At 41.9% G+C, this 72,089-nt stretch overlaps 4 protein-coding genes and 1 long non-coding RNA gene across 5 annotated transcripts; 1 reads left to right on the forward strand and 4 right to left on the reverse strand.

Moving 5' to 3' along the window:
• The first annotated feature begins 720 nt into the window (after window positions 1-720).
• Window positions 721-3,621, forward strand: LOC129718721 (uncharacterized). The gene is made up of 2 exons (XM_055669767.1): window positions 721-2,775; window positions 2,860-3,621. Exon 1 carries the CDS (start codon window positions 1,000-1,002, stop codon window positions 2,620-2,622), a length of 1,623 nt encoding a protein of 540 aa, XP_055525742.1. The 5' UTR covers window positions 721-999; the 3' UTR covers window positions 2,623-2,775; window positions 2,860-3,621.
• Window positions 3,622-17,264: 13,643 nt separating this feature from the next.
• LOC129718730 (uncharacterized) lies at window positions 17,265-25,623 on the reverse strand. Its single transcript, XR_008727030.1, has 6 exons — window positions 21,985-25,623; window positions 21,794-21,924; window positions 20,957-21,741; window positions 20,559-20,895; window positions 20,233-20,392; window positions 17,265-20,176 (listed from the first exon to the last, which is right to left on the reverse strand). It is a non-coding gene; the product is annotated as an uncharacterized LOC129718730 (long non-coding RNA).
• Window positions 25,624-26,529: 906 nt separating this feature from the next.
• Window positions 26,530-32,175, reverse strand: LOC129716964 (uncharacterized). Its single transcript, XM_055666808.1, has 2 exons — window positions 31,728-32,175; window positions 26,530-26,855 (listed from the first exon to the last, which is right to left on the reverse strand). Exons 1-2 carry the CDS (start codon window positions 32,173-32,175, stop codon window positions 26,530-26,532), a joined length of 774 nt encoding a protein of 257 aa, XP_055522783.1.
• A 4,717-nt stretch (window positions 32,176-36,892) lies between these two features.
• Window positions 36,893-46,521, reverse strand: LOC129716965 (uncharacterized). The gene is made up of 3 exons (XM_055666810.1): window positions 46,419-46,521; window positions 45,623-46,340; window positions 36,893-37,166 (listed from the first exon to the last, which is right to left on the reverse strand). The coding sequence occupies exons 1-3, from the start codon at window positions 46,519-46,521 to the stop codon at window positions 36,893-36,895; spliced, it is 1,095 nt and encodes a 364-aa protein (XP_055522785.1).
• Window positions 46,522-48,098: 1,577 nt separating this feature from the next.
• Window positions 48,099-48,602, reverse strand: LOC129716966 (uncharacterized). Its single transcript, XM_055666811.1, has one exon. The coding sequence runs from the start codon at window positions 48,600-48,602 to the stop codon at window positions 48,099-48,101; it is 504 nt and encodes a 167-aa protein (XP_055522786.1).
• Window positions 48,603-72,089: the final 23,487 nt, after the last annotated feature.

Genomic DNA, 72,089 nt, shown 5'->3' on the forward strand with positions numbered 1-72,089 from the left:
AAACCATCGGAAAAATCGTTAGAAAACAAAATATTAAAACAAGATTGAACGTTATATTTTAAATTGATAACACGACTGATAATCGGTTACCATCAATTTGAAATCATTGCAATACATGAAAAGTCTTGGTCCTATGTTCCGATTCGGGACATCGTCACACAGACTTCGCGCTTCGCGGTCAACCGTTCACAGTACAAAACAATCGCGGGGCTAGAGCTACGATATTATTGATACAAACAGTCTCTCCCGAGCTGAAATTTGAAGCTGGGGCGTCTAGCTTAGCCTCGAGACTAGCTTTTCTTATTATTACATTAAAAATCATTTTAAAACATATTGTTAGATTAGAATATAAAATTCGAGATTAGAATATGAAACTTGAGCTAAGTTATTAATTGAAAAATTACCTTTATTTCTTGTGTGTTTTTTTTTATCAAAATGATATAACGAAGTGAAAATGTTTGTTTTACAGCTTGAGTATCGGACAATTTCAGCAGTGGTTTTCTTCGAGAGGTTTTATTTAGTCTTTTCATGCAATATTTGCCAAAAAACGACCGCTCTCGATGTAGGGCGACTCCCTATCAAATAGGGATTGCTGCAGAAATCCTGCTGAAGTTGTCCATACCCAAATTGCCCCTGAAGGAGGTTTTAACAGCGGTATTATCACTTGTGCTCTTTATCACTTCACCTTACTGTTTCGTCTAACTCCGCCTGTTACGATTCTCTTGGTTCAGTTTAGCCTTTACGAATAGACTTGAATTATTGAGAACTGTAGCAGAGGGTCCAAAGCCCCTGTAAAGGAGGATGGTTGCAACAGCTCTTAACCATGGCTGTTGCGTAAAATCCAATGGTTAAAACCCCTAAGCTAAGGTGTAATGCGACCCGTGCCGATGGATGACGTGGTGGGGGGGGTTTAAGAAATACCCAGCCTCTAACGGAGCCTGTGGAGTACCAGGGCACCCTTCACAGTAATTAGCCCTTACTGCATCACGCGGGTCACTGATGCAGCGGACTCTTCTTTACCCAGCGACTCGTGGGAATTTTATGAACGACAAAACTTCACAAAATTCGGCCACCGGCAGCCTTTCTTTGCCGGAACCCATGGACTCATCGGAGCGTAGTCCAATAAAAACAAACGCACCGGGCAGAACGGAGGAGATGGAGCATGAGGATGATTTCAACCTCGACAGCGAATCGCTGGACGGAGGACCCTCGGCTTCATCCTTAATCCTACTTTCTCCACAAGGGAATGACGAAAGTCAAATGGACTTAGTTCCCGGTCCACAGACAAGGCCCGATGACGAAGGGAAACCCGAATCATCGGCACCCCTTGTCAAGCGACTTTCAAATGCGCAAAGGCGGCGACTGAGCAAAAATCTTCGCTCCGGTCTCTCGTACGAAGAAGCCAGGAAGCTGGCCCTCCTTCCAACAGAGCAGCCTGCTCAATCGAACCAAGTTGCCGTCAAGCGACAGCGGTCGGACGACTTGGTGTCACCAAACACCAGTACTAAGTGTCCACAGCCTAAAAAACTGCGGAACGGCACTGGTTTGGGGTCATCGGGTTCGAAGCCGCTCCCGAAGGCCACATATAGGGACATGGTGGGAGCTATAAGCCTTGCGGTTACTTCTGCTACCCACCCCAGCTCCCTACTCACAACGGACCAGCTTCAGGCTGTCCGGACCTCCATCCTCGATCACATTGCGAACCAGGAAAATCCAACCACCAAGCCCAAGTTTAACGGTTGCCATCTAAAAAATGGCTTCCTGCAACTTGCCTGTGCCGACAACGACACAGTGCAGTGGTTGGAAAGGGAGGTACCTTCTCTCGTACCATGGGAGGGAGCACAACTTCGTGTATACCACATGAAGGATCTGCCGAAGGCCAGACGGTATGTCGGTTACTTCGCGGACAGTGCGAACTCTCCGGACGAGAAGATTCTTCGTTCACTCCAGAATCAGAACGACCATCTCTCTACCAAAATGTGGCGAGTCTGTAACCGCAAATTGGTAAAGACCTTGGTCGAACTAGTTCTGGATATTGACGAAGAATCGGCCAAACTCGTTGAGAGTAGAAATTATGAACTGCACTACGGTTTCGGCAAAGCACGCATCCGAAAGGTAAGCGGAAGGCCGAACGTCACAGGCGGGAAAGACTCCGTCGCAATGTCAGGGAAGGTACGTGCGGGTAACTCCTCCGGGAGTACTCTGCCACCACCCAGGCAAAACGATCCTGCGAATGGGCTAAAGGTTCGCGTGGGAAACTCCTCCGGGAGTGCCCCACAACCACCCAAACGCAACCCTGCGATTGGGAAGGTACGCGCAGGATGCTCCCCCGTGAGTGCCCTGTCACCACCCAAAAAACGCAACCCCGCGGCTGCTCGGACGGTTCCGCCGAAGACTCGCAAGAGTGTGAAGCATCAACCACCGAAAAGTCGCACCCCCCGGAGTCAAAAACCACCACAGTGTGCGCGACGACCTTCTGTTGCCAATCGACTGCTGCAACCGAAGCCGAACAGTGAGGAAGAGCAACTTCCATCAACCAGCCAAACCGCTGTTGGCAGCCGTCAGCCAATACCAGGATCATCTTCCGATCCGGACAAAGACGGCAACTTCACTGCAAAGTGAGCAGCCTTCGCTGCGTGCAAGCGAATCTCCATCACGCAAAAGGCGCCTCGGGTGTTCTTTGCAGGAGATTCGCCAAAGAGCAGCTAGCGGCTGCTTTCATCCAGGAGCCGTGGATCAACGAATCCAAAGTTCTCGGACTTAACGCTCCTAACGGTAGGTTAATCTACTGTGACACGCAGTCCAAACCAAGGACTGCAATTCTGCTAAATAGAGAACTAAAATTTTTACCTATTACAGAATTTATCCAACGCGACGTCGTTGCCGTCACGGTTGAAGTACCGACAACCAGAGGAAAGCAGGAAATGGTTGTCGCGTCGGCCTACTTCCCGGGCGACCAAGGTGATATACCGCCACCCGAAGTTGCTGCGCTCGTGCGGTACTGCAAGGCCATCAACAAGCCGTTTCTGATCGGCTGCGATGCCAACGCTCACCACACGATCTGGGGCAGCTCGGACACCAACACCAGGGGTGAGTACCTACTTGAATACCTTACTTCTAACGATGTCAATGTATGTAATGTAGGGAATAACCCCACGTTTATCAACGCTATTAGACAGGAGGTCCTTGATCTCACTCTGTGTAGCGCCTCTATTTCTGAAAGGATTAAAAATTGGCATGTCTCCGATGAAACTAGTTTGTCGGACCACAGACACATCGTTTTTAATATAGAGGCTAACCCTCTGAAAAGAGAGCTGTTCAGAAATCCTAAGAATACAGATTGGGAATCCTTTAAGGAACGCCTGATCGATTCACGAACTTTCAGTTACAGCAACATTCGAAATTCTGTTGACCTGAATTCGGCAGCAAATGATCTACAAAACAGAATCATGGATGCTTTCGACGCTAACTGTCCACTAACACAGCGGTCAGTATGCCGTGACGTACCCTGGTGGAATGATCAACTTAGTGACCTTCGTCGGGAAACTAGGCGGTTGTTCAACAGGGCAAAAGTCACGTCTAACTGGGACGACTACAGGGCGTCCCTCACTAAATACAACGCCGAGCTACGCAAGGCTAAACGGAAATCCAGAGTTAGTTTCTGTGAATGAATCCAAACTCTGCCGGAAGCTACGCGGCTCCAAAAGGCGATGTCCAAAGACCATACTAACGGTTTAGGACAGGTGAGGAAAGAGGATGGATGCCTCACTGTCACTACCAAGGAAACGCTGGAGGTTCTTATAAACACCCACTTTCCTGGATCGACAGAGACCGAAGAACTGAATAGTGATGGGTCGCGGCAGGACAATTCGAGACATATGGCGTCTCGGGAGTCCATCCTGCTGGCCCGTCGACTGTTCACGGAAGCTTCAATAGGTTGGGCTCTAAGCTCATTCGACCCTATGAAGTCTCCTGGTCCAGACGGCATACTACCCATCTTTCTACAAAAATCGGCCGCAGTTATCATGTCCGAACTCATCAACCTCTTCAGAGCCAGCTTTATCCTGGGCCATATTCCGGATAACTGGCTGAAGGTGAAGGTAGTGTTTATCCCCAAAGTTGGAAGAAAGGACAAAACCCTACCTAAAACTTTCAGACCCATAAGTCTGACTTCATCGCTTCTCAAGTTGATGGAGAAAATAATGGATAAATATATCCGTGATGAGTTTCTTAAAGACTCCCCGCTGAACAGGAACCAACATGCCTATCAAAGCGGCAAGTCAACAGAAACTGCTCTTCACAGCTTAGTGACGTTGATTGAAAAGTCCCTAAGTTATCAGGAGACGGCGCTATGTGCCTTTCTTGATATTGAAGGGGCCTTCGATAACACGTCCTTTGCATCAATCGATACGGCTCTTTCTAATAAGGGAATCGACCAAACTTCAAGGAACTGGATACACGCAATGCTCTCTAGCAGAGTGATCACAGCAACCTTGGGAGATTCGTCTGTAACAATGTCAGTGATCAAGGGGTGTCCGCAAGGAGGAGTTCTCTCGCCCTTGTTATGGTCACTAGTTGTCGACGCACTTCTCAACAAGCTTTCACAGCTTGGTTACGAGGTCATTGGATACGCCGATGACATCGTCCTCATCGTCAGAGGTAAAGATGACGCAACTCTGTCGAGCCGAATGCAAACGGCTCTGAATACCACCATGTCATGGTGTTTACAGGAGGGTCTAAACATAAACCCCTTAAAAACAGTCCTAATTCCATTCGGCAGACGAAGGACGATCTCCATCACTCCTCCAATACTGAGTGGAGTTAGACTGGGCTTCAGCAATGAAGTCAAATATCTCGGAATTATTCTGGACAAGAAACTGAACTGGTCTGCACAACTGGATCATGCCGCTAAGAAAGCGATCTCAGCGATCTGGGCCTGCAGAACTCTCTTCGGTAAGACCTGGGGACTGAAACCAGACTTGGCACTCTGGTCTTACAAGACCATTGCCCGACCAAGAATCACCTATGCTGCCCTAGTGTGGTGGCCTAAGGTGAACGAAGTGACTGCGCAAGCCAAACTCAAAAAAGTTCAAAGACTTGCATGTCTTTCGGTTACCAGCGCTATGCGAACAACTCCAACTGCAGCCATGGAAGCTATGCTTTGCCTACTACCTCTACATCTTCATGTGAAAAAGGAAGCAGAGCTTGGCGCTCTAAGGTTGCAAAGGAGGAAAACCATACTTGAAGGGGACCAAATCGGCCACCTTCGCATACTTAGGGAGTTCAAACTAACTCCGCTATTAACCACAGTCTCCGACTGGATGGACGTTAGGTCCAACATGGATATTCCATATAGAGTGATTGAAACAAACCGCTCTATGTGGAACAATGGAGGGCCTAATCTTCCACCTGGCATCGTCAATTTTTATACGGACGGCTCGAAAATGGGATCCCTAACGGGATCTGGTATATACGGACCCGGTATCAGGGAAACGTTTCCCCTGGGAAAATGGCCCACCGTTTTTCAAGCAGAGGTATATGCCATATATATCTGCGCAAAAATATGTCTGCAACGCAACTACAGACATGCGAAAATCGGTATATTCTCGGACAGTCAAGCAGCACTACTAGCACTTAAGTCCGTCAAATGCGCTTCCAAACTTGTTTGGGAATGCATTGAAACTCTACGGGAACTTTCCCGACAGAATTCAGTTTTTCTGTTTTGGGTGCCCGGACACTGCGGAGTCGAGGGTAATGAACACGCTGACTACCTAGCAAGACAGGGATCAGCTCAGCGGTTTATTGGTCCCGAGCCGTTTCTGGGTACGTCCATTTCCGCTATCAAAAGCGAACTATTAACTTGGGAAAGGCTAGAAATAGTATCCCAATGGCAACAGGCACAGGGTTGTAGACAAGGCAAACAGTTTATCTATCCGAACCCTGGAACCGCCAGAAAGCTACTTAGTCTAAATCGTAGTGACCTACGGATAATCACGGGACTCCTCACCGGACACTGTCCCGCTTTTTATCATTTAAAGAAAATCGGCGTAGTGTTGAACGACACCTGCCGATTCTGCAAATCTGAACCAGAGAGTTCAGAGCATTTGCTTTGCTCTTGCGAAGCTCTTGCTTCCTCTAGGTACAACTTCTTAGGAAGTTACCTTTTAACTCCATACCAAGCATGGAGCTCCAATCCCAAGCAGGTCATTAGTTTCATCAACTATGTTGTACCTAATTGGGGTACAGGTTTACAACAAAACAGTTCTACTCCATCAATGAGTACGAACAATCCGTAACCTGTGCACAGCAATCGGGGCCCGCCACAAAAGACAATCAGCAAGAATGTCGCAGTGGCATTTCAGTACCCAGTGCCCTTCAGGCATACAGAGGTACTGTTTCGTCTTGTAGACAAATCCAGCGGATATTCCGCTTCAGTCGTGTTAGGCATCTTGCTGCAGCTGAAACGGATATGAACAAATTCCAATAAAACATTGGTCGAATTTATTTTATGTAAGTATTTTAACTTACCTGTATGCGAAATGAATTCGATTAATAAAAATTCCGGAGACTGCAAACACGAAAAACACGCATCCTATGCGCAGCACGTTTACTGAATTTTGACAGCTGAATTGAAGGGTGGTTTTTGCAAAGGGTCTAACCGATCGCAAAGCAAAACAATGAACACATCCGAAAAAGGCGAAACAAGGAATCATAAAATATCATTATATTTTAGTTTCGTGGAAATCATAGTATATCTATATATTTCACTATATCAAAAAAAACTGAAGTTTTATTCGTAAAATATTTGTATCAGACCACTTGTGTTGAATGTGATTCTCAAGAAAATTTCCGTTTCAAATTATTTCTTAAGTTTGACTATTTCGCCTAATTTAAATTTCCCTTGCTGTTGAAAACGCATACCACCACATTGTGTATGTATACAAAACAGTGTTGTCAGGGAACATAATATTAAAACAAATCGTCGTTTTATTAAATATTTGAAAAAATCGCTGTAAATTTTCCCAAAAAGTGTATCTTTTGTTGATTTTAATAATAACAAATCAATTGTGGACACATATGTCTCTAGAAACAATGTTTTCAACCTTGAAATTTTCAGTTCAATTCTAACTAATAATTCTAAATCCTGTAATTAAACGGTGTTTTGGCAACACAATAGTTCAAACATTTCAGACTGCTGAAAAGGATCCGACAACTCAGATTTTGTTTCCAGTTTTATTATAAATCAAAAATACTTTTAGACAGTAATAAAACATCTTATTTATCTTATTTGTTGTCAAAAACACAATGAATTGCGTAAGCATGAATTACATTAATGGCTAAGTGATCCAAGATGATGCTTGTATACAAATATTTTGAGAATATGAACGGGATAATTGCTTTTTGGTTCGTTTGTTTTCAACTGATTAAAATAGGCGACACTGCTTAAGCCGTTCCCTACCCTATATATTCGCGTCCAAATGTTTGTAATTTCACCGCACATTTTGAATGTATCGTACATTACTACCTCGTCGTATGGTCCTTCAGAAGCGACGCTGACGGAATAACCAGGACTTTCTCTTTGCTTCTTGTTAATAAAAGCTACACGCAGCAGATTACCACGATAAATTCGCAGGTGCATCTCCAAGGCTCGTACCGCCTAATCGAACGTGTCGAACTTGATGAAGGCCTTCTTTTTATCGTAAACTGCTATCAATGTGATTTTCACTATCTGACCGAATTGGGTTGTTTAGCTATTCACGGATTTCCGATTTTTATATATCGACTGAAAGAGTGTAATTTTCTGAGCAAAACGTGATTTATTAAAACTTTATATCGTTATCCTTCGATTTTTAAATGAAGAATAAAAATTCGCTCTAAATCGCTACAATGACAGTTGGTATATAGGTTAACTGTCATTAAATCGTGATTTAAAAAGCGAAGGACAACGATAAAAAAAATTTCAAATCATGTTTTACTTAGAAAATGCAGATCTTTCAGATGATATAAAAAGCTGATATAGCTAAACAACCCAATTTGCCGAAAATATCTACCACATTACCGTTATTGGTTTCTGGTGGTAAGTTTCCAACATAAATTTCACTGGACGCGCCACTTTCCTCTTTAGCGTGCAATTTACGTTTCTTGTCTTTGAGAATTTTATCATCCCATGTCGGGTGCTTTTCAGAATCCCTTAGCGATAAGCTAGCCTTCGAACGCGGTGGAGGGCTCAAACTTATGGACATATTTTGACCACTAAAACATTTACCTGCCAAATCTGTGCCATTTAGTTGATTAGTTCTCGAGATGTGCAGAAATTTGTGTTTCATTTGTATGGAACCCCTCCCTTCCGGAAAAGGAAGGGGCGTTCAACTATTATGAACATATTTGTTACCTCTTAAAACATCCACATGCCAAATTCGGCTGCATTTGCTTGGTTTGTTCTTGAGTTGTGCAGAAATTTATGTTTCATTTGTATGGGACCCTCCCTTCCAGGAGGGAGGGGCTCTAACTATCATAGAAATCTTTATCGGCACCAAAAACCCCCACATTCAAATTTTCACGTCGATCGGTTCGGTAGTTTTCGAGCCTATATGGATCAGACAGACAGACAGACAGACAGACCGGACTGCATTTTTATATGTATTACTAGCTGAATGTACCCGGCCTTGCTCGTGTAAAAATTTCTGCTTTTTCTATAATTTTATATCAATTTTTACCAACCTATCAATTCAAATATTTATTTCTATGTTAATTAATTTATAGTAATTGAGAATGCAATTCTTACAAGTAATTGAAGCCCCTTTAAATTAAATGATCGATCTGAAGGCATATCCTTGGTATGAAAACAGTTTTACCTTCGCCCTTTCCTGTTGAGTGTTACCTTATTATACACACATACTAATTATCAATACAGGTCGGACTTGATTATCCGAAGGCACGATCATCCTGGGGGTTCGATTATCCGTGGCTTGATTATGTGGAGAAAATGGCTGGATTATCCGAAGTCATCTTATTTTCTTAGATTCGGATTTTGTTTACATTTGAGACGCTTGAGTTTTTGTCGATTCTATCTAGAAATGCCAAATTTATTTCAGTATTTCGCGCTATATTCTGCGTAGCTTATTCGATGCATAGAAAAAGGTGACACGGTTACTTACTTTACTTTTAAGGCGACAGACCGATTATCGATCCAGTGCCGAATCCAGAATACATCGCCATGTCCCTCGGTTTTGGACTGCTATCCTTCAATCGCCCCTAACACCTATTTCGCGTGCATCCTCGTCGACAGCACACATCCAACGAGTGCAGGGTCTACCCCGAAGTCGACGGCCTCTATCGGGATTACTGCTAAATATAGCCTTCGCTTGACGCTCATCCGGCATTTTCGCTACATGCCCAGCCCACTGAAGCCTGCCGTGTTATATCCGCTTGACTATATCCGCCGATTTGTATGCCTGGTACACTTCATGGTTCATGCGTCTGCGCCAAACACCATTTTCTAGTTTGCCGCCAAGGATTGAACGCAAAATCCTACGCTCAAAAACACCAAGAGCTCGCCGATCAGCCTCTTTCAGCGTCCATGATTCATGGCCGTGGAGAACCACCGGAAGAATCAGTGTTTTATAGAGTGCAAGTTTAGTATGGATTTGCATACTGCGGGACCTTAGCTGGTTACGTAATCCATGAAAGGCCCTGTTTGCGGCTGCTATCAGTGCTGTTGTTTCTTTCGGCGATCAAGTCTCTTTTCAGCGGCTCTAGCATCTCAATATCTACCCATGCTCTGACGAGTCAGTCGTGGCCAACATATGACCCCTGGTGCGGTTCTTCTCCCCCGTCACCCACTGGCACTCAACGTCAAACCACTCATTAGACGCAGCTGCCGCAGTTGTACCCAACACTTCTCGCGCTGTAGTACTGATCGAACTGTGGATGTGCCTCCACTGTTCATTAAGGTTCCCTTCAAGTCTTTCCTCAATCCGTTCATCAACTTTCTGCAGCCACTCCTTTAGTTGATAGCCGCTGGATGTTCAACTGCATCCTCCTCGTTGCCTTGGATTTCAACACGTTGGACAGTTGGGCGCGAATTTTAGCTACTACGAGATAGTGATCCGAGTCAACGTTCGGTCCTCTGAACGACCTCACGTCTGTAACGTCTGAAAAGTGCCGTCCATCAATCAGAACGTGGTCAATTTGAGAACAAAGCTCTCTATTCGGGTGCATCCAGGTGTGCTTTCGTATGTTCCGGCGTACAAAATAAGTGCTACAGATAACCATCCCCCTAGCTGCAGCGAAATTAACAAGCCTCAGGCCATTGTCATTCGTAGTAGAGTGGAAGCTTTCCCTACCAGTTATGGGGCGGAAGAAGTCTTCCTGCTTGACCTGTGCATTTGCATTTCGATGACAATCTTTATATCGTGTCCTGGACACTCATTATATATCTTTTCCAGGAGCTCATGAAACTCCTTCTTTTCGTCATCGGGTTTCTCGTTGGTCGCGTACAAATGTGTGCGTACACATTTATTAGGCTGTAGTTGAAAAATTTGCCCTCAATTCTTAACACGCATATACGGTCACTGATCGGCCTCCATCTAATGACACGCTTCATCTGTTTTCCAATTAGCATGAAACCGACTCCTCTTTTTGCTTTCACGCCGCCGCTATAGTAGATGTGGTACTTAAATGAAGTGTCCGCAATTGGATCTACTGCTCGGAATTCGCGTTCTCCCGATTTCGGCCACCGCACCTCTTGGATAGCTGCAACCTCCACATTCACCTTCCGCATCTCTCTAGCCAGGATACTTGTGCGTGCCGGTTCGAGTAGAGTCCTTACATTCCAAGTGCCGAGTTTCCAATAATCGTTGTCCTTTTTCGTTCGCCTAGGTCCATGCCGATTATTCCGTTCCGTAATTATATCTGGATTCTTCTTAATATTTAATATTCGGTATGCTGCCTTACTAGGGCTGCGATACCTAGTCTCGCGACGGGGATGTCGTCTTTGATATAGCTGGCGAGACACCGCGTTTCATGATTCAGCCGCCCGCTCCGGATCAGGCGCTGTTGTACGGCGCCCCTAGCATGAGGAAACAGCCGCGTACGTTCCCCCTTCCAAGTCAGCATACGACCAAAGTTTCCATCGGAGTTGGTTACCCGATCTCGTATCCCGGTCGGCACCACGTGGAGGTTGGGATAGGAGTTGCTGGACAGAGGTGAATGACCACAATAGGATCTCAAGTGACACGTGTCCAACTATTCGCCAACCGATGACACGGTTTACTCATCTCATATAATTGAAAACTGACTGTTCTCTATAATCAAATGTTCCGTTTCCCCACCAAAACTAACCACGACCAATCAGCATCGAGCAGCAACTATGCGAGCCACCGCAGCTGCTTTAAAAGAACTCTATGAAAGAAAAAGTGTTCATTCAGTTTTTTATCGCGCAACCATTCACATCGTAGCAGAAGATACATAAGAAGAGAATAAATAGTTGGTAGCATAGCAGCAGAGTTGTTTTCCTGGATTCTTCTTTCTTTGGAGCTGAGCAAAAGGCAATTCCCCCAGTTCTTTTCAGGACTAATATGAGTTAATTTTGAAGCCAATTGCAAACTCCGTTCCCCTGTGGTGTTTCCAGTCCACCACAAGACGTTCCAGTGCGAACATAAAAATTGAAATAAAAAAAATCGATTCATTATCCGGTGAGCAATATTTTTCAAAACTCCGAATAATCGAGTCCGACCTGTGTAACTAAAATATATATCTTAATATTTAGTTATCAGGTACCTCAGAAATCATTTACTCACAATGAACGCAAATTACACTGGAATTACAAAATCAATAGCCAAAGGTTAATGATTATATTTACAAAGGTGAGCTTACATTAGCTTAGCTATGTCTTCTCGTTTTACTTTTTTGTACAAACGACACAAATATCATTCGTATGGTTGAACCACCAATGCATAAAAACATTTATTAACAATTAGAAGATAAGTGGGCTATTTTCACGATTTCCACAAGTTTTGAATCACTTCCAACGCAGAAAGGCAACCTTTCCATACCAAACGTTTGGACACCTATTTCCGGTTTTGGGGAGTCAACTCTTATCTTTAAACCTAACATCAGGGAGTATTTAAATATTTTCTTCTGGTTTCCACAGCGTTTCAGATTCCAGAAGTCACCATCTTGAATGTGAAAATAGCGTTGGATACCCGTTGTCATTTTCTGAACATAGTTCTCTTTTTGGAAATATCTACAGTCGAATCGCTTTATAGCGATATATCAAGGAACCGTCTTCATAGAGAAATGTCGCAATAAAACGAATAATTTTTATGAATGTGATGCGGGAGGGACTATTGAGAACGTCGCTATAGAGAGATTTGTCGCTATTTAAATTGTCGTAATAGAGGGAGTCGATTGTACATTATTTAAACATTTTACTCAGTTTAGCTGTGTTGGCCGAAAGCAGAAATCGCAAAATTGTTTTCAAAATAGTTCAAGCCTTTTTCTCTATTTTAGTAAGCTTCCCAGAAAATGTAAGTCGTCATATGAGATTTGAAAATTAGTGCCGGACATGAATATATATTTGGATTCTGGACGTTATCTCGATACCGAAAATATACATATTGCAGAGCATATATTCGTTTATCGCAAAATTCTGAAACCGGAAGTCTCCATCTTGAATTAAAAAAATGCCTTTGGACTTTTATTTCTGGTTTCTAAGGGTCATCCTGGTTCCGGAAATACCAATGTTGGAAGATTTGTAAACGTTTTGCACTGTTTTAGCTTCCCAGAAACCGGAAGTCGCCATCTTTGTTTCAGAAAAACATCAGACATCATATTCCGGTCCCTAGATATCCACTTCTGGCCATAATCGGCCGAGGGCATGGAAAATATCGTACTCATACAAAAAGTTCCCATAATGCACTCAAATACCTGACTTTCTTATCAATTAAGAACCCCTCCCTTTTTAATAGTTGCCCCTTCTTGTTTTCGACATCATATTCCGGTCTCTGAAAATAATTTCAGGCCTCCAGACATGACCAAATGCTTGAAAATTATCGCATTCATTCAAAACGTTCTCATAATGCATTTTTCAATAGCTTTTCAAAAAAGGGTTGTGTTTCAATAAATTAAACCAATAGCACAAAATGGCGTCTTTTGCCTACAAAACCGTCTATGCAAAGTTTCAGCCAATGGGCACGTTCACGTTCTGATGATGTAAACTTGACAGAAAATGTATGGTCGAACTGTCTAAACGACGCAAACCCAGAAACAATGAGTCAATTGTGTTGCGTATCTGACTGAGATCCCTATACTCTCATTATCACTGAATAACATCGATACAGTCTATTGTCCGATTATATAAGCCAAAACACTGTATGTCCAATCAAGGGTTGGCAAAGGACATTATTGTGGTAAATAAAACGAATAAATTGTCTGGTACAACATTCGAAAGAACAAGTACAAGTGTCCTAGAGAGTAGATTTTTCAAAAAAAAAAAACATATTCCATCAGTTTCCACCGTCATGTACTTTTACGACACTTGGAATCGAATTTTATTTTTGTGGTGTTGTTTTTGAATATTTTGCATGGTTTGGTTCATTAAATCAATTAATCCATTAAACATCATAAATTTTTCTCATAATTTTTAGATAAAACCCTTCAAAACACATATAAAATTTTTTTTTGATCAAGAACTGAAATTTTTACTGCAAAGCGGGATTCAAGACGAAAATTTACATAAAAAAAGAACCTTGATATCTTATCGGGGAGCTGAGATATTGGCGATTTAACATGTGATGGAAAACTATGCATTTTGTCAAAAATGCAACTAAAGCTCTTTTTTTTTTAAGGGGGGATTTGTTAGTAGCTTAAGTATTTATGATAAATATTAGTAAATAATGAGTATGTGTGTCCAATCACAAATGGTGACTTCTCAACACTGTTAGAAATTTGTAATTTTAATTGTTAGGATTTGTTTGCCTTCGCAATTAGGACTTATCATTCGTAGGGATTTAAACCTACTTGTCAGAAAACATTTTTCAAATATAGAATTCAATGCACCTCCCGTGTGTGCTTTTGCAAACGACATGAAAGCATTCAACATTTTTACGCGAGACACAACCTTAATTTTGGTTGAGATAATTTTTTTTGCATAGAGTAGTTTTTTGAAACATTTTGTAAATTTGTTTAGTAATATGATGCCATTTTACATGGTATTTTTTCCAATTCAATATTGCCACCCTAACGACAATGATATAACAAATATTATATTTTCAGGAATCAGGAATTTCTCTAGTGGTATTCAGTGAAAAGTGATTTTTTTCATTTCATACTCATTTTTACATAATATTATGAACCACCCTATGTCGAATAAAGGAACCACCCTAATGAAACATAATGTATTCGGTGCTAGTTATAATGTATATGATTATAAAGTAGGGTGTCCCAGAAAAAAATCGATGTTGAAAAAGTCAAGGTGCTCAGCCCTAAATTAAAAGATAATGTTATTTATAGCATTTTTGTAAAACATTTCGACTTTATAAAATGTCGTTTTAAGGTTGCCCAAACGTGATTTATGAAAAAATGGCTTTTTCAAGCTACAAAACCACCCTTTTGCGCTTTTTTCAAATCTGTTCGATTCCTACATTTTTCCATACATTTTTTATTTTTGTGGTGTTGTTTTTGAATATTTTGCATGGTTTGGTTCATTAAATCAATTAATCCATTAAACATCATAAATTTTTCTCATAATTTTTAGATAAAACCCTTCAAAACACATATAAAAATTTTTTTTGATCAAGAAATGAAATTTTTACTGCAAAGCGGGATTCAAGACGAAAATTTACATAAAAAAAGAACCTTGATATCTTATCGGGGAGCTGAGATATTGGCGATTTAACATGTGATGGAAAACTATGCATTTTGTCAAAAATGCAACTAAAGCTCTTTTTTTTTTTTAAGGGGGGATTTGTTAGTAGCTTAAGTATTTATGATAAATATTAGTAAATAATGAGTATGTGTGTCCAATCACAAATGGTGACTTCTCAACACTGTTAGAGATTTGTAATTTTAATTGTTAGGATTTGTTTGCTTTCGCAATTAGGACTTATCATTCGTAGGGATTTAAACCTACTTGTCAGAAAAGGGGAAGTAAACTTACAACTAACTTAATTGCTAACTTATTGGCTATAAAGAGAGCTTATCGTAGCAATTGAGGATTGCAACGATTTTTGTCGAAAATTGTTAATAATTTTATTTGACATAGCTTCTAATGGTTCAACACCAGTAAGTCTATGTAATTCGAGTGTACCAAACCAAGGAGGACGCTTCAAAATCATTTTCAGAATTTTATTCTGAATCCTTTGGAGCGTTTTCTTCCTTGTTGAACAGCAACTTGACCAGATCGGTACAGCATAAAGCATTGCTGGTCTAAAAATTTGTTTGTAAATCAAAAGTTTGTTCTTTAAACAAAGTTTAGAATTCCTGTTAATGAGAGGATATAAACATCTCGTATATTTGATGCACTTGGCTTGTATACTCTCAATGTGCTCTTTGAAAATAAGTTTTTTATCATAAATTAGTCCCAAGTACTTAACCTTGTCGGACCAACTTAAAATAACCCCATTCATCTTGACAACGTGATTACTGTTTGGCTTGAGGAAAGAAGCCCTAGGCTTATGCGGAAAAATTATCATTTGAGTTTTAGAAGCATTGGGAGAGATTTTCCACTTTTGCAAGTAGGAAGAAAAAATATCTAAACTTTTCTGCAATCGACTGCATATGACACGAAGACTTTTTCCTTTTACGGAAATGCTTGTGCCATCGCAGAACAATGACTTTGTGCATCCTGAAGGCAAATCAGGAAGATCTGAAGTGAATATGTTGTACAGGACTGGACCCAAGACTGAACCTTGAGGAATGCAACTAAAGCTCAATATCTCCATTGCACAGTGTTTTATTTTGCCATTTGTGCGTATAATTTCCTAAATAGTGACTCAAATGTTGGTTATAGCCATAGGTTATATTTGGAGAAGTTTCAGGATATTCAAAAATGCATCTTTTAATGTAGAAAGAAGGGTGATCAATCCACCAATGAGTGAGATAAAAAATTTACTTTTTAATCAGAATGAGATAGACGCTAGGTGTCTTCGACAAAGTTTTAGGTTATCTTAAAACAAGAAACTTTACCGAAGACATCATGTTTCTATCTCTTACATATTACGAGCAACATTGAATTTCAAATAGCAGGCAATAAATTACAATTTTCGTTCTAACTTTTTTCGCAGATTTTTCCGAATTTTGAAACCTTCTATTAAGCTATCAGCCAGCCAAAAACGCATTTAATTCCTAAACATTGTTATTTTCTATCTCTTAAAATAAAACAGTTGTTAAAATGCATAGTTTTCCATCATATATAAAAATGCCAATATCTCTGCTCCCCGATAAGATATCAATGATCTTTTTTCATTTAAACTTTCGTCGTGAATCCCGCTTTACAATGAAAATTTCAGTTCTTGATCAAAAATTTTTTTATTTGTGTTTTGAAGGGTTTTGTCTAAAAATTATTATAATTTTTTTTTTCTGTGATGTTCAATGGGCTCTGGGAGTCAAAAAACTAAATGCAATGCTGAACTGAACCATGCAATATATTCAAATAATCCCAAAAAAATAAAAAAACATATGAAAAAATTTAGGAATCGAATAGAATTGAAAAAGTGCAGAAGAGTGGGTTTGTAGCTTCAAAAAGCCATTTTTTCATCACGTTTGGGCAACCTGAAAACGACATTTTATAAAGTCGAAATGTTCTACAAAAATGCTATAAATAACATTATCTTTCAATTTAGGGCTGAGCACCTTGACTTTTTCAACATCGATATTTTTTGGTACACCCTATTATACAGGCTATTTCGAGAGACTACACTCAAGATAGTGTTCACGTTGATGCTACGTGAAAACATATGTGAATTTTATCCATCGTACTTTTCACATAACTTCTACGTGATTCACAAGCGAAGGAACTCATTTCATTCCGTGGATTCGCCACTAAATAAACACGTAAAAATTACGTTGTTTTTTAATGTGACGCACATTTTTTTTCAGTAATAATGGCACAACTGAATCTTTATATTCATTTAGTTGTTTGTACACTGCATATACAACTAAACGAACATAAAAGTTCAAATGTTCCGCTATTACCGATGTGGGATAAAATTAATTACATTACAAAGTTGATATTCTGAACCATTTTATATTTTCATTGGGATAACAATATTTGGTTTTCTACTTTAATCTACATTTAGATAATTTTTGACTCGGAAAAAGAATATATCAGCTATTCTATGAACTATTACAGGAGAACTATTGAATGATTCCATTCTCAGAATGGTTACAATGGGTAAGCACTTTTTTACCTCATATGCTAGATTGTGGTCACAATAGTTTTCCAACTGCCAGTATTGACCTACTACATGTATATCGTTGTTATGCTTTATAAACTCTATAACTTCGTATAGGTTCATGCTGTGATTTTCAAATATTATCAAGAAGTATCCAGCTCTGTAATGACTGCCTTTATATTCTAGACTACATGAGATCAGCATGTTTAAATCAGAATCAATATTTAGGCGTAGATCGAACATTTTAAAATCTCCGAATTCTGGAGACTTGAAGAAATTTTCATTCAATAAATCATAAGTAAATTGAAGAGAACCTTTAATACGCAGAGTTAAACATATATTTTTTCGCGAGGGCATTATATGTGCATATGTGATTGGCCCTGATGCAGCAATCAGTGACGGATAGTGCACTATAAAGTGGTGCTTTGGCTTCAGATCTTTTTTTAATAGTTCAAGGTACATGATGAATTTCGATTAACCGACGAAAATCATTAATCATTTCTGATGAAAATGAGCTTTTTAGGGAAAGTTCAGTTAATCTAACCAGTATCAAACAATATTTCCAAACCATTTCATCTTCTGGTACGAATTGCCCAATTATAAAAGTAATGTAATGAGTCAAAATGCGACACTCACTTGAAGTTAATCTTATCAGCACAGTTTTACGTTTCACTTTACTATTGTAGCCTTCGGTGATTTCAGGTATTCGACTAAGCTCATTATCTATGCATGTTCTTGCTAACGATTTGCGATGATTGTTAAAATCGTTCACCGTGAAATATTTCCTACCATAGATACAGTGATCTAATATTTCAACTAAGCCATATTTACGAATATACCTGAACTATAAAAATCGTGCATTGCATCAACACTTATGTTTTCGGTTACGTGGAAAGAAGGTAGTCTGTCGAATACCGAGTTTCCTGTTACCCCAGTTTCGCTAGGTTGTCCTACTTCTAAATCCATTAAATAATCTTGTCGCCGGCGCAGACAATCAGCATGCTCCTTGCAATCTGTCTTCAGTAGATCTCTGGGTCGTTTACAAAATCGACAATAGAAGGTGGCATTAAAGCTAGCTGCAAATAGCAACATCGTGTGCATTCCCAAGTTATCTCCTAGCACTAGGCATAACACAAATCTAACAAGCACCTCTTTCCCATGTAGAACTATATGGATGCCTTCTTCTTCTATTTGCTTGAATTTATCAACAATAGTTTCCAACGAGCTGTTTATCTCAATTTCTTTTATATCTGATTTTTTAATCACTCCAGCAACTAAAATGTTGCACAGCCTTGATTGAAATTCTTTAGGAATGGTGGGAAATTTATAGTAAATACCACAAATGCCTACCTGTTACTGTGTGAGCTTTGGGAATCGTTTATTTCGCATTCGTCTGAGTATAACCAAACTGGCACCACGTATTCTTGAGCATATTTTTGTTTTATGGTTTTCCATGTACTTCCGTTTATGTAATTTGAAATATTAGTTGATTCCTCTAGTCGACTTGTATTCTGAAGGGTCTTATACAATATATCATCACATTCAAAAAATGACTTAATTTGGAATACTATAGGCATTATTATTTAGTAGTTTTTTGGTTGCTCAGTTTCTGTATCGATTTCAATATCTATCAATCTTGACACAGCTTTTTGATTTTCAATTGAAACTATTGTTGGTAGTTTAAATCCTATTGTAGTTTCTAAGTGTTTGAATAGCTTATGATCTGAATTTATGAAATGGAAAACGGATTTGATTTTATGTATATAATTATAAAATTAAATTTTATATCTGGATTCGATATTGGAAGATTGAAATTTTCTATCTCTGTAGCTACTTCTGATAGTATTAAGCTAATTTCATTTTGTATTTGGAATACATCTTTTCTCGTGAAGTTTCTATTTTTGTGCATCAGCAATGTTAACTTAAATGCCATCTGATTTAGCTTATCGATTGGCTGGGGCTTTGCAACATCGCTGTCGTCAGTCCTGATAATTTTTGCTGGAGAGCAACTATGTTCTGTCAAGGAAGGACCAAGTACTGGATCGTCAAGATGTGTATCTACTGAGCTGGTTCGTTTGTTATGTTCAGCTGAGCTTGGTGTTGGTGCACTAGCAGTGTCGGGATCAATAGTGGGAAATCCTGGGTGATGCCTGACATGTTTGCTAAACGAATATAGCTTCGAAAATAAAAGGTTACATCCGGGTATCGTACATCGATATTGGTATATGGCTGGAACTTCGTGTGTATTCTTAAGATGATTCAAGTATTCATCTGGCGTTGCAAAAATTCTTTTGCATTGTTGTATCATACAGCTTATCATTATTGAGCGTTTTTCATGTCCAAGTAATTTTTCAGTTTGTTTATGCAAGCATATGACTCTCCTTGTTCGATTCCATACATGTAGCCGCTTATGAAGTGCCAAACGAGCTTACTAATTTTCGAATAAGGCAGTCCGAATACCGCTGTTGTCATAATTAGTACATCAACTGCTCGTAAAGCAGACTTTAGTTCGTAAATTATTTCACCGTATATTACAAAAAAACACTCTCGCAAACACTGCAAGTTTTCGCCGATAACAACTATCTTAGGCACGTTAGGAATATTTCGTTCTTTGTAATTCGAATATACGGTCCTTACTTTAGTTATGGCATCATCTCTGGTGGAGGCAAAAATCAAAACGTTCTCTTGGCCAGCTAGAATTGTTGGTTTGAACCGCGAAGCAGCGCAGATCGGAGGCAACACAGTGTTAAGTGCTTGTAGTAAAGTGCAAATTTTCGTATCTGTAATATATAAAAAAAGATAGTTCAAATCAATAACTGTAATTAATCAATTTTACCTGTGCTTGCGCCTTCTGCCGATAACGTCTCAAGCAGGGTGGCAGCAGAGGGATCCCCGGCTTTCTTGGCGATGAATTCTGTAAGTTGTGGAACCAGATTTTCAAACTTATTTCGTCCACTTACTGCATTTGGGAACAGTTTTTTAAAGTCGATATCGATCTGGAAATTGAACAAAAAGTAGATCAGCAATTTGCCATGGCAGATTGTTCTTTGAAGTTGTCTGACTGTTATTAGAAATTATAGTGAATTGTCAATACACGATAATAAGTGAACGAAATCAGTAAAGTACCATCTACACGCTTTTCGTTTTAAATGTAAAACCTACCAGTTGGAAACCATACTGATTTTTATAGTGGCAAAACTTTCCGAGTACTCTGTCAGCTTTCTGACCAAATAATAATTCTTTTTTTGCGTGCATCATAGCTACATTTCCACTGCTCTAGAACGACAGCCCATGGATCCTCGTTTAGCATAAGCCATTCTGCAGCACTTTCCGCTTCTGGATTTTTTTCCGGCTCGTGGTTGCAGTCTTGTTTGTTTCGCTGGTATTCGTTTTCTTTATTGTCCCGTTTGCGTTTTCGTTGTTTCAAGTTTCCGATCTTATTGGCGATCTTCCCGCCGGGATTCTTGCGATCTCCACCTTTTTCGATGTAATAGTTTTCCTATAATAAAAAAAGTTCTTTTATTGTTCAATGTATATTGTATATTGTAGGACAACGTTACCTTGCGCTCGTACTTGAATAACAATGTCACCACCAATGCATACGATTCAAGGTCCTCTTTTTGTAGAGAATGTTTGTTGTTTAAATGGTACTTCTCAATTATCTCAGCCAAATCCAACTGTAGAGGTTCCGACAGCTCTATGATCTTGGCGTACTTGATAACATCCTTCCCTTTTTCGGTTTGCTGTAGTAATTCAATTAAGGCTTTTGGAGTTAGCACCTTAACGTGTGAACTTTTGGATATACCGTCTAAGCTGTCCACATTTGGAAGCAACGAACTGTTGTTCGAGCTGGTAGCATCTAGTTTTTCGATCTGTTCCGCATGCGAGTAGCTACAGCATGCCACATCACTCGGCGCTTTTGCTTGCAGCGGCGCCTGATTGTTTCTGGTGCAATGTATTGAGCAGTTGCATCAACGACAGTGGTAGCTTTGATTTCCAGAAAAATGTCATTCGAGAGGTCCTCGTCGTCCTGATTTACCTTTTTATCAAAATTGGCGGCTGGTTCGTATATCTGGTTGTCCGATATCCCGTCCTTTGACTTGAGTCGCAAAGCTTCTTGTTGCAGCAGCGGTACCGCTCTGGGTGTTGGTGTTAATGTTGTTATCAATTGACAAATTCGTGGCGTTTCTCCATGATTTTCATTTTCTGAGGTACTATCACCTTCTAAATTTTCTTGGTCGCAGGGCTGGCTTAGTTCGTGCTCCTCGACACGATAAATTTGGCCAGTAAGTCGCATTCGTTGTCCGGGAAGAAGCAACGTCAATAAATCGGCGATTTTAGATTCCTATTTTAAATCAAGGTTGCATTATTTCTCACTTTTTTTTGTATGTACTTACGTTTCTTGTTCGCCAATTGACCATCAACTCAAACAACACCGAGTACTTCCAACTAATATTGGTTGGTGCCAAAAACTCCTCAAGCTGGTCGGTAGATATTGTCAACAAATCTAGGAACTGAATTGCACACTCTGCATAAATGAAAAAAAAGAGATTTAGTTCAACTTTTATGCGATGAAATCACTTTTTACCATCCAATATCTCCAATAGATTAGCGGGAATTTGTAAATCCGTCAGGAGTTCTTCTAATATACAATGTGCCACAGCCATGTTGCTTTTTTCATACGTGTAAAACACGTAGCAAGTAATTGAAAGTCGAGCTGTCAAAATATGAGTTCTGTGTGTTCTAGATGACGTGATTTTCACGTAGGATTGATTGATTTTTAAGGTGAGTGTGAAATGAGCTCCACAAAGATGTTAAGGGGTGGGTTATCAATTTTAATTGTGTCAAGTAAACTCTCAGAAAAGAGTGTGTTTATGAGTCAACGTGATTTTTCACGTACGATCAACGTGGAAATTATTTTGAGTGTAGCGATCAATTTCATTAAGGGGTTATATCTACCAAACATTTTTTTTTCTTCTCATTTTTTTATTGGCTTAAATCATGCTAAAACTATCCTAGAATCAAAATCTACATCGCTCAAGTACAGATCTAAACTCAAAATTCGTTTAAATCTATTTTTACCGAACAACTTTCATGCTGCAAAAAACATTTTTCGTTTATTCTGGCGATGCTCGTTTTTGTTTTTAATTTCGAGGCTTTGTAAACTAGTAGAAGTTACCTATGATCGATATCGTGTTTCAAATCTGTAGTATAGAGGTCGCTGCATCATGTTTCGACCGTTATAGCGTCTCTACAGCACGTGTTTACTCACAATTTCCATTTGTTTAGTAGATCAGCCGTTCTCGTTATGTACGTTCTTTGTTTGAGTTTTTTGTTACTTTTTAACTGTGAGTTATACTCAAAAGTACTTAAATATGAGTGACAAGTTTGAGTTTTGCGTGGGATCGGACGCCAACTGCGTCAAAGTCACTGAGCGTCGCATGTCTGATACCACGAAAGAGCGTAGGCGCAGCCTCAGATCAGATAAAATAAAAGGAAGAAGAGGAAGATAAAGCCCAGAAAGGACAACTTTGCGGCTCAGGGGTAGCTGACTGAAGGTTAAAAAAATATTAAGGGCTTTACTGTTGCGATTCTCAAGATTTATAGCAATTTGAAACTTTAAACGCGTTTTTCTCAAAACCATGTTTTCAAAATCGGCGAGCAGTAGAACTGAAAAAGTTTACATCCGATTGACTTGAAATTTTAACTGTAGCTTCTTCATTAGATTATCTAGTGAAGTACACACGATTTTAGCGTTTGATTAACAGCAACTAAAGTTATAAACAATCAAAGTCGATTTTTTTTGTCGAAACAGAATTTTTTTTTCAAACCGTTGCCATTTTGCGAAGAAAAATTCTAAAAATATAATCATGTGTACTTCACTAGCGACACTTATGTAGTCAATGAAAAAATTTTTGTTTTGGTTATAGGTGGAGTTGGGCACGACTTCTACTGCTCGCCGCGGAACAACTTTAAAAAAAAGCGGTTCATGGCGGCGGCCGCCATTTTGTAACAAAAATAGCAATAAAAATGTTTTTTCTATTCTGCAAGAGCTGCTCAATCCAATGATATATTACTTATATACCTTACATCTCAAATGTCCTGTAAAAAAATTCATGAAAAAAGCCTTGTTTTTTGAGCATTTGGTAGATATAACCCCTCAATAAATTCTAAATGTTTTAATCTCCGCCTTCCACAATTGAAAAAACGACTAAGTCCTAGAGAGTCGATTTTCGCAAAAAAAAAATTTTCAGATGACACCAATTCTCGATGTTTCATGCGTTTTTAGGTCATTTGGTATCAAATTTTTTTTTTCGAAAACCGAAAATTCACGTAACCCCCCCCCTTGAGTGATTTTTCGGTTTTCAAAAAGGCCAAACTTCAATCGCTTTGCGCCACCCCATTTAAAGTCCGATTGTGCTTCAAATCCAATATATATACCTATATTTACTCTTTGGGTTCTAAAATTGTTGTAATTGAAGTATAAAATACGAAATTTGACGTAATGTTAGTGCTTAAGAAACTAGTTAAGTTCAAATAAGTCGTGTAATACTTAAGATAATAGACTTTCGTTGTTTTAACAATTTAAGACGTAACGGTTGCTTAAGTTTGATTACAATCAAATGAAAAGGGAACGTATAGGGCAGCCAAACTTTGAATAATAATTCATCAGTTAACTCTTAACTAGCCCGTTCATCTGATATCAATATTGTTCAAATCGGTTGTGTAGTTTCTAAGATAATGAAGTTTCGTGGTTTGCACATTTCGATACCTTACAGAAAATTCAATAGGGTGTTATGAGGCAGCTAAACCTTTCATTTGACACTAATTTTGTGGAAATCGTGTTTCGGTTTCGAGTGTGGGCGTTCAAGCGAAGACCCTAGACGCATCCGACTAGCAGATCGAAATGCCCAAAAATGAATGAAGTACGACAATGAGTGTAGTATTAACCTTTCATGTTGCCCAATTTTTCGATTACAGAGTCTTACATAAATATTCGTTACATGCGGCGTATTCTAGCTCCTACAGTTATTTCCCTAACCTACTCATTCATATTACTCACGGTACCGTGGCTACCAGACCCCGAGCATAGCTGCGCACGTAATTCCCAGAGTGCCGCAGCGGACACCGTTGCAAAGTTCTCCTTCTCCCTCGAGCCTTCCGCGCGGTTGTGCTATCTGCCACTGAGCCTTCCGCTCCCGGCTTAATTGAAGAACGGTGTTCACGATCGCTGAATCCGCGACTCGATGCGATCTCCGTGGCTTCCGTTCCCGTTCACTCAGACCAGGGTGTCTCTCAGACTGGCTAGGCTTCTGCCAAGCGGTGGTTCCTAGAACCGCATCGGTTCTGTGTCGACGAGTTTAGCACTGTGAATTAAATGTACAAGCAGAAAAAAAGCCCTATGGCCCCAGCAGATTAGCCACGGTTCGAGTTTTTTCCAAACGCCCAACTTACTTCGCGGACGAAGGCTTTCTCGCTTGTAAGATTGCGCTCTATTTGGACAGCAGATTCCGTCTTGCCTTCGGTGCAGTCTAAAGGTGTTTCCAGTGCGTCAAAGCACATGTGCGAAGCCAATAATGGCGCGTGTTATCCGTCCCCAAACTGGCCACGCTTTTCGCGCACGAATCCTGGGACCACCGACGCTCCGCGAGTCCAAGGGGTGCTGATTGCGTTCTCTGTGCGCTTTCCGAATTGGTTTTAGTTTCAATTCCCTGCCACGAGATCCACCAGTTCGCAATGGCGGCCTCGCTATCGCTCGTACGAACAGTGATGTTTTCGCGAAGTTTGCACCAAAATATCATCAGATTAATTGCCTTCTTTTTCCCGAGTTGATCCAAGCGTCACACGAGTTTTTTCCACTGTCTGCCACTGACGCAGAAGGCACCTTCTCCTGGGATGGTCTCACTCCACTTGCTGAATGTAAGGCTCTTCTGCTAATTCTGTCTGGCTGGCTGTTTATTCGTGTGCGTGGTCTCGCGCGGCGGAAGGCGATCGGCAATTTAATTTGTTGGTCGGTTTTATATGCAAGCTAGTGCCCATGCGGCGTAATTGGGTGTTACGATTCAGCGTCACTTGTTGGGTTGCACGTTCGGTCAATACTACTCATATTTAATTATATTTCAATTGATGACTTTGTCATGACGAGCTGATAATCATAGCTACAACACAAATGTAACATAAACCTACCGAAGCGAAAGAATTTTTTATGAATCGGTGATCAACGATTCATAAAAAATTCAAAAAACTCATTCCTCGGAATAATGATCAGAGACAAGTCGGTCAGCTTACATTTCTTGAGCAGACCTCAAATTTTAAAATCGACTGAATCGAAAACATTACATAATATATGCGCAAGTCACAGCTACTTGCCAAATCCTAATCCCCCTTAATTGCGCGGTATCCTTTATCTCAAATGACCTAATGTGCCAGCATGTTCTGGCAGAAGTACTAGGACCTCTCAAATCTTCTCTGATCAAAATCCTGTTCAAGCTTTCGTGAATCCGTGTAATTACGGCGAACATTAAAGTGGATTCTAGCCTATAATATGATTATGATAGGCGCAATCGCACACAAAACCAAAATTAAGCATAAATGGTACAATTTACATTTTTACAACGAACTAAGTTTGTTTTTAATGGTTTGTGCGGTTCTGAGAAAAGTTGCATTTCCGCGACTTAATCGACGTGAGCCCAAAGTGGGGTTTTACCGCGCCCCGATTCGCGTTGCTTTTGGATGCTTGTTTCACGCCGACCCTCAGAAGGTTCTAGCCGTTTAGAAGCGCATTTGAAAATTTGGATCCACCTGATGAAATCAGTGAGTGGTGGTTGATTCTATTTTGCTGAATTCTTGATGTTGTGCTCGATTTATCTCGATCGGCTAACGGTATCACCCTTTTGGTGTGTTTGGTGTGAGGTTTTCCTACGTAGTTGGCACTTGACTGCGGACATAGCTTGTTGTGGGAGTATTGCGTTATTGGTCTATACGTTTCTCAATCGAAGTAGAGAGGTAGTTAATTACAGTTGTTGCTCATCACACTTGATTGGACTGTCTTTTTCCCGCTTGATGATTATTTGTTAGCCTATAGCGCGTTGTTGGCAGGTTATATCTGCGGACTTAGCTGGTTGATCGGTTCTCAGTCCGCCTTGATGTCTTTGGCATGATAGCGGCCTTGTTTGCCATCAGTGACATCCTCCAAAAGGTAGACGTTCTTTCCCAAAATTTGTTTCACTAACGCTGGAACGAACTTGTGGTCAAGTTTTTTATTTATCTGGTCAGCCTTGGACGATTCTGTGAAGGTTCGTCTCCAAACGATGTCGCCTATCTTGAAGTCTACCCGACGGGTACGGAGATTGTATCGCTGCTTGGTTTTCTCGTGGTTGTTCCGTACCCTCTGTAACACAAATTCGTGAATGCGCCGTATTGTCGACAACCTCAGGTTCTGCGCCACCTTCGGGTCATCTGGCGTGTTTAAGTCTTGCTGTGTTTTTTTTTTTTTTAAAGGTGGCGGGGAAATCTGCAAACAGACACCTGAGAAGAGAACTCAGGGTGTGGGGATGAGACTAGGGGAGAGATGCTGGGGTAGCTACACTCGCCCAGACACCTACTGATCCCTGTCCCGACCCACTAAAACCCCTCCAGTCTCCAGCCCTGGTCTTCCCGGAACGACGGTTAAGTATTACGTCGGGGAGTGGCTTTTGTGCGTGATGCACCCTCTTTACTCTTATAACCTCCTAGCTAACTACCTGGAGACTGGTAATTAGCTACCACTGGCGTGTTGGTGGTTGACCCGCCACACACGTTGCAGCTCCAGAACAATCTGAGAGGCGGCCGCACAGACCACGTTCCAGATGTCCGGGTCGTCGCACATCCTCCGGACTAGATTGTCCGGAGTAGTTCCAGGCCCGCTCACAGCCATCATGTTGCTCCTCGCTCTTGCGAAACGGGGGCATACGAAGAAGACATGCTCAGCAGTCTCCTCCTCCTCCACGCACTCGGGACACATGGGGGACACCGCGTGTCCGAACCTGTGCAGATATTGCCTGAAACAACCATGGCCTGACAGGATTTGTGTCAGGTGGAAGTTCACTTCACCATGTCGTCTCCCGACCCAGCCGGATATCTCCGGTATGAGTCGGTGCGTCCATCTGCCCTTTGTGGAGTTGGACCATTCCCGCTGCCAGCGGAGCATCGAGAATGACCTTCTGGTACCTCGTATGCCCCTTGTGTCACGTTGGTCGAAACACTCTCTGTCCTCCTTGATGGCGATGCTGATAGGCATCATGCCGGACAAGACACAGATTGCATCGTATGACACCGTACGATACGCACTCGCAACTCTCAGGCACATGAGCCTGTAGGTACTTTCCAGTTTACCACGGTAACTGTTAGTACCTAGCGCTCTGGACCACACTGGCCCACCATACCTAAGTATGGACGAAACCACGCTGGCAAGAAGTCTTCGCTTGCTGCCATAAACCGCTGAGCTATTGGACATCATACGAGATAGTGCTGCAATAGCCGATGAGGCCCTCTTACAGGCATAGTCGACGTGACTCCCGAACGTGAGCTTGTCGTCCACCATAACCCCCAAGAGCTTCAGGGATCGCTTCGAGGTGATGGTGCAGTCTCCGACTCTGACCACCGCCTGTTGCTCCGATTTACGGTTGTTCACAACCGTGACCTCCGTCTTATGATGCGCGAGCTCCAGTTTCCTGGAGCGCATCCAGTCCTCGACCTTGCGTATACAGTGCGCGGCCGTCAACTCGACCTCCTCGATAGACTCGCCGTAAACCTCCAGCGTTATGTCGTCTGCAAAGCCGACGATCACAACCCCTACAGGGAACTTGAGTTTCAACACTCCGTCATACATGACATTCCACAACACCGGGCCCAGGATAGAACCTTGCGGAACTCCTGCGGTAATTGGGACGCACTTCTGACCCTCCTCCGTATCGTAAACAAGTACTCGATTCTGGAAATAATTTTCCAGAATCTTGTACAGCGACACCGGTACATGGATGCTCCTGAGCGCGAGCGCTATGGAGTCCCAACTGGCACTATTGATAGCATTCTTCACGTCGAGCGTGACGATTGCGCAGTAGCGTATTCCCCTTCTCTTGCGCTGGATTGCTACCTCCGCCGTCTTGATGACGGAAGAGATTGCGTCCAGCGTGGACCTGCCCTTCCGGAAGCCGAACTGGTTACTTGCCAGACCGTGTACACCCTTCGTGTACCTCACCAGTCTGTTGAGGATGATCCTCTCAAGCACCTTGCCCGCGGTGTCCAGCAGGCAGATAGGCCTATATGCCGATGGGTCCCCTGGCGGTTTCCCAGCCTTCGGCAATAAGACCAGTCTCTGCCGCTTCCACCTGTCCGGAAAGAGACAGTCATCCAGGCACCTCTGCATGACTGCCCTGAACAGCCCGGGGGCCGTTTTTATCGCCAGCCTGATCGCCAGGTTAGGGATACCATCCGGTCCCGGTGCCTTGCTCACCTTTAGGGATTTGGCGATCACGATGAGTTCCTCATTCGTAACCCTTGCCTCCTCCCCTGCCTCGACACGGCTGTCGTCGCTCACGGATTGGATGCTCGGCAGGTTGGCCGACCATCTCTGGTCTATGTCTGAGATACTGGAACGTCGGACGTGAGACTCGACTGCCGGAGGCCAAGGACTTGGCTCGTGGCGTGGAAAGAGTCCCTCGATGATACGCTCCAGCATCGCTGGTGATCGCTCTGCAGGCGCCAGCGCGCCTTTAGTCTTGGCCATTACGATCCTGTAGGCGTCACCCCACGGATTTGTATTGGCACTCGCACATAGCTTATCGAAGCAGGCCCTCTTGCTGGCCTTTATCGCACTCTTTAGCATCGATCTTGCCGAACTGAATGCTGCGCGGCGCTCTGTCCTCTCTTCTTCGTTTCGCGCACGCTGCATCCTCCGTCTTGCACGGAGGCACGCACTGCGAAGGTCGGCTATCGCGTCCGTCCACTAGTAAACCGGTGGCTTTCCATTCCTAGGTTGGCGAGTCCTAGGCATGGTGGCGTCGCACGCCCGCGATAGCATAGCAACTAGTTGGTCAGCAGTCGGGCGGAGCCAACTGCCCCCCTCGCGCTCCCTTCTCATTGCCTCTTCGAATACCTCGGCATCAAAGTGCGATGTCTTCCACCCGCGAACGGTCGGAGTGTTGGCTCTACCCGTCGCTTGCCGCCTCTCGTTGTTGTCTACACTATAACAGACCGCCTGGTGGTCGCTATTAGTGTAGCCATCGTCTACCCTCCAGTTCTTGATCAGTCCTGGGCTGGAGAACGTCACGTCGATGATTGACTCCGCACCATTTCTGCTAAATGTACTTTTGTTCCCAACGTTGGCCAGATCTAGGTTGAGCTTTGCAAAAGCCCCCAACAGGATCTGGCCCCTCTGGTTCGTGAAGCGACTTCCCCACTCAACAGCCCAAGCGTTGAAGTCGCCCGCCACCACCAACGGCGTTAGGCCCGTTAGCTCCATGGATAGGAGGTCGACCATCTGGGTGAACCTTTCGGTAGACCAACGTGGCGGAGCATAGCAACTGCAGTAGAACACTCCGTTTACCTTAGCAACTACGTACCCTTCTTCTGAGGTTGGGACAACCTCCTGAACCGGGAACTTGCTCGTCGTACATATGGCCGCCAAACTGGACTTATCCGCAACCCAGTTACCGTTTCGGGGAGGGATGCGGTAGGGATCCGATATGACGGCGATGTCCGACAACGACTCAGTGGCTGCTTGGTGTAGCAGCTGCTGAGCCGCGAAGCAATGGTTCAGGTTCAGTTGCGTCACCCTTACGCCCGTGGTTTCGCAGCCGGCTTACCGGCTGGGCACCTGGGGCCTCCCATAAAGTGTTTGGCGTCCCGTTTCCCGGAATATACCAAGCACTTGGGAGACTCCACACAGTCCTTTGCTTTATGGCCTGCACCTCCACATCGCCTGCACAGCTGGCTCCTATCGGGCCCCTTGCAGGTCCAGGACTTATGTCCGCCTTCAAAGCACCGGAAGCAAATGTCTGGTTGCTGTAGTATGCCCAGAGGACATACAGACCAGCCGACCTTCAACTTGCCCTCTTTCAGGGCCAGGTTAGCGTCCGCCGACGGTAGTCGGAAGGTAGCTATCTGGGTCCCCGCCGGACCTTTGCGGAGGCGGATTGACTCCTTAGCCACCTCCACCCCGCACTTCGCTTTTAGGGCTTGTGCAATGTCGCACCCCTCAGTGATTTCGTCCAGGTTTTTAAGCTGGAGAGTCACTTCTGAGGTGAGTGCCCGCACTTGCACCTCCTTCCCTAGGACCTTTTCAGCTACCGTTTTGTAGGTAGCCCCCTTGTTCTTGGCGTCCTTCCGGAGCTCAAGTATCATCTCGCCAGTGCGAGATCGGCGGATACTCCGCACATCCGCCCCCAGATCCTTGAGCTGGGTTTCCCCCCTCATCTTCTTCAAGACTTCTGAGTACTTCGACCCATCCGTCTTGAGTATGAGGGCATCACCCCTACTCCGCGCCTTTTTGACCTTTTTTGGTCCTCTGGCCGCTCCGCCATCATGTTGCGTCGCACCTTCCCGACGCTTCCTACCCTCTACGGTAGTCCAAGGGTTGTCCGTAGCCTCCACCTGTGCCTTTTCCGCGGTGGACCTTGAACCGGTTGGCGTGTGTTCCCGTGGGAGTAGCACGACCAATCGTTTCTTGGTGTTCCCGGGGGCCGTTTCCCCCGGGGACTGCCTCGTTCGCTTAGCGACCTGCCCCGTGGAGCAGACCGACGCGAACGAGGGGGCGTCTGTCTGCACCTCTTCAGATGCAGTCGCCCTCCCGGTCCTGGCCGCTTTCTCGGCCGCCTTCACCCGAGCTACGAGTTCTTCGTGCTCCTTTCTGGCTTCATCAATGGTGCTCCGAAGCAGGAGGAGGCTCTGCTTCAGGTCGCCAGCGATATTTCGCCTGTTCGCCAAGAACTCGATTATGGCATCGAGTTGTTCAGACAGCGCCGCCACTCTTGGCCACGTGTCCATACACCTTTAGACGGCCTAGACTAGCAAGGGACCGTCTACCGAGATGTCTGGTGTGGACACCGACGGATTCGCCGTTTTTCCACCTCCAGACTTCGCCGCATCCGTCTCCGCCTTCTGCTGCGGAGACCGCTGGATGCCACCTCGTGCGAAGGGATTTGGTAACCCCTCCGCACCCGTCTCTTTTGTTTTTGAGTTCAACATTTTTGTTTATTGGGTCCCCCTACCAGCCGCTATCCTTATCCATAATGGAGTAGTCGCCTGTGTCTTGCTGTGTGTATAAATCCGTGTGAAGTAGCAGGTTCCTACCAAAGTTCGCCTCGTGCGGACTGATTCCGGTAGCTTCATGCTTCGCGGAGTGGATCGCTGCGGTGATAGCTGCTAAGTTCTCGTTCCATCCCCGATGGTCTCCGTCTAACAACGCACGAATGCAGGTGACCACAACACGGTTGACACGCTCTGCGTTATTGACCTGTGGGCAGTAATACGCTGTCTTCATGTGACCGATGTTGTGCCGTGCCAGCCAAGACTTGAACAGTAACGATTCGAACTGCTTTCCGTTGTCAGAGAGTATGAGCCGAGGCCGGGTAAACTTTAGGCACACTTCCTCTTCCAGGAATTCTACCATTTTCTTCGAGTCCGCTGTGCGCATGGGCTTGACAAGTACGTACTTGCTGACCCAATCCACTATTACCAGTAGGACCGTGTTTCCTCTCTTAGAGCGTGTTAGAGGTCCGACGAAGTCGACAGATATCATTTCCCAGGGTAGCTCCGCTGGTTTGAGATTTCCATCTGTGGCATCAATCTGGTTCCCGGAGCCTTGCACGCTTTGCACGTCGTACAGCCCTTTACGAAGTCTCTGATGTCCTGCTGCATACGCGGCCAATAATAATAGGACTGCAACTTCTGCCAAGTTTTGTAGAATCCTAGGTGTGCAGCGGTTGGTGAGTTGTGGAAACGTGCGATTACTTCTGCGCGTTCTCCACGTGGGACCACCTTCTTCCAGCGATGGGTTACGACGCCAATTACGCCCTTGCACTTGCAGTTCTTGTAGAGCTCCACCTTCACTACACGTAAATCTGGAAAGTTGTCGCCATTCGTCTCCACTTTCTCCATCATTGCTTTATACCACAGATCAGACGAGCTTTTCACGCTGAACACAAGCGTCGCCACGATCCTCGATAACGCATCAGGTACCACGTTGGAGGTTCCCTTCCTATATTTGATTTCAAAATCGAATGCATTCAAACGCAGGAGCCAGCGGCACATCAGGGCCGTGGGATTTTTCATGGATCGTAGATAGCTGAGTGAACAGTGAAGCGAGTCCCTTCGATGTACCCTCGAAAATGCTCAATAGCTCGGATCACCGCAAAGCACTCCCGCTCGGTAACTGAGTATTTTCTCTCTGACGCCGAGAGTTTTTGTGAGAAGTAGCATATCGGATGCTCCTCTCCATCTATCTCTTGTGTCAGGACCGCCCCTATCGCTAGGTCGCTGGCGTCACTCGCCACTGAGAAAGGTTTATCATAGTCCGGCATGATCAGTACGGGAGCGGACACCAGAGCCGCCTTCAACTTGAGAAACGCTTCTTCCGCTGCTGCTGTCCATCTAAACTTCGTCTTCGCACGAGTGAGATCCGTCAGCGGCGCTGCAATCTGCGAGAATCCTACGATGAAGCGCCGGTACCAATTGCAGACACCGATGAATCGCTGAACTTCCTTCCTTGTCGTTGGCGTTGGAAACTGCGCAATTGCTTCAGTTTTTCCTTCGTCAACTCTCCACCCTTGTTCGTCGATGACATAGCCGAGGTATCTCATGCTCTTCCTGCAGAACAGCGACTTCTCCGACGATATCGTGAGGTTTGCTTGCCGCAGCCGATATGCTACCTCCTCCAGCATCGCGATGTGCTCTTCGAAGGTTTCCGAGCAAATTATAATGTCGTCTAGATAATGGAATACTCTTGGCTCCAGATCGGCGAACAGGCGGGTCATGAGCCTCGCTAGCGCTGTTAGTGGCCTTGATGCTGGATGGAGCGGTAGTTGCCAGAACGCGTCCTTCAGGTCAATCGAAGAAATATATTTGCTGCTGCGCAAATTATTTGTTATTGAAGCTATTTGCGGAATCGGGTAGCCCTCATTCACCATTCTAGAGTTAAGATGCCGGGCGTCAAAGCATACCCGATATTGGCCCGTCTTCTTTTTTACCGCTACTAGGGGATTATTCCATGGAGAAAATCGCGCTTCCTCTATGACGTCTAAGGCTAACATGCGGTCTATCTCCCGGTTGACTTCCTTCAAGACATACGGCGACATGGGGTAATGCCGTTGCTTCCGTGGTTGCACATCTCCAATCTCGATACGATGTTCATATATTTTTGTTCGCCCTAGAGTGCCATCCTCTGCTCGAGGGAATTTCGCCACCGTTTTCTCTAATTGCTTCTTCTCGTCCAGTGAAAGCTCCTTCATGTCTTGGTCGTCGCTAGCTGCTCCGTTGTCTTGTGCCTCGACCGAACAGCAGATCGGTTTCACCCCGAACTTTCCCCAAAAATCCATTCCCATGATTACGCAATCTGGAATCGATGGAACTAGAAGAACCGGTAATATTTCGTTGCGGTTATTGTAAACGATGGGGAGAGAGACAAACTCGGTGATGTGGTGTTGGGTTCCGTCCGCTGTTTTTATTCCGCCGTTTACGCTCTTCTTCTGCAATCCATATTCATCTGCTAACTGCACCTGTTTTCCTCCCAGCAAGGAGCAGGTTGCGCCACTGTCCACCAAGGCGGTGATCTCTTTACCTAATATTAATATTACAGCGTGCGGACGGTTGTCGCTTCCGGGATTAATGATTATAGAGTCTATGTTCTTGAAGGTTGGAATGTCCAAGGGGTCATCGAAAGTTTGCGAAGAGCTGGTCCCCTTTATTGCCCGTTCCCCGCCGAGTAGTTTACCGAATCTGTTCGGCAAGTGAAGCAACTGCGCAGAGAGTAGCCTTTTCTGCCACAACGATAGCAGAATAATACTGCTTGCGGTTTCGGACAGTCCATAAATCTGTGCCCTTCTTCGTCGCAGTTCCAGCAAACCATGGTTATGCGATGGCTTGTTGTTGTTTGTTGCTGTTGTTCCTCTTGCGTAGAACGGCCTCCCTGCTGCTGCGGGTTGTTTCTTCCGGTTTCTAATAACTGCTCGTCTGACGCCTGACTCCAATACTGACTACGATTAGCTTGTGGTTCATGTTGTCGAGCTATTTGTTGCGGAATTGGTTTGTTGCCGTTCTTGTTGTCTATTATCTGCCCCGGGTCGGTTGAATCTGTTCTGCTGCTGACCATGTGCTGCTTCCGCTCGCCAGTTTTTCTTCTCGAAATTCATCCTCAGAGCGTTCACCTGTTCCACGAGCTCCTCAATCTTGTGCTGCCATCCGCCTTCATCTACTTCTGCTGATCATTGATGTTCCATTTGCGACGTACAGGCTTCTTCCCTATACGCATCCATCTCCATCGCGTTAACCCTATTGAAACGATGCACCGTCTGCGTTGGTGGTAGCGGCGGCCAGTTGCTAGGGGCTGGCGTTGCAAAGTTTGGCTCCAGAAGCGAACTGTGTGGCGCTGGAATTCTACGTTGTCGGTTTAAAAGCATCCTGGTCTCGTCGTAGCTAGTACAGACCTCCACTATATCTTGCAGTGTTCGTGGTCTCGCGGCTGTCAGGATCGCTGCGTAATCAGCGTTCATATTTTTCTTCACGATAAAGCACTTATATTCTTCGGAAATAGCAGGTTCTACAAATCTAAAAAGTGCTGAGATATCTCGGTAGAACTTTGCGAATGATTCATTTGTGCCTTGGTATCTGAAACTGGCCTCTAGACGCAGAATCTGGGAATATTTGCTTGGCAAGAACTCCTTCCTTATCTGCCGCTTGAAGGCGTCCCATGTTCTAAGCAACCGCTGCGAGGTAGCCCGCGCGTACCAATCCAGCGCATCCTCTTGTAATAAATGTTTGATCGACAGTAGCAATGTGTCGTCGTTCATACCTTCCGACCTTGCGAAGCATTCCACCCGATCGAGGAATACGTTGAGTAACGTCGTGTCCTTTCCGCCACGGAATTTAAAGGGCCAGTTGTGAACTGCCTTCAGTGCCCTTCTCTCGTCTCGTGCTGGCTGTGCTCGTTCATGTTGAAGAAGACGATTTAACAGATCATCCCGTATTCTGTGGTAGTCCTGCCTCGCCCGCTCTTCTCGTTCTCCCGCTTGCCTAATCTGCGCTTCCCGTTCTGCCTTTCTTGCTCGTGCTTCCCTAGCTTGTTCCATTTGCTCTAAATTGATTCTTGCTTGCTCTCTCAATCTTCTCGTTTGCTGTTCCTGCGCTTGTATCTCTCTTTGCCGCCTCTCTCTGTCTTCATCTACGTTGTTATCGTATGCTGGGGGTGGTGTTCCATACCTGGGAGGGAATGCCAAGTATCGCCGGGCATTCATTGCGCTATCCAGTTCTTGCCGTGGGTTTGACAACAGTAGACCTCGACCTCGGCCTCCAGAAAACGACAGAAGTCTTGGCTGCCAAGGTGGTGGAGATGTATCCTCTTGATGATTGCTGTGCTCCAGCTCTACTTGGCTGTTACTTCCGCCCACTGCTCCTTCCTCCTCACTATTTACTGATCTTCGCCTCACCCCGGTTGGGTTGCTTTGATGGTTCGCTGTGGACTCACTTGATTGCACACCATTGACAGAAAATTTAAGCTTACCCACAACCTTGTTAAACATAATGTTCATTTGCATCAGCACCTGTGTGTGTGCTTGTTGCAGATCATCCGGGGGATTGATCAAATTAAGTCGATTTCTATAATGACTAAGACGCGATTGAAGGCACGATGAATCGTTAGCGTTGTCCCTGTCGCAAGCTTCTTCTACTGATATATGGAGTGCCTCAAGCTGTGCTTGGCATTCATGGATGTTGGCTTGAGCACTCATGACATGTTCTGAGCAGGTAGGCTTCCTGTCCGTTAACATTTCCTCTTGAATTAGAGCCTTAAGGCGAATAACTTTTCCCCTGTGTGTAGTTGGCCCTAAGTTCACTACGTGGCGCAAAACCAGTTCATAATCAATTTCATCATCAGTTAAATGTGTGTAGTCCATTTTCAAGTATTGCGCGAGGCTGAAAACTTATAGCTTCAATAACTGGAAACGCACAAACCAAAAACTTAAAGATACAAATATTGCTTACGGTAGTTATAGTGGACTATTCAGTTGGGCGCCAATGTTTCGGTTTCGAGTGTGGGTGTGCAAGCGAAGACCCTACACGCGTCCGACTAGCAGATCGAAATGCCCAAAAATGAATGAAGTACGGCAATGAGTGTAGTATTAACCTTCATGTTGCCAAATTTTTCGATTACAGAGTCTTACATAAATATTCGTTACATGCGGCGTATTCTAGCTCCTACAGTTATTTCCCTAACCTACTCATTCATATTACTCACGGTACCGTGGCTACCAGACCCCGAGCATAGCTGCGCACGTAATTCCCAGAGTGCCACAGTGGACACCGTTGCAAGGTTCTCCTTCTCCCTCGAGCCTTCCGCGCGGTTGTGCTATCTGCCACTGAGCCTTCCGCTTCCGGCTTAATTGAAGAACGATGTTCACGATCGCTGAATCCGCGACCCGATGCGATCTCCGTGGCTTCCGTTCCCGTTCACTCAGACCAGGGTGTCTCTCAGACTCGCTAGGCTTCTGCCAAGCGGTGGTTCCTAGAACCGCACTGGTTCTGTGTCGACGAGTTTAGCACTGTGAATTAAATGTACAAGCAGAAAAAAAGCCCTATGGCCCCAGCAGATTAGCCACGGTTCGAGTTTCTTCCAAACGCCCAACTTACTTCGCGGACGAAGGCTTTCTCGCTTGTAAGATTGCGCTCTATTTGGACAGCAGATTCCGTCTTGCCTTCGGTGCAGTCTAAAGGTGTTTCCAGTGCGTCAAAGCACATGTGCGAAGCTAATGATGGCGCGTGTTATCCGTCCCCAAACTGGCCACGCTTTTCGCGCACGAATCCTGGGACCACCGACGCTTCGCGAGTCCAAGGGGTGCTGATTGCGTTCTCTGTGCGCTTTCCGAATTGGTTTTAGTTGCAATTCCCTGCCACGAGATCCACCAGTTCGCAATGGCGGCCTCGCTGTCGCTCGTACGAACAGTGATGTTTTCGCGAAGTTTGCACCAAAATATCACCAGATTAATCGCCTTCTTTTCCCCGAGTTGATCCAAGCGTCGCACGACATTATATTTCAATTGATGACTTTGTCATGACGAGCTGATAATCATAGCTACAACACAAATGTAACAATCGGTTCAACCATCTCTGAGAAAAGTGAGTGAGTCCAAGTAGTCTTCGGAATATGTTTCTTTTCATAGCTGGATTTCACATTTTTAAACATAACAGGCAAAGTAATAATCCGTTTGCAAAAAAAAAATCGATAGGGTCTAAAGGGGCAACAAGATCTTCCATATGACACTGATTTTGAAAATCAGTCCAGCCATCTCTGAGGAAAGCATTCTGTGCCAAACACGCATCAGTACCGGACGTGTTTGGTGATCGCTCCGATAGAATATAATACAAAAGACGTGTGAGCAAGTGCTGGCATTGTTTGCCTGGTCGAGTGAAATTAATCCGCGTTCAAGGTCGCCCGCCTTTGTGCAACTGTTTCGCATCGTGGCTGCCAGCTGGTGCGTAAGCCGATTTGGTTGCTGACTGATTTGTGCTTTAGCAGAGGACGAGAATTTCAACACAAAAGAGGAAAAAGAAAAAGCCAACAGTTGACAGTTGAGTTGTGTCGCTGTGTAGAGTGATCTCACACCCGGCTCGCTACTGGTGGCTGTTTGGAGCTGCTGTATTGGTGCTGCTGGCTGTAACGGCTGCAGCTTCGAACGATCGGACAACCACTGCTGGAAGAAAGAAGTAAAGCGGTACGTGCTCTTGTCGGCGCTAGTGCGCTCGACTTAGCGCGATGGATGTGGATCCCTCGCCTCCCGCGTCACCATCCCCGAACCCCTCTGACCCTGACCCTTCTGTTACCCCCTCCCCTGTTTATTCTTCAGTCCCCCCTCGCCCCAGGCTCTACCCGGACGGATCTCGGAGCAGCTATACTGTTTTTTTTTCGGCCAAAGGCAGGAGCGCAATCAAAGCCGTTAAATATACTGCAGATTTCGAAAGACCTGACAAAAGGGTACAAGGCCGTGATCGAAATATCTAAGGTCAGACCTAACAAGCTCCGTGTCGTGGTCAGTAACCTGGAACATGCCAACGCTATAGCTTGCTCTGAGGTCTTCACACGCGAGTATCGCGTGTATATACCCGCACGAGACGTGAAGATCGACGGTGTCATAACCGATTCGAGTCTGTCGGTCGAGTGTATTTTGCAAAGTGGCTTCGGTTGCTTCAAAAATTCTTTGTGCACCGATGTAAAAATAAAGATTTTGGACTGCAAGCAATTGCGGTCTGTATCTCTCGTCGGCGGCACAAAGGTGTACACTCCGCCAGACTCGTTTCGAGTTACGTTCGCCGGGTCTGCATTGCCTAGCCACGTCTCGATCCACTGGGTTCGTCTCCCTGTGGGGCTCTATGTGTCCCGCGTCATGAACTGTCTTAATTGTGAGCAGCTAGGCCACACCGCCGCCTACTGCTGCAATAAGGCACGTTGTGGCAAGTGTGGGGAGAATCATACGGATGATTCCTGCAGTAAAAATGCTGGAAAATGCATTCACTGTGTGGAAAATCAGTATGAGCTCTCGACATGTGCGGTGTATATGCAGCGCAAGGATAAATTAAAACGGTCTCTTAAAGAGCGTTCAAAGCGTTCTTACGCTGATATGCTGAAGAAAACCGTTACCACCTCTCCCATAACACCAAACCCCTTTGATCTGTTGTCCTCTGATGAAACCGATTCTGACGATTCACCAGCGGGAACATCTTATGCCAATCCTGGGGAGTCTAGAAAGAGGAAAAATATTTCCTCTCCTAAGCTCCCCCGAAAAGGTCCTAAGATTTCCCAAAGTGGAATGAAAGGTACAAACAAACCAAACAGTGCTGCGGAAAAACCGAAGCAAACTCCTCCTGGGCTTGCAAATTTAAAGTCACGGAAGGAGTTCCCAGCACTGCCAGGAACATCTTAAACCACAGTTGTTCCTTTCACACATCCAGTTGATAAAATAAACTCTGGACTAGTGAAATTTTCTGACATTGTGGACTAGATTTTTGAAACTTTCAATGTACCCGATCCAATTAAACTTTTTCTTACAGCATTCCTCCCAACCGTTAGATCATTTTTGAAGCAATTGACTGCCCAATGGCCCCTCCTTGCAGCGATTGTATCCTTCGATGCCTAATTCAACTGCGTATATGAAGGATTCTATCTCTATCTTACAGTGGAATTGTAGAAGTATTTTACCAAAAATTGATTCGTTTAATGTTTTGATAAATAAAAACAAATGCGATGCATTTTCCCTTTGTGAAACTTGGCTTACTTCAAATACTGATCTCAACTTCCATGATTTTAATATTGTTCGCTTTGATCGAAACACTCCATATGGAGGGGTACTTCTAGGGATTAAGAAGTGCTATTCTTTTTATCGTATTAACCTCCCCTCGATTCCAGGCATTGACAATACAACTATACAAATTGACAATACAAGGTAAAGAGCTTTGTATTGCCTCAATATATATTCTCCCCAGAACAGATTGGGCAACGGTTGCTCTTTGATTTAATAGAACTTCTCTCCTCGCCGCATTTGATATTAGGAATTTTAATCCTCATGGCGTGGCTTGGGGTTCCCCATACAATGATAACCGCTTCTCTTTGATCTATAACCTTTGCGATGACTTCGATATGACAATTTTGAACAACGGTGAAATGACACGTATTCCGAAACCTCCAGCGCGCCCAAGCGCTTTGGATCTCTCTTTATGTTCGACGTCGCTACGGTTGGATTGCACGTGGAAGGTAATCCTCGATCCTCACGGTAGCGACCATTTGCCTATTCTTATTTCAATTGCTAACGGGTCAACTAGCATGCGACCAGTTGACATTCCGTATGACCTCACACGGAATGTCGATTGGAAGTTATACGAGGAAATGATTTCAAAAGCGGTCGAGTCGATTCAACATCATCCACCACTTGAAGAATACAACCTCCTCGCGGGCTTGATTCTCGACGCCGCGTTGCAAGCCCAAACGAAGAAATATCCCGGCGTAACGATCAAAGAACGGCCTCCCACTCCGTGGTGGGATCAAGAGTGCTCCGATGTCTACACGCAAAGATCCGACGCGTTTTTGGCCCTCCAGAAGGGAGGTATACCTGGTATACGGAGCTTGATACCAAGCTTAAAAGCTTGTCTAAAGCAAAGAAACGCGGATATTGGCGTCGGTTCGTGAACGAGACGTCGAGGGAGACATCGATGAGCACTTTTTGGAACACAGCCCGAAGAATGCGGAATCGCGTAACGGTCAACGAAAGCGAGGAGTCTTCAAGTCGGTGGATATTTGATTTTGCCAGGAAAGTATGTCCGGATTCTGTTCCTGAGCAAAACATTGTTCGCGATGAGTCTCCGGGCCACGACGCGATAGAATCAATAACAATACACATAACAATAACGTACCTGGGTTAGATAGAATCAAATTCAACTTGTTGAAGAATCTACCCGGCAATGCCAAGAGGCGCTTGTTGAACTTGTTCAATAAGTTCCTGGAGCAAAACATTGTACCGCAGGATTTGAGGCAAGTGAAGGTGATCGGCATCCAAAAACCAGGGAAACCAGCTGATTGATCACAACTCTTATAGGCCGATTGCAATGTTATCCTGTATCCGGAAATTGATGGAAAAAATGATACTACGTCGTTTAGACCACTGGGTCGAATCAAATGGTCTACTATCAGATACTCAGTTTGGCTTCCGCCGTGCCAAAGGAACGAATGATTGTCTTGCGTTGCTTTCAACAGATATTCAGCTGGCGTATGCTCGCAAAGAACAAATGGCGTCTGCGTTCTTGGACATTAAGGGGGCTTTTGATTCCGTTTCTATTGACATTCTTTCGGGCAAACTTCACCGACAAGGATTTTCTCCAATTTTGAACAATTTTTTGCACAATTTGTTGTCCGAAAAGCACATGCATTTTACGCATGGCGATTAGGCAACTTTTCGCATTAGCTACATGGGTCTTCCCCAGGGCTCATGTTTAAGCCCACTTCTTTACAACTTTTATGAAAATGACATCGACGAATGTCTGGCAAATTCATGCACGATAAGATAACTTGCAGACGACAGTGTGGACTCTGTTACAGGAGCCAAAGCTGCCGATCTGCAAGGACCATTGCAAGATACCTTGGACAATTTGTCTGCTTGGGCTCTACAGCTAGGTATCGAATTCTCTCCGGAAAGGATAGTTGTTTTTCCTAGAAAGCATGAACCTGCTTAGCTTCAAACACAATTAATGGGTAAAACGATTTCTCAGGTTTTGGTACACAAATATCTTGGTGTCTAGTTCGACTCTAAAGGCACCTGGGGTTGTTTTATTAGGTATCTGATGAAAAAATGCTAACAAAGAGTGAATTTTTTTCGTACAATAACCGGATTATGATGGGGAGCACACCCAGGAGACCTTATAAGGCTTTACCAAACAACGATATTGTCTGTAATTGAATACGGGTGTTTCTACTCCGCTCCGCAGCAAACACACATTTGATCAAACTAGAGCGAATACAATATCGTTGTCTGCGTATCGCCTTAGGTTGCATGCAGCCGGACCATACGATGAATTTGGAGGTCTTAGCTGGAGTTCTACCATTGAAAACCCGCTTATGGAGACTGTCTTCTCGTATTCTTATCAAATGTGAGGTCTTGAACCGTCCTGTGATTGAAAATTTTGAAAGGTTTATCGAACTTAATTCTCAAACCCGTTTTATGACATTGTATTCTAATCACATGTCACGAAATATTAACCCTTCTTCGAATATTCCAAATCGTGTCAACTTATTAAATACTTCTGATTCTACTGTGTTTGTCGATACATCCATGATAGAAGAAACTCGTGGAATCCCCGATTAGGGACGATCTATTAATGATGTCGCTCAAAATTTGGGAAAAATTAACTCCCCCCCTCCCCCTTGTCCAAAGCTGTCACAACTTCCTTGACCCCCCCCCTTAATTACGTCACGTTTTAAAACCCCCCCAACCCCCTGGAAATAATGATGAAAAATCGAGGAATTTGTTAGGAATGCATTTTTTCTTAGTGAGAACGATTTTACTGAAGGAAAAACTGAAACTAAAAGGAAAAGAAGATTATAGAAGATAACTAGAAAAGGATGCTGTTGATGGTGACGCATATCGACGACATAGAAAGCCGAGACAGTAACTGCAGCATCATTGCTGATTTTTGAAAGACCATCAATATTTAGTTCCTCTTCTTCAATCAATTCGCAATCCAAATCTTCTCCACATTGTAGTGGGCATAGTCCTTTCTAGTCAAAGAATTTATAGTTGTATTAAATTTGGGTATACGGTGAAAAAAAATAGTAGAGTGAATTTTAATGAAACTGAGTATACAACAGTGTATAACCAGAGCTATACTACGCAAAACAAACTGAGGAGAGAAAAGAGAATTAGTCGGTAAGCAGCGGAAGTCAACTTACGAAGACTCGGTGAGAGAGAAGCATAGATAGAAAACTCTAGAGCTAGAGGGAGAAAGCACGAACCAAACTGGTGAGATAGCTGTAGAGAGCTACGAAGACGGGTATTCCATTTCACCGAAGGAAAAGTTCAGCATTATGTTGGCTATACTTGGAGCGAGTGGATGCTCGTACTTTTATCCCCAAAAATATGGCGTCGAAACGCAAAGCGGATCGAGACCGGCACGACACACATGTTACAAAAGCCAAGCATTTTTATTTACGTTTTGTCACAATTTTTGTATTGATTGGATTGAGAGACACTAAAAATTAATGAAATTGCGCTGAATTAACGAACATTATGCTTTTTAACGTGAAAAAAAATTGTCATTCATTTTATCTAAAGCAAATCCTAAGCAAAAAAGGGATCGTAGAACTATAAATGAATAGGCGGGGGCCTAGCGTGGGTTCGAATCCCAACGCCGACATAGGTGTCGATGGTTGTGGGGTGGAGTGATCCACTCACAACCAACCCAACTAGTCTAGATTCAATTCTAGCCGACACCGGGAGATTTTATGAGGCGAAACATCTCTGGGATCACGCCTCCCATCGCATGAGGAAGTAAAGCCGTTGGCGCCGGTCCGTTAATCAACGCACAGTGGGGAATCGCTGGCCATCGACCCAAAAATGAAAATGCGAATTTCATTTCAATTATATTTTTCCTATAGTTGTATACTATTGAAGTGTCAGAATCCAAATTTTAGAGCATTACGACAAAATTTGAATTTTCTATGATTTTTCCAAGTGTACTGAATCAGTGTTTTTTAGCGTTTTTCTTAAAAAAAAATGCAATGATGCGAAATTTGCTGGAGCCTCAAGGGTAACTTGTATCTTGATGACGTCTATGGAAAAGTTGTCTGTAAAATAGTGGAGAATATATCCTTATCATTGGATGATGTATAATATCATTACAATACTAAAAAAAATTAGGCGGAATAAAAAATTACGTTTTTTTTTTTAATAAAACACCGTTTTAAGTTTAAACGGCAGGGTTTGGCACTATTGGCACTAGTTTTAAAAGATAGCTTGGAAGAAAATCTTTCAAAAACATCTAGTCCGATCCTGCGCAGAGTTGCGCAGAGTACCCTTCTTTTGAAGAAAAACAACAAGTGTTCGGCACATATCGAATTTTAAAAATGTAAATTTAAATTGAACACTGCAAACAGTCAACAGAATAACAAATGGCTCATATAAGTCTGATAATAACAACGTTTTCAAACATATTTCAGTATGATTAATCATACTGTTTTCATATTTACAAGTTTAAGCCATCAATATTACAATATTCAACACAGTATCAAAAACTAAACATTGTTTATGTTTCGTTTCTCCTGCACTGAGTACCAAAATCATAATTTAAGTTTGTATCATACCAGTCACATGTAAAAACAATCGTGTAAACACAAACCATGAAATAATCAATCGGCTGCTAATTTCTACAGAACAAATTGTGAATTATTATTTTGACGTTAGAAACTGCATTTTGAAAGCTCTCCTTGAAGATATTAAAATTTTATTAAAAATGAACACAAAAATGAAGATGAAGGTGGAAGTGAATAAAAAGAAGAATTCGATAAAAAGACGCAATGCAATATAGTCACTTTGAAAAAAACCAAGTCATAAGAAATTTTTATCACGAAGCATATTTTTCAATTGATATTTTTTTATTTTCTCAATAACTGAATAATATTTTTATATTTTTTCATGGCATATGAAAGTCTTTCAAGCATCATGCATTTTGCTTTCCAAAAACTTGAAACCGACGTAAAATTTTCCTCATATAATATATATAAAAACATAAAAATTCCCCTGGCGTCAAAAATACACATTTTCATGCAAAAATAACATCAAATTCGGACTGAGTGTCCCAAAATTACATAAAAACCATGTATTTTCTATGATATGAAGACATTTTTTGCTTGGCCAGCATTTGTATGGAGTCGCCCACTGTGCAACGGGTCGTAAGTTAGGGTCCTGAGTGGAGCCGCCTCCCTGGGCGTCGGTGATTGGCACAACAAAAGTGGCGGAACTAGACCGACGGAAAATAAGCGAGAATAAAAAAACTATAAATGAATGATGCAAATAACATAAATAGTTCTGAGTTGAACTCTGTGGTTGGGTATGTGACTTTTTTCTTGAATTGTCGTAGACCGTTTAAATGAAACACTTGTGGTTTCTACAATGGTTAACGAAAGACTAAAGACTTGTTCTTGATTGAAGGCTATTTATACAAGTTGGTATGGTGATTTTTAACAACTGTGAGTTTCCATAGGTGCTGTGTTTACTGGTTGTCGTTGACTCCCACACTCCTCCTCGACATAAGTACACCAGCAGCTTCACGAAAACCCTGAAGTTTAACGGACTGTAACGACTTCGTCATCATATCGGCAATCATCTCATATCATCGAATATCAATTTCTTTATTCTGCTGCAGCTCTCTTCACATCAAAGCCTTCCAAAATTTTTCGAACCCAACGAAACTCTTGACAACACTCGGCCAACGCAACATACTCTGCTTCAGTGCTGCTAAGTGTGACACAAGTTTGTTTCTTTGAGCTCCAGCTTATGTATCCACCATGAAAACGAAACAAGAAACCGGATGTTGATTTCCTATCATTCGAGTCACCTGCCCAATCGGCGTCAACATAGATTTTTAGTGATGAATTATCCACGCCAAGAAATAACTCGTCGTGCAAAGTTCGCTTAAGGTAACGTACTACTCGCTTTGCTTCCAGCCAGTCAGCATGAGTTGGACAACTGGTTTTCCTACCCAGGATCGATACTGCTGCCGAAATGTCCGAACGCGTATTAACTGCCACATACAATAAACCACCTATCAAACTTGCGTATTGGTGATTGTTTGGCAATTTTTCTGCTTCATCCTCCTCCTTTGATTGTATGTGGCCAGGGCTAAGATGAAACTTTGACGGCTTTGCATCAGTCATTCCAAACCGATCCAACAGCTTCTGGATGTACGTTGTTTGATTAAGACTGATTCCTCCAGCTGATCGATTAACCTCAATACCAAGAAAATGTTTGATGTCGCCCAATGACATCACATCGAAGTGCTGGTTTAGCTCTCGTAATATTTCAGCATATTCTTTCTCTTTTTCACAGGCAATAACTAGATCGTCGACATACACCACCAAATAGACACATTTCTTTCCATCTCGACGAATGTAGAGGCACGAATCATTTTTGGATTGCTCAAATTTAAGTGATTTCAACACTGCATCGAAAGTTCGATTTCAAACGCGGGCAGCTTGTTTAAGACCGTACAAACTTTTACGAAGTAGACAAACTTTACCTCTATTCTCTTCATTGACACCAGGCGGAGGGCGCATGTACACTGTTTCCTCTAGAATCCCATGCAAATACGCAGTTTTCACGTCGGCATGTTTAAGTATCATGTTTCTCTGACTTGCTACGGACATCAAAACACGAATGGTAACTTGCTTGACCACAGGGGCAAATACCTCGTCGAAATCTGTGCCGAATTTCTGCGTGAACCCTTGTGCTACTAAACGAGCTTTATAGCGCACAACGTTTCCTTTTTCATCTTGCTTGCGTTTGAAGATCCATTTTGATCCTATGGCCTTCTGATTAGCAGGCTAAAGCTTGGTTCTTTTCTCAGATGGAATATGCACGTACGCTTGGCTACCGAATACTCGCAGGTGAGTGAGATTCGGTTTCTTGCCATATCAGGCTTCGTGAGGAGTTTTGTTGGTTGATTTAGCTGGTAACAGGTTCTGAAGGTAAGTAGCCGTGTTGATTGCCTCAGCCCAATAGCGGTATCCCATCTTTGCGTCCAGCAGCATACATCTTCCCATTTCTACCAGGGTGCGGTTTTTTCGCTCTGCAACACCGTTCTGTTGTGGCGTGTAAGCGGTCGTGTACTGCGGAGTAATTCCTTTCGATCGATAGAATCTCCCGAGGCGTTTAGACTTATACTCTCCTCCTTGATCGGACCTGATTACTGTTGGGTACCTTCCCAAATTTGTATGTACCATTTCGACGTAATCTTCGATCTTTTCTGCAGCTTCTGATTTGTGTCTTAGAAAGAAAACCACAGTTAACCGACTGAAATCATCAATCAGCACCATGAAATAACGTGCTTTTCCTGGTGTTACGGTTACGGTTCGGACCACATATGTCAGTGTGAATTGAATCAAGCACCTTAGTCGATTGCGAATCAGATTTCTTCGGAAAAGGCAACCTTGCCATTTTTCCCTCTAGACAGCATTCGCGCAATCGTTGAATCGCTTCATATCGCGGTGACCAAACATACGGTGCCAGTCGTGTAAGCAATTTTTCGCATGGCTAACTGCAGCGATTCTCGAATCGTAACGACACACTTTGAGATGATACAAACCACCATCCTTAACAGCAACAGCTGCTACACGGTTTTTGTGTTCGATGACGCATTTCTTCGAGTCAAACTTTATCAACGCTCCTTTGCCGGTCAATTGTCCCACGGACACGAGATTTGCATCTAATTCTGGTACGAGGAGCACATCTGATAGCATTATTTGTTGCTTCCTATCTTCGTCATCTATGCAGAGCCAATTTCCAGATCCTTTTCCTGCAACGTCGGCGACACGACCGTCAGCGAGTGTAACTGATACTCCTGAGATCGGTTTCAGCTCGTTGAAAAATGTTTCGGCACAACACATATGGCTTGATGCACCTGAGTCGATAATCCATGATTTCATTGAACAGTTTTTGGTTGAACATGGATTTGTTGCAAACGCAAACGACGATACCACATCAGTTTCCGTAACAACCCTTGCTTTGTGTTTCGGTTGCTTAGGAACGTTCTGGTTTCCATCATTTTTCTTGCTATTCCACCGGCAGTTTTTCTTTATGTGCCCGGGCTTCTGGCACTGATGACATATGATGGTCTTGGAGCTAGCTTCTACACGCAAAATAGACTCACCCCGACCGGATTTTTCGTTTCGCTTCTGGGTTTCATCCAAGAATTTTCTTTTCACGATGTTAATTCTGCTTCTGGACGACTCTCCAACGCGGTTGTTAGTGTGTCGAATGACGCTGGTAGACTTCGAAAAATGAGCACAATCGTCAGTGTGTCCCCTAATTCAAGTCCCGCATTGGTCAATCGTTGGAATAGATCTTCCATTTCGTGTAAATGACGTTCCATGTCGTCACCATCCGAGTACGTTAGATTACAGATTCTCTTCAAAATCGAAACTTTCGACGTTAGGGAGGTCTTCTGGTGATGGTCCCTGAGAGTATCCCAGATCTGCTTGGCTGTTGTGCACTTACGGATCAGCGACTGTTGCGTAACTCCAACGAATAGCGAAATCGTTCCTTGAGCCTTGGCATCTCCATTGATCCAAGCTTCGGTTCGTTCAGCGGGTGCAGCGGTGATAGCGAATTTCCACAGATCTTCGCGCATCAGCAAACTTCTCAACTGGAAACTCCAGCTCTCGTAGTTTTCACTACCAAGTCTCTCGATGCCGAACTTGTCCATTTTTCTTCAATGACTGGCAAATCCAATTGCAGCGAGTCTTCGGATAAAATTTAGTTCGACTTGAACTGCGACAGCGGCCAGAAAAATAAAATTCTTGATTATCTGGGCCAATAACCTCTTGAATTGTCGTAGACCGTTTAAATGAAACACTTGTGGTTTCTACAATGGTTAACGAAAGACTAAAGACTTGTTCTTTATTGAAGGCTATTTATACGTGTTGGTATGGTGATTTTTAACAACTGTGAGTTTCCATAGGTGCTGTGTTTACTGGTTGTCGTTGACTCCCACATTTTTTATTTATTTTTTTTTTTTTTGAGTTTAAATGTGATGTCACACTCAAGATAACCCCCCCCCATATGTCACAAAATGTCACAATAATTGAAACCCCCTCCCCCCCCTAAACGCGTGACATCATTAATGGATGGTCCCTTATTTACGCGTGCAGCAGATCCCCAAAAAATTTTTCAATAAATATCGAAACATCAACTGCGACAATATGTTCTACACTGACGGATCACTTATCGATGGGTCCACTGGCTTCGGTATTTTCAATAACAATTCAACCGTCTCCCATAAGCTCGATAATCCTGCTTCTGTTTACGTCGCAGAATTAGCTGCAATTCAGTACACCCTAGGGATTATCGAAAAAATGCCCACGGACCATTATTTCATCTTTACGGACAGTCTCAGTTCCATTGAGGCTCTCCGATCGATTAAGGATGTTAAGCACTCTCCCTATTTCCTGGGGAAAATACGGGAACATCTGAGTGCTTTATCCGAAAAACCGTTTCAGATTAACTTAGTTTGGGTCCCTTCTCAATGCTCGATACCGGGCAATGAGAAAGCGGACTCTTTGGCTAAGGTGGGCGCAACAAACGGTGATATTTATGAAAGACCAATTGCTTTTAATGAATTTTTCGCACTTGTACGTCAGAATACGATCATCAGTTGGCAAAATTCTTGGACCAGAGGGGAACTGGGAAGGTGGTTACATTCCATTATCCCCAAGGTATCGACAAGCCCGTGGTTCAAGGGGTTGGATGTAGGTCGGGATTTCATTTGCGTGATGTCCCGGCTTATGTCCAATCACTATAGATTTGATGCCCATCTCCGTCGTGTCGGGCTCAGGGAGAGTGGTATCTGTGCCTGTGGTGAAGGTTATCACGACATAGAGCACGTTGTTTGGTCATACCCTGTACACCGTGACGCCAGGTCTAAATTAATATCTTCCCTGCAGGCCGAAGGTAGGCAGCCGGCTGTTCCTGTTCGTGATGTCTTGGCGAGCCGTGACCTATCCTACATGTCCCTTATATACGTTTTCCATCCACGCCCCAGTTTAGTCCTATTCCCTTCCGCCTACATCCAACCAAACGACAAGAACACTTTAAGACCCCGGATTCGGAAACAGCAACCAGACCCGCACGATACTCTCAGGGCCCGAGGGAGACAACCCAATATGCCAGTCCGTAATATCTTGGCCCAGCAGCGGAGCATATTCAAAATGCTGCTTACCTATGGCAATAGAAAACCATCAAACAACAAACCAGTGCTTTAATGCAAAACATGCAACATCATGTGACATTATCGTTGTTTGAAAGCATTATGTAACATGCAATTGGAATCAGATTTCAGAAATTTACTGAACAATTGTAGAGCAACATGTCAAAAGAATCTATCTACTTTCATCGATTTTCTTGATTGACTTTTCATTTGTTTAATGGTTCAGCTAAAGTAACTATTCCCAACGTGGTTTTTATTTAAAAAGCTCGATGTTGAACAAGTCAAGGTGCTCAGCCCTAAATGTAATGTTATATATAGCATTTCTGTAGAACATTTCGACTTTCTAAAAAATTGTTTTCAGGTTGCCCAAACGTGATTTATGAAAAAAGACATTTTCAAGCTGCAAACCCACTCTTTTGCACTTTTTTCTCAATTCTGTTCGATTCCTTAATTTTTCCATATATTTTTTTATTTTTGTGGGGTTGTTTTTGAATATTTTGCATGGTTCAGTTCAGCATTGCATTTAGTTTTTTGACTCCCAGAGCCCATTAAACATCACAAAAAATTAATTTTTTGATAATAGCCTTCAAAACACATATAAAAAAAAATTTGATCAAAAACTGAAATTTTCATTGCAAAGCGAAACTCACGACGAAAATTTACATGAAAAAAGATACTTGACATCTTATCGGGGAGCTGAGATATTGGCATTTTTGTATGTGATGGAAAACTTTGCATTTTAAAAAAATATGTTAAATAACTGTTTTATTTTGAAAAATAAAAAATAACAATGTTCAGAAAACAAATGCATTTTTCGATGGGTGATAACTTAGTAGAAGGTTTAAAAATTCGGAAAAATCTGCGAGAAAAGTTAGAACGAAAATTGTGATTTATAGTGCCTTCTAATAGAAAACTCAATGTTGCTCGTAATATGTAAGAGATAGAAACATAATGTCTTCGGTAAAGTGTCTTTTTTTAAGATAACCTGAAACTTTGTCGAAGACACCTTGCGTCTATCTTATTCCGATTAAAAAGTAAATTTTTTATCTCACTCATTGGTGGATTGATCACCCATCTTCTTACATTAAAAGATGCATTTTACAACCCCACAAAAATAAAAAAATATATGGAAAACTTCACGAATCGAACAGATTTAAAAAAAAAGTAGGAGGGTGGTATTCAAGACACGACCGCATGACGTTGACTACCGTATTCTTAAAAAAAAAATATTCCATTGAAGCAAATAGTATAGGGAATTGCAACGCTTCTTTTACAAAACTTCTGTAACAAAATTTCGAGGCTCCAAAAGGTACCAGTTTCCGATTATTTTCGTCCAGAATTCCAGCCATTTTAGTATTTTGCAGTAGCCATTTATTACTAACAGCCACCAGCATAACGGGTGAAACCGGCACGAGATGACCGGTACTATTTTGTCTTTCCTCCTTTCAGCTGCTAACACCTAGCGCTGTCGTGAAATTAACATCAACATGAACATGCATTTTTGCAAGGTTTTTTTTCCGCTAGCAACAGCAATTGTAAAACATAAAATTCAACTAACCGCTTCTATTATAAAACTGCGAGGCACCAAAAGGTGCCAGTTGCCGATTTCTTGTTTACTGGTTTCCGTCCAGAATTCCAGCCATTTTAGTACTTTGCAGTAGCCACCAGCATCACGGATCAAACCGGCACGAGATGACCGGTACTATTTTGTTTTTCCTCCGAGCGTCCGTATGTATCCGGTACGGTTTAATAATGAAACTGATGGAGTGAAATGTTCGAACGATACGTTTTATACCAAGGCTTCGTCAGATAAATAGAAAGAGGGATGGGCTACATAGATGATGAAATGGCAGAGACAAATGTTTCTTGAAAGCTGCGCCGGCCGCTGTCGTAATATTAACACCAACACAAACATGCATTTTTGCAAGGTTTTTTTCCGCTAGCAGCAGCATTTGGTAAAACAGAAAATTCAATTAGCCGCTTCTGTAACAAAATTTAGAGGCACCAAAAGGTGCCAGTTGCCGATTATAGTTTCCTGGTTAGTCCGTCCAGAATTCCAGCCATTTAAGTGTTTTGCAGTAGCCATTTACTACTAAAGCCACCAGCATTACGGGTGAAACCGGCACGATATGACCGGTACTATTTTGTATTTCCTCCTTTCAGCTGCTATCACCTAGCGTCCGCATGTCACTGGTGCGGTTTTGGAATCAGAATGATGGGGCGCCGGCCGCTGTCGTAAAATTAACACCAACAAAAAGATGCATATTTGCAAGGTTTTTTCCGCTAGCAGCAGCATTTTGTAATAAAACAGAAAATTCAATTAGCCGCTTCTGTAACAAAATTTCGAGGCACCAAAAGGGGCCAGGTGCCGAATATATCCATTTTTTTGGTCAGTCCGTCCAGAATTCTTTCAAGATAGCGTCCGTATGTAGCCGGTACGGTTTAGTAATGAAACTGATGGGGTGAAATGTTCGAACGGTACGTTTTATACCAAGGCTTCGTCAGATAAATTAAAAGTGGGATGGGCTACGCAAATTATGGAATGGAAGAGACAAATGTTTCTTGAAAGCTGCGCCGGCCGCTGTCATAATATTAACACCAACACAAACATGCATTTTTGCAAGGTTTTTTCCGCTAGCAGCATCATTTGGTAAAACAGAAAATTCAATTTGCCGCTTCTGTAACAAAATTTAGAGGCACCAAAAGGTGCCAGTTGCCGATTATATTTTCCTGGTTAGTCCGTCCAGAATTCCAGCCATTTAAGTGTTTTGCAGTAGCCATTTACTACTAAAGCCACCAGCATTACGGGTGAAACCGGCACGAGATGACCGGTACTATTTTGTATTTCCTCCTTTCAGCTGCTATCACCTAGCGTCCGCATGTCACTGGTGCGGTTTTGGAATCAGAATGATGGGGCGCCGGCCGCTGTCGTAAAATTAACACCAACAAAAAGATGCATATTTGCAAGGTTTTTTCCGCTAGCAGCAGCATTTTGTAATAAAACAGAAAATTCAATTAGCCGCTTCTGTAACAAAATTTCGAGGCACCAAAAGGGGCCAGGTGCCGAATATATCCATTTTTTTGGTCAGTCCGTCCAGAATTCTTTCAAGATAGCGTCCGTATGTAGCCGGTACGGTTTAGTAATGAAACTGATGGGGTGAAATGTTCGAACGGTACGTTTTATACCAAGGCTTCGTCAGATAAATTAAAAGTGGGATGGGCTACGCAAATTATGGAATGGAAGAGACAAATGTTTCTTGAAAGCTGCGCCGGCCGCTGTCATAATATTAACACCAACACAAACATGCATTTTTGCAAGGTTTTTTCCGCTAGCAGCATCATTTGGTAAAACAGAAAATTCAATTTGCCGCTTCTGTAACAAAATTTAGAGGCACCAAAAGGTGCCAGTTGCCGATTATAGTTTCCTGGTTAGTCCGTCCAGAATTCCAGCCATTTAAGTGTTTTGCAGTAGCCATTTACTACTAAAGCCACCAGCATTACGGGTGAAACCGGCACGAGATGACCGGTACTATTTTGTATTTCCTCCTTTCAGCTGCTATCACCTAGCGTCCGCATGTCACTGGTGCGGTTTTGGAATCAGAATGATGGGGCGCCGGCCGCTGTCGTAAAATTAACACCAACAAAAAGATGCATATTTGCAAGGTTTTTTCCGCTAGCAGCAGCATTTCGTAACAAAACAGAAAATTCAATTAGCCGCTTCTGTAACAAAATTTCGAGGCACCAAAAGGGGCCAGGTGCCGAATATATCCATGTTTTTGGTCAGTCCGTCCAGAATTCTTTCAAGATAGCGTCCGTATGTAGCCGGTATGGTTTAGTAATGAAACTGATGGGGTGAAATGTTCGAACGGTACGTTTTATACCAAGGCTTCGTCAGATAAATTAAAAGTGGGATGGGCTACGCAAATTATGGAATGGAAGAGACAAATGTTTCTTGAAAGCTGCGCCGGCCGCTGTCATAATATTAACACCAACACAAACATGCATTTTTGCAAGGTTTTTTCCGCTAGCAGCATCATTTGGTAAAACAGAAAATTCAATTTGCCGCTTCTGTAACAAAATTTAGAGGCACCAAAAGGTGCCAGTTGCCGATTATAGTTTCCTGGTTAGTCCGTCCAGAATTCCAGCCATTTAAGTGTTTTGCAGTAGCCATTTACTACTAAAGCCACCAGCATTACGGGTGAAACCGGCACGAGATGACCGGTACTATTTTGTATTTCCTCCTTTCAGCTGCTATCACCTAGCGTCCGCATGTCACTGGTGCGGTTTTGGAATCAGAATGATGGGGCGCCGGCCGCTGTCGTAAAATTAACACCAACAAAAAGATGCATATTTGCAAGGTTTTTTCCGCTAGCAGCAGCATTTTGTAATAAAACAGAAAATTCAATTAGCCGCTTCTGTAACAAAATTTCGAGGCACCAAAAGGGGCCAGGTGCCGAATATATCCATTTTTTTGGTCAGTCCGTCCAGAGTTCTTTCAAGATAGCGTCCGTATGTAGCCGGTACGGTTTAGTAATGAAACTGATGGGGTGAAATGTTCGAACGGTACGTTTTATACCAAGGCTTCGTCAGATAAATTAAAAGTGGGATGGGCTACGCAAATTATGGAATGGAAGAGACAAATGTTTCTTGAAAGCTGCGCCGGCCGCTGTCATAATATTAACACCAACACAAACATGCATTTTTGCAAGGTTTTTTCCGCTAGCAGCATCATTTGGTAAAACAGAAAATTCAATTTGCCGCTTCTGTAACAAAATTTAGAGGCACCAAAAGGTGCCAGTTGCCGATTATAGTTTCCTGGTTAGTCCGTCCAGAATTCCAGCCATTTAAGTGTTTTGCAGTAGCCATTTACTACTAAAGCCACCAGCATTACGGGTGAAACCGGCACGAGATGACCGGTACTATTTTGTATTTCCTCCTTTCAGCTGCTATCACCTAGCGTCCGCATGTCACTGGTGCGGTTTTGGAATCAGAATGATGGGGCGCCGGCCGCTGTCGTAAAATTAACACCAACAAAAAGATGCATATTTGCAAGGTTTTTTCCGCTAGCAGCAGCATTTCGTAATAAAACAGAAAATTCAATTAGCCGCTTCTGTAACAAAATTTCGAGGCACCAAAAGGGGCCATGTGCCGAATATATCCATTTTTTTGGTCAGTCCGTCCAGAATTCTTTCAAGATAGCGTCCGTATGTAGCCGGTACGGTTTAGTAATGAAACTGATGGGGTGAAATGTTCGAACGGTACGTTTTATACCAAGGCTTCGTCAGATAAATTAAAAGTGGGATGGGCTACGCAAATTATGGAATGGAAGAGACAAATGTTTCTTGAAAGCTGCGCCGGCCGCTGTCATAATATTAACACCAACACAAACATGCATTTTTGCAAGGTTTTTTCCGCTAGCAGCATCATTTGGTAAAACAGAAAATTCAATTTGCCGCTTCTGTAACAAAATTTAGAGGCACCAAAAGGTGCCAGTTGCCGATTATAGTTTCCTGGTTAGTCCGTCCAGAATTCCAGCCATTTAAGTGTTTTGCAGTAGCCATTTACTACTAAAGCCACCAGCATTACGGGTGAAACCGGCACGAGATGACCGGTACTATTTTGTATTTCCTCCTTTCAGCTGCTATCACCTAGCGTCCGCATGTCACTGGTGCGGTTTTGGAATCAGAATGATGGGGCGCCGGCCGCTGTCGTAAAATTAACACCAACAAAAAGATGCATATTTGCAAGGTTTTTTCCGCTAGCAGCAGCATAAACATCGGAAACAGAAAGTGACAACAACAATAACAACAAAGTCAGATCGATTGTATCCGTTAGTGTCGACTGTGCTTGGGAAGAGAGGTAGTGATTGGCTGCGCGGTATGATTTAGACAATCGATATTAATTACCAATTTTTCAATAGTGTATCTCAAACAATAGTTTGTTTTTGTTACATAAATTTAACCGTAAAAGAATTTCTGATCGATTGATGCCAAAACCTCGAAAACCTGATTATAGATGACTGCAAAATAAGCGCTCAAAACCTGACCACTTTTCTCTGGTTTTCCCTGGTTGAATTACTAGATTTTTAAATTCAGGGGCCTAACTTCGATATAGACGTTAGTCAACGTCAAAAAGCGCAGAAGAGCGCTTTAGTAGCTTAAACGATTTTTTTGAAAGTCGAAATGTTCTACAAAAATGCTATGAATAACGGTATTTTTCAATTTAGGGCTGAGAACCTTGACTTTTTCAACATCGTTTTTTTCTGGGACAGCCTAATGAGAATGTAAAAAGTAGGTAACATAATGTTGCTCAATTCCTGTAATTTTTTTTAGAGCGAACGGAAAAGTTTCATGCACCGTTAAAAAAGTTTCAAAACAACAAATATTGACTTGTAGCATTTCAAAATATGTTGCAGGTGCTGCTTTTTTATTTTTTTTTTAAATAAGGGGGCTTGTTAGTAGTTTAGGTATTTATGATAAACTAGTTGAACGTTCCCGGCGATGGTCGGGATCAAAAGTTTAAAAATTAGGAATCATTTTTTATAATTCATTGCATTATTAGCACAACTCACTTCAAAAATATTTCACATCTTATACGTCCATCATCACTTTAAGTACTTTAACATTCTGAGAACGCACAGAACGGAAATACCCATATATTGGATAAAGAAACTGGAAATCGCCATTTCGGATTTCAAAATGACGTATGGAGCTCGGAAGTATTGAAATGTTGGCCAAATACCACTTTAAATTATTTTCCTGAAACCAGAAGTCGTTATTTAGGAAAATGTTATGTGGGGTCATCTCAGTTCCGAATATTCCACACTCGGGTGATAACCGGATATTCGTCAATCGTTCACAGTAAAACCTCTTTTTATGCAACTTTTAGAAGAAAGAAATCAAAGTAAGAAGAATTTAGCGTGACAATTCATGCTTAGTTCTCCTTTAGAATCATATCTAAAGAGATAACATGTGAATTTTTATAACGAAAATGTTTGTTGGTGTGCAAGAAACACGTCTGAGATGAAGTAACCGTTTTAACCCACATAACTACGTAGAAATTAAAAAAAAAAGATTAAACCAAATGCGGCCTTTCCTCCAGCCAAATGTCCCAAGATCTAGTTTTGGTGAAAGTAAAAAAGTATTTCGAATCCAATAATGTGTTACTATTCACAAAATTACGAAAACATTAGAAATGTATTTTTTTCTGCTCGACTCGACAAATTAAAACATAAATTCATCTGCAAGAAAATATTTGCAGATGTTGAAGGAACAACGAACATGTTATTGAAAAAACAAATTTAATTCCCAGGCGAATTGAGCTCATGCTCAAAAAGTCAAAATTTTGCATGTATTTTATGTATAATATATATATATATATATATATATATATATATATATATATATATATATATATATATATATATATATATATATTAAAATATATATATATATATATATATATATATATATATATATATATATATATATATATATATATATATATATATATATATATATATTTATATATATATATATATATATATATATATATATATATATATATATATATATATATATATATATATATATATATATATATATATATATATATATATATATATATATATATATATATATATATATATATATATATATATATATATATATATCTATATATATATATATGGTCCTCGGGAAAGATGTGCAAATTCGGGCACTCACCTCAGAGGTGACTCTCCAGCTCAAAAACCTGGATGAAATCACCGAGAGGTGCGATATTGCACAGGCCCTCAAGGAGAAGTGCGGATTGGAAGTAGCCACTGAGGTAATTCGCCTCCGAAAGGGTCCAGCGGGGACCCAGGTGGCCACTTTCCGGCTTGCATCGACCGATGCAACTCTGGCCCTGAAGACAGCCAAACTTAAGGTTGGCTGGTCAGTATGTCCCCTGAGCATACTCCAGCAGCCGGACGTTTGCTTCAGGTGTTTCGAGGGAGGACACAAGTCCTGGACCTGCAAGGGGCCCGATAGGAGCCAGTTATGTAGGCGTTGTGGTGGTGCTGGCCATAAAGCTAAAGACTGCGGGGAGCCTCCCAAGTGCTTGGTATGTACTGGAAAACGGGACGCCAAGCACTTTATGGGAGGCCCACGGTGCCCAGCCGGTAAGGCGGCCACGAAACCACGGGCGTGAGGGTGACACAATTGAACCTGAACCATTGCTATGCGGCACAGCAGCTGCTATACCAAGCAGCGTCTGAGTCGCGGTCGGACATCGCAATCGTATCGGACCCCTACTGCATTCCTCCCGGAAACGGTAATTGGGTTGCAGATAAGTCCAGTACGGCGGCCATATGCACGACCAGCAAGTTCCCGGTTCAGGAGGTTGTGTCAACCTCAAATGAAGGATACGCGGTTGCCAAGGTGGACGGAGTGTTCTACTGCAGTTGTTATGCTCCGCCGCGTTGGTCTATCGAAAGGTTCACCCAGATGGTCGATTTGTTATCTATGGAGCTGACGGGACTAACACCCTTAGTAGTGGCGGGCGACTTCAACGCTTGGGCTGTTGAGTGGGGAAGCCGCCGCACGAACCGGAGGTGTCAGATCTTGTTGGAAGCTTTGGCAAAGCTCAACCTAGATCTGGCCAACGTTGGAACCAAGTGTACATTCAGCAGAAATGGTGCGGAGTCGATCATCGACGTGACGTTCTCCAGCCCAGGACTGATCGTGAACTGGAGGGTAGACGATGGCTACACCTATAGTGACCACCAGTCGGTCTGCTATAGCGTAGTCCAGAACGTGAGGCGGCAGGTGACGGGTAGAGCCAATGCTCCGACCGTCCGCGGGTGGAAGACATCGCATTTCGATGCCGAGGTATTTGCAGAAGCAATGAGAAGAGTGCGCGAGGGGGGCAGTTGGCTCCGCCCGAGTGCTGACCAATTAGTTGCCACATTATCGCGGGCGTGCGACGCCACCATGCCTAGGACCCGCCAACCTAGGAATGGTAAGTCACCGGTATACTGGTGGACCGACGCGATAGCGGACCTCCGTAGCGCGTGCCTCCGTGCAAGACGGATGTTGAAACGTGCACGTACCGATGCACAGAGGGTAGAGCGCCGTGTAGTATTCGGATCTGCAAGATCGGCGCTTAAAAGTGCGATAAAGGCGAGCAAAAGGGCCTGCTTCGATAGGCTATGCGCGAGTGCCAATACGAATCCGTGGGGCAACGCCTACAGAGTCGTAATGGCGAAGACCAAAGGCGTGTTGGCGCCTGCAGAGCGATCACCAGCGATGCTGGAGCGTAACATCGAGGGACTCTTTCCACGACACGAGCCAAATCCTTGGCCTCCGGTTGCTGAGTCTCACGTCCGACGTTCCAGTATCTCAGACACAGACCAGGGATGGTCGGCCAACCTGCCGGGCATCCAATCCGTGAGAGACGGCAGCCGTGCAGAGGTTGTGGAGGAGGTAAGGGTTACGAATGAGGAACTCATCGTGATCGCCAACTCCCTAAAGGTGAGCAAGGCACCGGGACCGGATGGAATCCCGAACTTGGCCATCAGGACGGCCATGAAAGTGGCCCCCGATCTATTTCGAGCAGTCATGCAGAAGTGCCTGGATGACTGCCTCTTTCCGGACAGGTGGAAGCGACAGAGATTGGTGCTGTTGCCGAAGGCTGGGAAACCGCCAGGGGACCCATCGGCATACAGACCTATCTGTCTGCTGGACACTACGGGCAAGGTGCTTGAGAGGATTATCCTCAACAGACTGGTGAAGTACACAGAGGGTGTAAACGGTCTGGCAAGTAACCAGTTCGGCTTCCGGAAAGGTAGATCCACGCTGGATGCTATTCTCTCTGTCACCAAGACGGCAGAGGTAGCACTCCAGCGTAAGAGTTGGGGCATTCGCTATTGCGCAATCGTCACGCTTGACGTGAAGAATGCATTCAATAGCGCCAGTTGGGACTCCATAGCGCTCGCGCTTAGGAGCATCCACGTACCGGTGTCGTTGTACAAGATTTTGGAAAATTATTTCCAGAATCGGGTACTAGTTTACAACACGGAGGAGGGTCAGAAGTGCGTCCCAATCACCGCAGGGGTACCGCAAGGTTCCATCTTGGGCCCGGTGTTGTGGAATGTCATGTATGACGGGGTGTTGAAACTAAAGTTCCCTGTAGGGGTTGTGATCGTCGGTTTCGCAGACGACATCACGCTAGAGGTCTACGGCGAGTCGATCGAAGAGGTCGAGTTGACGGCCGCGCACTGCATACGCAAGGTCGAAGACTGGATGCACTCTAGGAAACTGGAGTTAGCGCACCATAAAACGGAGGTTACGGTTGTGAACAACCGCAAATTAGAGCAACAGGCGGTGGTCAGAGTCGGTGACTGCACCATTACCTCAAGGCGTTCCTTGAAGCTCTTGGGGGTTATGGTTGACGATAAGCTCACATTTAAGAGTCACGTCGACTATGCCTGTAAGAGGGCTTCAACGGCCGCTGCAGGACTATCTCGAATGATGTCCAATAGCTCAGCGGTATATGGCAGCAAGCGTAAACTTCTTGCCAGCGTGGTTTCGTCCATACTTAGGTATGGTGGGCCAGCGTGGTCCAAAGCGTTAGGTACCAACAGTCATCGTCGAGAACTGGAAAGTACCTACAGGCTCATGTGCCTGAGGGTTGTGAGCGCGTACCGTACAGTGTCATACGACGCAATCTGCGTCCTGTCCGGCATGATGCCTATCAGCATAGCCATTAAGGAGGACGTAGAATGCTTCGATCAACGTGACACAAGGGGTATACGAGGCACCAGAAGATCATTCTCGATGATCAGATGGCAGCAGGAATGGTCCAATTCCGCAAAGGGTAGATGGACGCATCGACTTATTCCGGACGTATCCGGATGGGTCGGGAGGCGCCATGGAGAAGTTAACTTCCACTTGACACAGATTCTGTCAGGTCATGGTTGCTTCAGGCAGTATCTACACAGATTCGGGCATGCGGGGTCCCCCATGTGTCCCGAGTGCGCGGCGGCGGAAGAAACTGCTGAGCATGTCTTCTTCGTGTGCCCTCGTTTTGTGCATGCGCGGAGCGACATGATGGTAGTGAGCGGGCCAGACACCACTCCGGACAACCTAGTTCGAAGGATGTGTAAAGACCCAAACATTTGGAGGGCGGTTTGTACAGCCGCCTCTCAAATAATTTTAGAATTGCAAAACAGGCGACAGGTTGACCACCGACACGCCAGTGTTAGCTAACGGCCAGTCTCCAGGTTAGTTAGCTAAGTTAGCAAAGAGATCTATAGAACCAAGAGGGTGCACAGAGCACAAAAGCCGCTCCCCGAAGCAATACCTAGCGGTGGTCCCGGGGAGTATTATGGGCTGGAGACTGGAGGGGTTTTAGTGGGTCCGGTCACTGATTCAAACCAACCCCATACTCCCTGAGGTTGGTTGGTCACCTCAGGGGTTTGGATGCAAATTTCCCCTCCACCTGAAAAAAAAAAATCTATTTATATATATATATATATATATATATATATATATATATATATATATATATATATATATATATATATATATATATATATATATATATATATATATATATATATGTATATATATATATATATATATATATATATATATATATATATATATATATATATATATATATATATATATATATATATATATATATATATATATATATATATATATATAAATTTCAAAAAGAGTATTTTAATGTGTTTTTCTGTATGCAGGAAATCATCTTTAAACATACGTAGTTTTTAAAGTAATATCTCAACTTTTAGCAATAAGATACCTATTATTTTTCCTCAAATGTCTTTCCTGAACATTAACAAACATTTCAATGAAGAACAATTACATATCATAGCTTTGAATTTCGATTTAGAGGCAAATTGAGTTCAAATATTCATGATTTTGCTTGTTTAACGTAGTATTGTGAATAATATCTCAATTTTCAGTAATCGAAAATCTGTTATTTTTATTAAAGTCTTTCCTGAACATAAACAAACATTTTAATGGAAAAAATCATATATCATAGCTTTGAATTAAGATTTAGAGACAAATTGAGCCAAAATATTAGTGATATTGCCTGTTTTACTTAGTTTTGTGAATAATATCTCTATTTCCAGTTATCAGATAACTATTATTTCTTCTCGAATGTCATTCCTGAATATCATGGAATATATTATTGAAAAAAATCACGTGTCATCGCTTTAAATTCTGATTTAGAAACAAATTGAACCTAAAAAATTATGGTTTTGCATTTTTCCTGTGGTTTTGTAGAAAATATTTAAATTTCAAATAATCAGATACCTATTATTTTTCCCTCAAATATCTTTCCTAAACACAACGAACATTTTATTATAGTAAAAATCACAGATCACTGCTTCGAGTTTTGATTCAGAGGCAAATTCAGCATAAAGGCATGATTTTGCATGTTTCACGTAGTTTTGTGAATAATATCTCAAGTTTTAAAGATCAGATACTAATTATTTTTTTTCAAATGTCTATCCTGAACAATAACAAATATTTTAGTGAAAAAAGAATCATATGTCATCGCTTTGAATTTTGATTTAGTGGCAAATTTAGCAAGGAAAGTCATAATTTTGCATGTTTTACACAGTTTCGTTAATAATATCTCAAATTTTAGTAATTAAATACCTATTATTTTTTCTCAAATGTCTTTCTTTAACATCAACGAACATTTCAATGAAAAATGAATCACATGTCATCACTTTGAATTTTTATTTGGAGACGAATTAAGTATAAAAAGTCATAATTTTGCATGTTTTACGTAGTTTTGTGAATAATATCTCAAGTTTTAGTGATCAGATACCAATTATTATTCCTCAAATGTCTTTCCTGAACATTAACAAACATTTTAGTGAAAAAATATTCATATGTCATCGCTTTGAGTTTTGATTTAGAGGCACAGAAAGTCGTAATTTTGCATGTTTTACGTAGTTTTGTGAATAATATCTCAAGTTTTAGTAATTAGATACCTATAATTTTTTCAAATGTTAAAAAACCTACATATCATCGCTTATTATTTTTGATTTAGAACGATTAAAAACGATGATGATAACTGTACACCTCAGAGACTGAGGGAATAATATCAATAAGATCAAGCGTTACGGAATTCCATTTTTATATAGTAGAAGATATTAGTAAATAATGAGTATGTGTGTCCAATCACAAATGGTCAGGATTTGTTGGCTTTCGCAATTAGGACTTATCATTCGTAGGGATTTAAACCTACTTTTCAAGAAAGGGAAGTAAACTAACAACTAACATAATTGCTAACTTATTGGCTATAAAGAGAGCTTATCGTAGCAATTGGGGATTGCAACGATTTTTGTCGAAATTTGTTAATAATTTTATTTGACATAGCTTCTAATGTTTCAACACCAGCAAGTCTATGTAATTCGAGTGTACCAAACCATGGAGGACGCTTCAAAATCATTTTCAGAATTTTATTCAGAAACCTTTGAAGCGTTTTCTTCCTTGATTAACAACAACTTGACCAGATCGGTACAGCATGAAGCATTGCTGGTCTAAAAATTTGTTTGTAAATCAAAAGTTTATTTTTTAAACAAAGTTTGGAATTTCTATTAATGAGAGGATATAAACATCTCGTATATTTGATGCACTTTGCTTCTATACTTTCAATGTGCTCTTTGAATGCAGGTGCTGCTTGGGTATGCATTTTATACGACAACCTTATGAGTTTTGAAATTATAGAAATAAGTAACTTAAAAATTAATTCTTCTTCTGGAGAAAAACCGTAAAATTCCGCTTCCGTCCCTTCATCGAATCGCCCTACGTTCAGGTTCGGTAAACACGTAGAAATCACCACGTTCGGCCAAACTTTAGGCGTATCTGTTTTGGGCTTACTCAGTTGATTCATATGCGCGAAAACCTCCACGCTTCCAATATAAATCTGAAATATATTTTGAGAGTACTTTTTGGAAAATGTTGCTTTTATCCATCTAGCCTGATTGCGAGGGTTGTGGTTCTTACACCACACCTCTTCCCCCTTCTTCAGACTATCCAAAGGGGCAGTAGACTCCTTCGGACCACAACCAACATAATATATTATATTGGCGGGTGTTTCCATCATTGTTTTTAGTTGGAGTAGAGACAAATCGCGCCAAATGACCGATGGTCGAATATCGACCATTTTTGATTTGAATGAAACTTTGCACTCGTATTTGGCTTAGCAAACTGAGCATTTTTCACAGATGGAGAGATTTTTTACACCCATGAGTTATATTCTGAAAGGGCGTATGCCTTTTGGCATAGGTTTTATTCGAAGCATTGTAGTCCAGAAACCGTTGGTTGTATAGAAAAACTGTCTGAGAATTAATTGCAGGGAATTAAAAATGCACCATAAAAAATTATACACTATAAAAAAAAAGAATTTTTTTGACCAAAAACCAAAAATTTACCAAAAATAAACATTAAATTTCAACTTAAAAAACCTAAATTAATCCACCTAGCGGTCAGACCCAGCCTTTCTCATCCAAACTTCTATTTGTAAAAATAGATTTACATGAACGCTTCAATCCAATAAATGTATATTCACTCTTAAAAAATATTGATGTTGTAATCTATACATAGAAAAACCAAATATCTTAAAATAACAATATAGTTCACTCTCGAATTTCCCATATATTCCCGTGAAGACAGACAGGGAACACCCCCTCTTGTGGTAAAAAAGGTAACTAAACTCATTGCACAGTGGTACAGTAAGGCAATTTAGGCGGACATAAGCTTTTCGTTGCGATTTTGGTTTGCGGTTTAAAGCCATAGTTTTTGTAAAAAGTTGTTTCTTATACATAGTCCTCTATTTATGTGCGAATGAAAATTAGGGTGGTCCTAAAATCAACGAAATAAAAACAAACTAACTTGTTTTTATTTGCATAAATAATTGTAAACATTCTTTGGCAAACTTGTAGACCAACTAATTCTAAATAACTTAAAGAAAAAACTTTTTTGTAGACATGAAATTTGGTTTCCAAAAACAGTCTTTTCGCTCTATTTTTTCAATTTAAATTTAAAAACAAAGTTTTCTTCGGTAACTTTAATCAAAAATACGCCAATTTTGACGAAAAAACATTGTTGATATATTGTACAGATGAACAGTTTTCACTATTTCTATTTTTAAAATTGGCCCTTTTGATATATTGATGTCTCCGTTTAGGGCAAACATAAATAATATTTTTTGGAATCATTTGAAAGAACAAATATTGTATAAATATTGTGAAGAAATACCGATGCTTAAAAATAGTTGATCTACAACTGTGCCGATGAATGTATACATTTATTTATAAAAAGTTAGTTTTTTCATTTAGTCGATTTCAGGACCACCCTAATTTTCATTTGCACATAAAAAATAGACTAAATATAAGAAACAAGTTCTTAGAAAAAAATTTTACTCTAAAACCACAAAATCGCCTTACTGTACCACTGTGCATTGTTGTTGAATTTCTGTGAGCGTGTAACGTTCTCACACACGAAACTGAATTTACTCAATTTTAGATTTAGTTGACTCAATTTCATACTTTCACAGAAAAAAATATGTTGCAGATTTCGTGCGCATATTGTTTGTATGTAAAACTAACGCCATTCCGGGAGTTAAATATTGATAATATAATACATGTAGCTTATCGAGGCACGAAGCAGAAATATTCAAATAATCAGGCCACGACGTGTAAATGGTAAACTAGTCCCAAGTTGCTATATACGTGGTTCCCTGTGTAACTTCACTAGCTCAGATCCATCACGGGAAGCAACTACGAAATGTGCGGCCGTAAAGCTCAAGCTCAATAATCAGGCCACGAAGTGTACAATTAAATGAATATTTCAATTACCTCGTGAAAAAGATAAAAGGAGAAACCGCACGATGGTTGTCAATAGCCGTATATGGTTGTTGTGCAACTTTTAGCTTAGATAACACTTGAATGTTTTATCAATTTAACAATTTAAGTATTGATACATATAATGTTGTAATTGGTTTAAAAGCTTTATTATATTATATATAAAAAATATTCAACAAAACAAACATAATTAGTGATAACAACTGTTATGCAAAAACTATTATTTAATGTTTAGTTTTCTTCGTTTTGAAAGTATATTTTTGTTTTTTTTATCCCTCCGAATTTTTTGTTCTCGAGTTCTAATCTTCGTATTCATCACTTGCAGCTTTGATTTAACCAGCATATTTATGTATTTACTATCTGACCCGGCAAACTTCGTCCCGCCTATTTTTATGTTTAATTTAATAATTTTCAACATTCCAAATTCATTGATTTCTTGCGATTTGTTTATATCGTTTGAAATTATTGGTTTAATCGGAATGACAACATCCTCGACTTTTGCCTTTAGTACATCACCTCTATTTCGAAAACACTCATGTTGGGTGGTATTCAGTTATTTTCGTTGTTTTCCAGAAACTGAAAGTGGTCATCTTCGAATTCAAGATGGTGTCCAGGGTCAATGCTTGGCTTCTATACATTGTTTCGATTACGGAAATATTCATATGCAGTAGTATTCGGCTGTTTCCCAGAAGTTGCCATCTTACAATTCAAAATGGTGTCTGAGGTCAATTTTTAGCTCCATCAACATTCTGGTTAAAGAAACTCTCATATTGGGTGGTATTTGGTCCCTTTCGGCTATAATATTTAGTCATTTTCGGCTGTTTTACAGAAACCGGAAGCCACCATCTTAGAATTCAAAATGGTGTCTGTGGTCGATTCTAGCTCCTGTGTATCATTCTGGTATCGAAGCATCTCATATTGGATGGAAATCGGCCGGTTGAAGAAATACCCATACAACAATATCGCACACTTAGCCTTGGGGCTAAAGCGGTCTCAATTAACTAGATTAGTTGAGAGAATTCGTTATCGATATTGTTTTGGCTCATTTTGTATGTGTAGGATAAGTACAACGATACACCGTGCCCCAGTGCTGAGTCGAGAAAATTTCCAGCTCGAAAAGATCCTCGACTCGATCGGGAATCGAACCCGATATCACAACCGTGTGGGAGAGCTAGCCGACCGACATCGTGGTATTTGGTCATTTTTGGCAGTTCCCCATTCACCGGAAGTCGTCATTTTACAATGCATAATGTTATCTGAGGTCGATTTGTAGCTTCAGTGCATCATAACAATCCCGGAAATACCCATAATGAGTGTTATTTGGTCTTTTGCCACTGTTGTTTAGGAACCGGAAGTCGCCATATTGGATTTCAAAGTGGCATTTGGAGACAATTTCTGGCCTTTGAGCGTCATTCTGGTTAAAAAAACACCCATATTAGATGGTATTTGGTCATTTTCGGCAGTTTTCCAGTCACCGGAAGTCGCCATTTTACAACTCAAAATATTGTCGGAGGTCGACAAACGTACAAACCGTGGAACACCACCCATGGATTGCCTCATACATAGGCGAACTTTATTATTATAAAATATTCGGCCGAGTCCACTTCACAATAAAATGTGCATTTTTTCCAGTGTACCCATTAGGGTAATATTATTGTCAAAAGTTACTCTTTTTCGCATGTCGTGTAGAACAAAATCGGAAGTGGCGCACCTAGCGGTCGAAAAGGTGTCTAACGCTTCTGTCATTTTCAATTTGTCTTCATAATTTCACGTAAGTGAACTATATTGGTATTTAATATACTTGGAAAAACGCAATCCGGTCTGTCTGTCTGTCTGATCCATATAAGCTCGAAAATTACCAAACCGATCGGCGTGAAAATTTGTATGTAGGGGTTTTTGGTGCCGATAAAGGTTCCCATGATAGTTTGAGACCCCTCCCCTTTCTGGAAGGGAGGGGTCCCATACAAATGAAACATAAATTTCTGCACAACTCAAGAACAAACCAAGCAAATGAAACCGAATTTGGCATGTAGATGTTTTAAGGGGTAAAAAATATGTCCAAAATGTTTTGACACCCTTTCTTCTTTTGGAAGGAAGGGATGCCATACAAATGAAACATAAATTTCTGCACATCTCGAGAAATTTGGCAGGTGAATGTTTTAGTGGTAAGAAATATGTTCCATAATCGACCTTAGCCAACATTTTGGATTGTAAGATAGCAACTTCCGGTTTCTGGAAATCAGCCTAAAATGGACGATTCCCATTAAATATGAGTATCTCCGGAACCAGAAAGATGCACAGAAGCTAAAAATTAATCACAGACACAATCTTGAATATTAGGATGGTGACTTCCGGTGTCTGGCAAACAGCCGGAAATGACCAAATACCATTCAATATGAATGTTTTCGGAACCAGAATTACGCCCAGATGACAGAAATTGATTTCACAGGCAATTTTAAAGTTCAAAATGACGACTTTTGGTTTTTTTGAAAAACAGCCCAAAGTGACCAAATACCACCCAATATGAGTATCTCCGGAGCCAGCATGTTGCAAGAACACCACTATGAATTGTAGGATGGCAACTTCTGGTTTCTGGAAAACAGCCAAAAATGGCCGATTTCCGTCTGACATGAGTATCTCCGGATCTAGAATGATACATAGCAGCTGAAATCGACCACACATCTCATTTTGGATTCTAGGTTGGCGACTTCCGATTCCTGGGAAACAGCCGAAAATGATCGAATAACACCCAATATGGGTGTTTCTTCAACCAAAATGACGCTCAGAGGCTAGAAATTATCTCAAATATCATTTTGAAATTCAAGATGGCGACTTCCAGTTTGTGAAAAACAGCCTAAAATAACCAAATACCATCCAATATGAGTATATCTGGAACTAGAATGATGCAATGAGCTAACAATTGACCTCAGGCACCATTTTGAATTGCTAAATAGCAACTTTTAGGAAACAGTCGAAATCGACCGAATAATACTCAATATGAATATTTCTGTAATCAAGATGATGCTCTAAACATTTGACCCTGGACACCATTTTGAATTTAAAGATGACCACTTTTAGTTTCTGGAAAACCACCAAAATAACTAAATACCTCCCAATATGGGTATTTCCGGTGTCAGATTGATGCCAGAAAATCTGCTAAAAATGACCGAATACCACCCAATATGAATATATTCAGACTTAAGACGATGTACAGAAGCCAAAAGTCGAGGATATTGTCATTTCGATAAACCCAATCATTTCAAACGATTTGTTATTTGACTTTGATCTTATCCTATGGCCGATTCGTCGTGCATTTGCAGACTTTTAACACATCGCAAGGAATCAATTAAATTGGAATGTTCAAATAGTACGATACCACATTTAAATTATGTTGAGGCCACATATATCGATCAAAGCAGGTATAGTTTTCAATAGTCTTTAAATTTCTTCGCTTTTCATAACTTTTGAGCCACATATCAAATTGTTATGAAGTTTGTTATTTGTAAGTTCGAGAGATGACTCGTTCGTATGACACTAGTTATGTTCAAATAAGTCATGTAATCTTTGAGATAATAGACTTCCGTTGTTTTATTAACAATTTAATACATAACGGTTGCTTAAGTTCGATTATAATTAAATGAAATGGGAACGTATAGGGCAGCCAAACTTTTAAACCACGTGTTCAATCATAACTCATCAGTTACCCCTTAACTAGCTCGTTCATTATATATCGATATTGTTGAAATCGGTTGTGTAGTTTCTGAGATAATGAAGTTTCGTGATTTTCACATTTCGATACATTACAGACGAAGTTACAGTCCGCTTACAGTAAAATTCAATAGGGTGTTATGAGGCAGCTATACATTTCATTTGACACTAATTTTGTGGAAATCGGGTCAGCCATTTTTGAGAAAGGTGAGTGAGTCCAAGTGGCCTTCGGAATATGTTCCTTTTCATAGCCTGATTTCACATTTTTAAACATAACAGGCAAAGTAATAGTCCGATTGCAAAACAAATCAATAGGGTTTTATGGGGCAACCTTCCATTTGACATTGATTTTATGAAAATCGGTCCAGCCATCTCTGAGAAACATGAGTGAAATTAAACAGTCTTCAGAACACGTTTCTTTTAATAACTTTTGAACCACAAGTTCAATCTACATAAAATTCAAAAGTTAAGGGTTTTTAAGGTAGCCCGTTCATTTGAAACCAATTTTGTTCAAATCGGTTGTGTAGTTTTCGAGATAATGATGCTACGTGATTTTCACATTTTGATACATAACCTCTAAGCTAAAAATCCGATTACAATAAAATTTGATAAGGTCTTATGGGACAACAAGACCTTTCATTTGCAATTAATTTCATGAAAATCGGTCCAGCCATCTCTGAGAAAAGTGAGTGGGAATAAAAATCTGCACACACACACACACACATACACACACACACATACAGAAAATGCTCAGCTCTTCGAGCTGAGTCGAGTGATATATGCCATTTGGCCTTTTGGAGCACTTTTATACTTTCGGTTTTGCAAGTGATTGCTATACCTTTCTAGGAAAGAGGCAAAAAAAAGAGTTGATTTTTTGCCTTTCTTCTAGAAAGGTATAGCAATCACTTGCAAAACCGAAAGTATAAAAGTGCTTCATAGGGCCGAATGGCATATATCACTCGACACAGCTCGAAGAGCTGAGCATTTTCTGTATGTGTGTGTGTGTGTGTGTGTGTGTGTGTGTGTGTGTGTGTGTATGTGTGTGTGTGTGTATGTGCAGATTTTTATTCTCACTCACTTTTCTCAGAGATGGCTGGACCGATGTTCATGAAATTAATTGCAAATGAAAGGTCTTGTTGCTCCATAAGACCCTATAAAATTTCATTGTAATCGGATTTTTAGTTTAGAGGTTATAAGTCAAAATGTAAAAATCATGAATTATCATTATCTCGAAAACTACACAACCAATTTGAACGAAATTGGTTCCAAATGAACCTAAAAAAACCTTAACTTTTGGATTTTAAAAAGATTGGACATGTGGTTCAAAAGTTATGAAAAGAAACGTGTTCTAGAGACCGTTTAATCTCACTCATGTTTCTCAGAGATGGCTGGACCGATTTGCATAAAATCAGTGTCAAATGGAAGGTTGCCCCATAAGACCCTATTGATTTGTTTTGCAATCGGACTATTACTTTGCCTGTTATGTTTAAAAATGTGAAATCCAGCTATGAAAAGGAACATATTCCGAAGACTACTTGGACTCACTCACTTTTCTCAAAGATGGCTGACCCGATTTCCACAAAATTAGTGTCAACTAATAAGTCTAGCTGCCTCGTAACACCCTATTGAGTTTTACTGTAATCGGACTGTAACTTCGTCTGTAAAGTACCAAATTATGAAAATCATGAAACTTCATTATCTCAGAAACTACACAACCGATTTGATCAATATTAATATCAGATGAGCGTGCCAGTCAAGGGTTAACTGATGAATTATGATTGAACACGTGGTTTCGAAGTTTGGCTGCCCTATACGTTCCCATTTCGTTTTATTATAATTGAACTTAAGCCACCGTTATGTATTAAATTGTTAATAAAACAACGGAAGTCTATTATCTCAAAGATTACATGACTTATTTGAACATAACTAGTGTCATACGAACGAGTCATCTCTCAAACTTACAAATAACAAACTTCATAACAATTTGATATGTGGCTCAAAAGTTATGGAAAGAAAAGAAATTTAAAGACTATTGAAAACTATACCTGCTTTGATCGATATATGTGGCCTCAACATAATTTAAATGTGGTATCGTACTATTTGAACGTTCCAAATTCATTGATTCCTTGCGATGTGTTTCAGATCTGCAAATGCACGACGAATCGGCCATAGGATATGATCAAAGTCAAATAACAAATCGTTTAAAACGATTGGTTTTATCGAAATGACAACATTCTTGACTTTTGGCTTCTGTACATCGCATTAATGCTGAATATATTCATATTGGGTGGGATTCGGTCATTTCAGCAGATTTTCTGGCATCAATCTGACACCGGGAATACTCATATTGGGAGGTATTTAGTTATTTTGGTTGTTTTCCA

Source organism: Wyeomyia smithii, chromosome 1 (genome assembly GCF_029784165.1).
Source record: "Wyeomyia smithii strain HCP4-BCI-WySm-NY-G18 chromosome 1, ASM2978416v1, whole genome shotgun sequence".
NCBI lineage: Eukaryota > Metazoa > Arthropoda > Insecta > Diptera > Culicidae > Wyeomyia > Wyeomyia smithii.

Excerpts from the sequence above, each read along its gene's own strand:
- LOC129718721 (XM_055669767.1), top strand. The coding sequence starts at position 1,000 with ATGCAGCGGACTCTTCTTTACCCAGCGACTCGTGGGAATTTTATGAAC.
- LOC129716964 (XM_055666808.1), bottom strand. The coding sequence starts at position 32,175 with ATGATATCTGTCGACTTCGTCGGACCTCTAACACGCTCTAAGAGAGGA. Across the intron at positions 26,856-31,727 it reads TCCGCACGAGGCGAACTTTG|ATGACCCGAAGGTGGCGCAG; the intron begins GTAGGAACCTGC and ends TAAACACGCCAG.
- LOC129716965 (XM_055666810.1), bottom strand. The coding sequence starts at position 46,521 with ATGATACTTAAACATGCCGACGTGAAAACTGCGTATTTGCATGGGATT. Across the intron at positions 46,341-46,418 it reads TGTCAATGAAGAGAATAGAG|TGTTGAAATCACTTAAATTT; the intron begins GTAAAGTTTGTC and ends CTTTCGATGCAG. Across the intron at positions 37,167-45,622 it reads CTTAGCAGCACTGAAGCAGA|AACCAGTGCGGTTCTAGGAA; the intron begins GTATGTTGCGTT and ends TCGTCGACACAG.
- LOC129716966 (XM_055666811.1), bottom strand. The coding sequence starts at position 48,602 with ATGGACAAGTTCGGCATCGAGAGACTTGGTAGTGAAAACTACGAGAGC.